At 42.0% G+C, this 72,089-nt stretch overlaps 3 protein-coding genes across 3 annotated transcripts in view; all 3 read left to right on the forward strand.

Moving 5' to 3' along the window:
- Positions 1–23,447: 23,447 nt before the first annotated feature.
- Positions 23,448–28,673, forward strand: dusp5 (dual specificity phosphatase 5). Its single transcript, XM_056410094.1, has 4 exons — positions 23,448–23,929; positions 24,833–24,972; positions 25,591–25,810; positions 27,905–28,673. The coding sequence occupies exons 1-4, from the start codon at positions 23,566–23,568 to the stop codon at positions 28,297–28,299; spliced, it is 1,119 nt and encodes a 372-aa protein (XP_056266069.1). The 5' UTR covers positions 23,448–23,565; the 3' UTR covers positions 28,300–28,673.
- Positions 28,674–29,640: 967 nt separating this feature from the next.
- Positions 29,641–55,331, forward strand: smc3 (structural maintenance of chromosomes 3). The gene is made up of 29 exons (XM_056409297.1): positions 29,641–29,777; positions 30,869–30,944; positions 31,136–31,174; positions 31,288–31,355; positions 31,579–31,650; positions 33,398–33,477; positions 33,576–33,654; positions 34,308–34,425; positions 34,610–34,785; positions 35,114–35,194; positions 35,469–35,633; positions 37,091–37,212; positions 37,525–37,738; positions 37,963–38,066; positions 39,845–39,944; positions 40,914–41,074; positions 41,254–41,395; positions 41,688–41,838; positions 42,325–42,475; positions 45,075–45,228; positions 45,347–45,505; positions 46,341–46,448; positions 46,611–46,719; positions 48,316–48,563; positions 51,004–51,216; positions 51,920–52,111; positions 52,795–52,972; positions 53,533–53,639; positions 53,804–55,331. Exons 1-29 carry the CDS (start codon positions 29,763–29,765, stop codon positions 53,873–53,875), a joined length of 3,654 nt encoding a protein of 1,217 aa, XP_056265272.1. The 5' UTR covers positions 29,641–29,762; the 3' UTR covers positions 53,876–55,331.
- Positions 55,332–67,426: 12,095 nt separating this feature from the next.
- The window catches only part of rbm20 (RNA binding motif protein 20), a 51,344-nt gene continuing 46,681 nt past the window's right edge, over positions 67,427–72,089 (forward strand). Inside the window, exon 1 of the mRNA XM_056409386.1 lies at positions 67,427–67,889. Coding sequence (XP_056265361.1) covers positions 67,768–67,889 — 122 coding nt within the window. The 5' untranslated portion in view covers positions 67,427–67,767. The remainder of the gene's footprint in view (positions 67,890–72,089) is intronic.

A 72,089-nucleotide genomic window follows, 5' to 3' on the forward strand; every position in this document is an offset into this window, starting at 1 on the left:
ACCACCATACAGCCCTGAAAGTGTGTTCACCTCATGTAAACAACTGATTTTCAGCTGGCGCATGCGCAAAGGGTAAACACATTTATTTTGAGTTGATATGCACACCATCTAACCTAAATAAATCTAATAAATGAAAGTATTCATACATTTTGTGTTCCACCCATTCAATATAAACATCTATTTTTGTAATTGATTTATTTAAATGTATCAAACAATATTTAAATGTGTCACCTCGAAGAAGGGCTTGAATGGTTTTTGTGAGTGTAACCTAAATAAATCTAATAAATGAAAGTATTCATACATTTTGTGTTACACCCATTCAATATAAATATCTTCATTTTGTAATTGATTTATTTAAATGTATCAAACAATATTTAAATGTGTCACCTCTAAGAAGGGCTTGAATCATTTTTTTGAGTGTACTACTACTATCCCTTCATATAAAATGTTAGATCTCGCTAATCCATGCAAAAACTAAAGTGTGAAAACTCCAGTTGGCTGTGTTAAGGAGGGACTTTTACTCTGGTAGCAATGCTAAGCTACGCTAACTGGCTGCTGGCTGTAGCTACCGAACAACCACACAGGAGAGTGTTATTGATCTCCTCGTCTAATTTGCAAAGATATTACCCCAAATGTTGAATTTCCTTCATAGTTTAGGAGAGTCACGCTTAAGTATACAGAACGTGGGATGCTATATAAAGGGATAAAGTTTCTTTGCATCATTTCAACCTGCCGGACTTGAAGGTTTTGGTTGAATAGTTCATCTGCAACAGAACACCACACCCGCAAAGAAATGGGAGGAAACAGTTAGAGGAATAGGTGCTTTCCACGCGGAGTTTCTTTTTCAAACTTCCACTTTCTAGAACGTAATCTCTTTATACATTTCTTTCATTTTCCTGAACAGAGAATACGTTTTCTATATTTTTAAATACCACGCTTATTTCCAGAGAGAATGAGACCCAATCACACCTGTTTGCTGCCAAAGTATAACCACATCCTACAACCACATCCGTTGTTAATGTTGGCCACGAGGCTGTTCAGTGCACTCTTATGTTCCATCACGATCACACAGAGGTAGAGCCGTCCAGCTCTAACTCTGAGCAGCACTTCTCCCCCAGATGGGATCCCATTTGCGACTGTACATCAGCCTCGTCATCAATATCCTCACTCACGCTGCTCGTCCACGAGCCGGGTCGGCTGCGTGACGAGAGCTGAGGACTTGGCTTTGATCTGCTGGGGAGGAAGCAGAAGTCAGAGGAGCGGAGGAACAGATTGGACGAGATTACTCACTGTTGTCTCTGAGGCCGGCCCCTGTTTGTGCAGGATGTTGGTGGGTAAACAGGGAGAATAAGGGGCCCCGATACCACCACCCATCCCCCCCCCATCCTCCCCCCACGCCTGTTTCTACCCCCCAGGATACAGACGGTTTGACAGAGAATGATGAGCGTGATCAAGATACAAATCGAGTCACTAGCAAAGGAATAAAATTTTTCGCTGATGCGTGTGTTTACCTATAGCTCACTGTCATCATGAGCACTTTAAAGTAATGTCACTCAGTGTAGAACCGGTCAAAATAAATCATATTATTAGTTGAAGGAGGGTCCAGAACGTCTCTGTATCAAGGTGGGCTAATGCTATTTATTTGAAAATCTATGGAACTTTTTTTTAATGATTTGTAGCAAATAAAAGACTTTAAGAGAATATAGTAAATTGAGAGAAAACTTACTTAATGTTGTCTAAATTATCTGTATTGTTTTACATGTTGTTAATCATTTCTTAAACAGTGTTTTATATGGGTAGACAGCTATTTAACCCTTGTGTTGCCTTAGGGTCATTTTGACCCGAATCAATATTACACCCTCCCCCCGCCTTTGGGTAATTTTGACCCGATTCAATGTTTCACCCTCCTGTTACCTTTATATTTACTAACATATTTTACCCTTTGGGTTCAATTTGACGCCAGCAATTAAAACCTCCAGAAAATTATTAGAATTAATATTGTTTTCCAAGTTTAAGTGTGAGGCACTTTATGTTTGTTTGTTGACTACCGAAAGAACACCGACATTAAACATTGAATGGGGTCAAATTAATCCTAAGGCGGGGGGAGGGTGTAATATTGATTCGGGTCAAAATGACCCTAAGGCAACACAAGGGTTACGCACTTAAAGACTGACATAAAAATTCAAAACAATCTCCAAGAAATTATATTTACACTACCGTTCAAAAGTTTGGGGTCATCCAGACAATTTCGTGTCTTCCATGAAAACTCACTTTTATTTATCAAATGAATTGAAAATTGAATAGAAAATATAGTCAAGACATTGACAAGGTTAGAAATAATGATTAATATTTGAAGTATTAATTTTGTTCTTCAAACTTCAAGCTCAAAGGAAGGCCAGTTGTATAGCTTATATCACCAGCATAACTGTTTTCAGCTGTGCTAACATAATTGCACAAGGGTTTTCTAATCAGATATTAGTCTTCTAAGGTGATTAGCAAACACAATGTACCATTAGAACACTGGAGTGATAGTTGATGGAAATGGGCCTCTATACACCGATGGAGATATTTCATTAGAAACCAGACGTTTCCACCTAGAATAGTCATTTACCACATTAACAATGTGTGTATTTTGGATTAATGTTATCTTTATTGAAAAAACAGTGCTTTTCTTTGAAAAATAAAGACATTTCTAAGTGACCCCAAACTTTTGAACGGTAGTGTATGTTCATCAAATACGTTTAAAAATTTAATGTTGAGATTTAAAAAAGATTGTAAACATGAGGATTCATTCAAATGAACAAATGTTCATATTAAAATTATCAAGAAGATGTTTACTTACAATGTAATTAATTTGTTTTCTTTACAATATCCACTTATAGAAGCTAAAGCACGGTTAACATGTTGATGTTTGGGCACTCACAGTACTTCTCTGGACAGGACGTGTTTACTCACGCTATATTTAACTGGGATTTTCCCCAAACTTCCCAATGGAATAGTTTGACATTTTAGGAAATATGCTAACTTTCTGCAAGAGAGCCAATGAGTGTATTTTCCGTGTAAACCACAGTCTCTCGTGTCTTGTGCTTTGTATGCCCACCATCACAACTTCTGTGAGAAACAAGAGTGTAACTTTTGTTCCTTTTAATTATTTTTTAATTTAAAACACAAGTTTGAAAACAGAGTTAACGCCTGTGTTAACACTTTAACTCAACTAAACATGCATTATGAAAGAGTATGAGGTCATAAATTGAGATCAACAATTTTGTGATATCTGCCCACAGCTATTGGCGGCTTGAACATGGAAATATTATGCAAAAATAACGACTGTGACTTATGTGTAAACAATGGAGTGAATACCAAGGGTGCAACCGTTGCAGCTGTCAGTGGGCCCTGAAGCTGTGAGGTAGGAAGGCACTTTTGTAAAGGTGTCTCTCCCTCGCATTGACCACTTCACGCCGTCTTCTTTAAGCAGTGTTGTCGATGACCTTGCTAACGATGAACTTTTAATGACCGATTCAAGGTTTCGTTTTGTCATAATGTATTTATGTAAACATCTTCGAGAAATTTCCCCCTGGGGATGAAGAAAGTGATATCTCATCTCATGTGTGAGGTCAGGTCTTTAAATGTATTTCTAAGTAAATGTTTCCTCTCATGTGTTGGAAAATGCACACCAACGGTAATCTGTGTCTGTGATAACATTGGGCCGCTGAGGTCAGGCCATGGCGGTTAAATTAGCGTTGATACAGTTGTGGCGCCGGTCAAAGGTCGGTTTGCAGGATGGGAGCTAAATGGGGAGCCTCTCAACGGTGAAATAGCAACTGTGTGCTTTGCGATGGACCGGCTGTGTGTCGCACCGGGGCCAATCACAATTATAACACGCTGCTGCGTGCCGTGTCGGTTCTGAGCTGCACCATTCATACAGAAACTGTCACACGGACTCATGTGACTCCTGCCGTGACTTTCTGCTCCACACTGTCGTACACGGCGTGTTAAAACGATTTCAACAGACTACTTTGACTGAGCAAGTGTACCATAGGAAGTGCGGCTTCTTTCAAAGAAACAGGATCTGCCTCAGGAAAAGACAGTCCTTCCTGATCATAGATCAACAATGACATGTTTGTCTTTCCCTGAGAGAGAACTCAAAGTGGGTGTAATTTCCACACACGCTACCGGACACTCAGACTGGTCTCATGAGCCAACGAGCTGATAAAACATACAGTGATGTGCAAGGCTTTCTCACTCCATTCCTCATCACACCGGGCACACGCTCGCTAACCACACGCACACACACACACACACACACACACGTATGCAAACTCATTGACAGGACAGAGTCACCACCGCTTGAGTCTTGTCGTGAGCTTGGCAGTCTAAAAAAAAACAGTCAGGCCCTGACAGCTTAACACGATGACTCAAATACAGCCGGCGAAGGCGAGATGCATCTGCTGATTGCAGTTAAATTCCCACGATCACATCCACCCAAACACAAGCACTGCATCTTCTGTATCTCTTGCACTTTATTTCCTGAGGAAAAACACTTAATTTATATTTGACTTGATCTCCTGTGACTTACGGGATTTCCCCTTTAAAGAGCATCCGATTGTTTGTCTGAAGATTTAAGCCAAGAAAAATTCAAATAGTTTGAATTGTAGCTTTTATGAGCAGTGGGAGCTGACATTCTGAAGAGGCTGGAAAACAAGAAACTCCCAAGAAAGGCTTGGAAAAAAAGTAAAAAGGAAAGGATGACGATGAAGCATTTTGCATCAACATTTGCCACCGAGCCATTTAGCCTCCAACGAACACAGTGAAGCTGATCGGGCTGAAAGGAGAATAGTGTCATATATTTACTGTAGATACATCTATGATCACCAAAGGAAGAATGTTTGCAAATATATGAAGTTAAAATGTCATGAAATCCCATTTCTAGACATATAAAGTTGACTATAATACTTCATTCGTCCATGTGAGTTGTGTATCTGTAAGGTTCACTGCCCAGCCTCAGGCCTCCTGATAAAAGCAGGACCATTTCCTGCTGGAGAGGAAGTACACGGCTGGCTCTGTGTCACTTGCCAGAGTGGGGACAGGAAGTACGCCGGCCAACAGGAAACTGTTCCCCTCGGCATGCCAAACATTGTCCACAGCAACGTTTGCTCGACCTTTCTAATCCGAGATGTTAGTGCTGAATCCACAGTTTTTGTTTTGCACACGGTATCCTGAACTTGTCGATCCTGTAACTGTTGAGCCTACTTACTGTGGAAATAGTTCATATTGTTTTTTATTGATATCAGAAGACATAGTCATGAATTGAGTCGAGAGATACAATTTTCCAAAAATAATTTTTGTTCTTCAAGCTAGAATAGAATAAACTTCCTGGAACATTTGGTCCCTGTGTGTGCTGTGGTGTATGTCGATGGTGTTATTGATATGAGGGGGTATGTTCAGAGTTTTTTTTATCCTGGTAATGTTGTTCTTTTTTAAAAGATGACGTTTGCTCTTATGGGGAATTTACCTTCAAAACAGAAACTAACATCTCGATTTACATGGGAAGTTCAGTGAACCACAGCTCAAGAACAGACATTCATTATTACCTTCGCATTGAAAATGCGGAAGGTTATGTTTTGATCGCCGTGTATTTATTTATTTATTTGTATGCGTGTTACTCGCATAACTCAAAAAATATTAAACCGAATCACATGAAATTTGGTGGGATCATTGGTTATTATCTGGGGACCATTTGATAGATTTTGGGATCAATCAGGGCAAAGGTCAATGTCAAGGTCATGAAAAGGTCAAAATCTTCTTTTTACCATATGTCAAAAAATGTCAATTTCTATCCAATTGGCATGCAACTAATGCCAAAATGTTCATAATTTAATGCCGAATCTTGTGATATGCGAAGGTATGTGCTCTACCGAGTGCCCATTCTAGTTCATTATTGTTTCAGTCATGGTGCATTACACTGACAAAATCATAGTAAACTAGAACGGGCACTCGGTAGAGCGCATACCTTCGCATATCACAAGATTGGGCATTGAATTATGAACATTTTGGCATTAGTTGCATGCCAATTGGACAAAAATGTATCGTGCTATGGTAAAAAAAAGAGTTTGACCTTTCCATGACCTTGACCTTGACCTTTGACCCGATTGATCCCAAAATCAAATCAAATGGTCCACGGATAATAACCAATCATCCCACCAAATTTCATGCGATTCAAGAACATTTTGACCTGTTCATGACCTTTGACCCGATCGATCCCAAAATCTAATCAACTGGTCCCCGGATAATAAACAATCATCCCACCAAATTTCATGCGATTCGGTTCAATACTTTTGAGTTTTATAATAACACGCATACAAATAAATAAATAAATAAATACACGGCGATCAAAACATAACCTTCCGGCATTTTCAATGCGAAGGTAATTAGCAATTCAATCTCCTTAAAAAAATATAAGCCACAGAGCATTGACGTTTTAATTGTTTTGTTTTTCATTTGTCAATTATTTTAATGTCATTTATTTATTCAATATATTTTATAGGCGTAATGTTTTGGGGTTTTGGTCCATTCATAATTTTGTAATTATGAAGGAGAGAACCTTTCTGAGATCCAGAAATAGAAAATCAACAGGCAGCCAGTATGTGCCAGTGGCTGACTAAAAAAAGAAAGCAGATATGGAACTGCATCACGTCTTCTCATTGTATTGGCACCTTTCTCCAACCCCAGAGCATCACGTTGTATCTGCACAATAAAATCATAAACTTCCATAAAAGGGAAGAGAAACGAGAAGCCTGTTCTGTAAATCATGATGAATCAAGAAGAGAACGAATAGAGGAACCTGTCTCCTCACATTGTATTTTATATATTTGTGTTTGTTGCTTTATGGACTCATGAGTCTGAAATATATATATATACAGTATATATATATACATATATAATACGGTCACCAGAAGACCTGACAGCTCCTGCCTTTCACACATTACAAGGCCCTGACAATTGTCCTCTGGACTACATCCATAACTTGGAAAACATATTAGACATTTTGAGTCACAATAAAGTTCTCATCTCAGGTTTTACTTGAGGTCGTGATCGTAACCGCGGTATTCGTCGCAGATGTTTGAAACAGACGGCACCAACGGAGCGTCACGTCAAGGAGGGACCACTTCATCTCATATATTTCTCTCACAGCCCTTCACCAACGAAACAGAAATCACACTAAAAACACAGCAATCAGCTCAGCGGAGGCTCGACGTGACCACCGACAGTCACAGAGGTCCGCAGCGTCATTACCAGTCTGACCGTGGCAGCTGCTAATAAGGGTGAGGACGCATGTGGCCGGCAGGCTCGGCGGTGACTCATCGGGTGATGCCAGACTCCCCACAGCCAAACATAATGGCGGCCGGCTAAAGGAGAGCTTTGCATACGTGTGTCGAGAAGGGAGGGAGCTGGTTGTCTCGGGTGAAATCGCTGTAACGCCCTGATCCTGATCCGACGTGAGGTCCTGGGACAGGGATGTCGAATGTGTACAGATTGTAAAGCCCTCAGAGGCAAATTTATCATTTGTGATATTGGGCTATACAAAATAAAATGAATTGAATTGAAATTCTGTGTCTACTCTGTGTCTCCTCTGTCTTGATTGGTTAATTCCCTTCACCTGCCCTCAGCCACTCCTCTGTCTCCCTGATTATCTCATGCTGTACACCTGTGTTTCCCCCCCTATATATTATGTCTTTCCCTCTTCTCCTGTTGGTTTCTTGTCTGTATTTACTAATGTCTCCAGTAGTTTCTTTGTGAGTGTCACGTATTCTCCTGTCTTTGTCAATTCCTGTCAGTTTTCCCAGTTGGTATTGGTAAGATGAAAAAAAAGTGCACAGCAGGTGTTAGTTGACTTTGGAAGATGACGGGACTATTTGAGTTGGCATTTATTAGGTTTGCGGCAGGAGTGCTGGATGACACAAAGTGCAAGTTGGGTGGATGAGTCAAGAGGGAAGATAATTGCCACCGACTGGGATAAAATAAGCTTTTAAGGCATCAGCTGTCACTGAGCGAGTGTTGCTATGGTGGGGGTGGTCACTGCTCTGACTCATTTTGTTCATTAACGTCTTTCATCCATATTGAAGCTTGCATACGTGGAGGCTCTTTATTCTGATCACCTCCATGCATTCGTTGGCCTGAGAGTCACTTTAGGAACGTGGGTGTTTCTGAAAGTTTAAACCTCGTCTCCTACGAGATTAAATTATCTGCACATATAAGCGGTTAATATTCAGTGGCGACATTCAGCGCCAAAACAAGAAGTAGTGTGGCGTTCATTTAATTGTAGTCAAATTTAAAGGTGTGTAAATCCGAGACTGTAAGAAGAAAGACAACATCAGTCTTTTCGGGAATTACCCCGCATCATGATGATCAAAGTAGTCATTTTATCCAGATGGTAAATGGGCTGTTTTCTCACTTAAATGACAAAGTACTTTGTTTGTTAAGGTCAGTTTTAGAAGGTTTGATTGTTTATAGGCATAATATGATGTTTGGCTCAGCATATTAATCACAGGTTACAAGAAAATTGGTGGTGCTATGATAAATATGACTGTCCACAGGAGGAAAGATGAAAGGAATGAAGCTTTATAATAAAACAAAACCACTCAGAGTGGATCAGTGCAGGTGGTTTGGCATTCAAAATGTGAGGCTTTTGACAGGAGAAATTATTATTTACTGTGTATCTCCTACCAATTGTTGGATTTTATATCTGTGACGATACTCTTAATTTGTAATATAATACTGAACATTTCTGAAAATGGGAAAAATGACATTCAACGACAAACCAAAAGACACATACCAGCAATATATATAAAGTGTATTACAAAAGCACAGAAGAGTATAATTAATTCAAGAAAACTGCCACTCGCATGTTTTTATTTTTTGCAAGCAACCAGGTCTGTTGTCACATTACATAATTTAAATACAGAAAAAGTAAGGTATTTTTTTTTTTATCTGGTTAGAATTTGTGAGAAACTTGGACGGTGGGTTAAAACCTCGACAGATGTTCATTCACTTGCAAAATATCGTTTATATTTGTTGTTATAGCTGAATTGCTGCAGAGCTGTCCTCTTTGCTTTGTATTCGATACCTATAGTTTTTGAGGAAATATTTATGAAAATATCTATTTTGTTCTCAGATTTGTGACCTTTAACTGATCTTCTTGTCCAGACAACCTGATACATAACCACACAGACTCGTGGGATACCATTAACCAGCTCTTTGCTCCCCACTCCCAGATCCTCTCTAGGAATTCCACTCGGAGGGGAAATGCCTCGCTCGTTTCCAGCCCCGCCCGGCTCCTGTCGGCTGGGAGACGTCTGCCTGCCTCGTCCCCTTTCATCAGTGCCAGAGGTACTTCATGATAACAGGCTTTAGCTGCGTGGCTGATTGAATTCAGGTAGAAGGGCTCATTTCCAGCATTGATTGCTTCCTTAATGAACAGACACCACGGAGCCTTTCCTATCAAGACTCCTATAGCTTTACATATAAAACTCAGACAAAGAACAGAGATAACCTTGTTTAGTTTATGTCTGCTGTCCCTCGTATGGAGGAAGGACTTGAAGCAAAGCGCTCTTGCAGCAGCGGCAGATTAAACGGCCATTAGCGTGTTGGTGGCTTGACTTTCAGGAGACAGGAAATTACCTTTTGATCTTTCCCATCCCTTTTGACATAGAACATAGATTTGTACAACATAGAACAAAGAAACATGAGATGATCATTTGGCCCGAGTTGAGGGTGGAGAGGGAAAATTAATTATGCCAATATCAACAATTTACCAGCAAGTCATGGGTCACAGTTGACCCATGTTCACTACTCTGTTGATAATGCAGTTTCCATTTCTCTGATCTAGCGCACAATAAGACTCACATGTCATAATGTGAGTCAGAGGGAGATGGGATGAGAGGAAAGGATGAGGATAAAGGAGGTGAACTAACACAATTAGATGTTACTTGGAAAGGGAATCAAAGTACCCAGTAACAATAAAAGGGATTGGCTTGGCTCTCACGTCATTAGTCATCGTGATCTTCTGCATGTTTAAAGAGTTATTTAGTCATAAACTGTTGGAACTTTCTTTTTTCCTCTGAATCTACTTGCATCCTCTTTTTCCACTTCAGTCACAGAGTGGACATGCCCGGACTTGTTCAGTCTGTGTGGTTGGATCGACAAGTATTGATATTATCTAAGAAAGACCAAATTTGACATATGTTCTTTATCCTGGTCAACTGGGGCTTAAGCAATTTAGCATATTCTGCCTTTTTTCACCTGTATTTGCTATTTTAAGTTGGAAGTTGCTGCTAAATAGTGACGAAGTCAGTCCAAGTCAAGGCCCGTGTCTTTTATTTCTGCATGGCTGGCACAACATTCAACTAAAACCACAAATACGGGCAAAGAAATGAGAGACGCATCACCAAGCAACTTCTTATTAGTGTCATTGTGCAAAAAAACTGTACTTTTGCTTTCACGTCTGAACGTCTTTGTGCTGCCGGTCCTTTCATTCTGCTTCAATACCTGAGGGAGCCGTCTGCCCGCCGTCCTTCTGTAGAACCGGAGAAGACTAAAGCGATTTCAGTCTGATTCCCTTCTCTTTGTATACGTTTCTCTTTGTCTGTGTCCTATCTATTCTTTTGTTGCTCCTCATTTCTGTCTCAGTGACTAAGGAAGGAGATGTATTTCCCCCCCAGGCTGCCACAGTGTTTTGATCACCATCTCAATAACTGTCAAACTATTGGTTGAATGAAGAGGTCGTTCTGCCTGACGTTAACACTTTTCTTTATGTTTCTGCTCTTTCTCTTTTTCTGTTGTGGTTTCATCTCTCATTGGGTATGTTATCAGCCTCCTATTAAAAATGTGGCTATAGTTTTTAAATTAACAAACAGTGAGTGGGATTGGACGCAACATTATTTGACAAGGATTTAAAAAGCATTTTGTTTGATCTTAGATACCGTGTTCATTTGATTTTATTCAGATGGCTCAGAATCACAAATCTGACTAAAGAGCTCAACAATCTGAAAAGCATGATTTGTAAACATGCAGCCACATGTTCGAGTGATTTGTCAATTGACATCCATTCGTCAGTGTAACTGGTAATCCAAGGAGAACCTTGTAACAGACAAAGAAGATAAATTACCTATTGATTAGTGTGTGAACAGATCAATTGTGGTAGATCGAGGGACTAATGAATTGTCTGTCCTATGTACTAATTATTACTCATTTTTTTAGTGTGTGGTCAGTATACACTATTTCCCACAATGCAAACGTATATAGTCATTGAGAGCAGATACAATGTGAAAATATGTTTTGCAAGGTGCAATGACACAGATAAAAAAAAAAGTATTTTAAAGTCTTTGTTTGATATCTTGTGTCATTTATTCAGTCGGATACACTTCCATCAACAAATTCACCTTTAATATAAAATGGATACAAAGAATCTTTGCACCAACAAGGGTTCTCCTTGGAGAACTAAGCCCCCGAAATAAACACAGCAACACACATTAAGTGTTACATTACATTACATGTCAGCCTAAGTGTTAAATTAACGATAATAAAAGGTGGAGGTGGTGGACGGAGCTGTGACAGCAAACTGCAGGTGTGCGTCAACGGACCGATAGCGAGAGATGTCGGGTCCCGACAGCCACGTTGTTCACCTGCATGCATCTGATTGGATGTTGTTAGTCAGCTGGTGGCAAAGCAACTGATGAATGAGCCTGTGGTTGAGGAGCATGAATGAAGCCGGTGATGCTGATAAGCTAATGTGAGCGTGACGCCGCTTGGATGCTGCCAATAAAGCAAACAGTCATTATTTGTATACTGGGCACTTTCAAAAGTACTGCCCATGTTGTGTAGAGTCTCTAATAAAGAGGCTGCTGGGGCCATTTGATAATACAAATACTAACACCCATTATCAAACTGATACATGGTCCTATATCGGCCCTCGTCCTGCACGATTCTGGTGGATTCATTAACCCACACACACATAGGAATGGTTCTAGTTACCTTCGCATTGAAAATGCGGAAGGTTATGTTTTGATCGCCGTGTATTTATTTATTTATTTATTTGTATGCGTGTTATTCGCAAAACTCAAAGTATTGAACCGAATCGCATGAAATTTGGTGGGATGATTGGTTATTATCCGGGGACCAGTTGATTAGATTTTGGGATCGATCGGGTCAAAGTTCAAGGTCAAAGGTCATGAACAGGTCAAAATCTTCTTTAATCGCATGAAATTTGGTGGGATGATTGGTTATTATCCGGGGACCATTTGATTAGATTTTGGGATCAATCGGGTCAAAGGTCAAGGTCATGGAAAGGTCAACATCTTTTTTTTACCATAGCACGATACATTTTTGTCCAATTGGCATGCAACTAATGCCAAAATGTTCATAATTCAATGCCCAATCTTGTGATATGAGAAGGTATGCGCTCTACCGAGTGCCCATTCTAGTTAGTTGTTTTATATTATGAAACCCATAAATGTACTTTCTGGTGGTACAAAATAACGTCATATATCATTTTTATATTTCCTGAACTCGTTGCTCAATTCTTGACACTCAACCTTTTCTTTCGCCACCAGCCAAGTTCTCCAGATTTCAAAACTCTCTTTCTAGAACATCCTGGAACAAAGAAAAATGTACCTCCAACTGTCAGTTCAGGACACTCCCTTTTACGCTGCACGTGGTGTGTCATTGAGATAAGCAAGTACAAACCTCTCACCACAGCTTCATTTCATAAGGCCAACACTTGCGGTATTCGCCGGGGAGCACGCTGTTGGCTCGGCATCAAGGTTGCGAGAGATCGCAACCGCCAGCTGTGGATTGGTTCTCCCACTGCCCACATGGCCCCCGTCACCTGTGACTCGGTCCTCCACCATCATCACGGAAGTGCGCATCTGTGTTGAGTCTGGTATCCGGGTTGTATGCAGCCATGTGTCCCTTTGTGAAATGACAGACACGTTTTAATCACACACGTTTATGCTGCAGAGCTTCTGCTCACCACGATGTCTGTCCTGTAGCCCATGTTCAGTCATATTATGTCACGACAGAAAAACAACTTAACTTCGTTGTGACAAATCAATCATGGAGCTCTATTTATCACAATAGAAATGAAAGAATTTGAACACATTTAGGGAGCGGGGAATATCATTTAAGTATGATTCATGACTTCATCATGTGTGATACATCCGTTGTAGATGAAAAACTGACGCTGAATCATAAATCAAAACCAAAATCGGTATCTATCCGAGGAGAATGTCAACCCCCTCTGCTTTCGGTTTGTTTGTGAAATCCTATCAACATATTGCGTTTCTCACTTTGTGTCATCTGTCATCCGAAACTGACAATCTGGATGTGGCCATGAGATCACAGCTGGGTTTCTAATTGTCTTGTTGTGTCTTCCCTCTTCGACCCCACGCACAGACCAGCCTAAGCAAGAAGCAGCGGCTCCTCGTCACCCGGGCATTATGTTGCCACATCGAATGTGTCCTTCACATATTTCATAGCTCCACCGGAAAGGAAGTGAGGGAGGAAGGGGTGAGAAGAGAGTGAGGGGCGAAGTACTGCGCCAGCAACAAGGGATGCGTAACCTTTGCGTCATCTCTCCAAACCAAACCCTGCAATGTTGTTTGGTTGAGGGAGTTAAAGTCAATATGAGGACGAAGAAAAACGAGAGTCAAACCTCCCACACCCCGCTCCACTGAGTGATCAGCAAAGACTGGTGTGGAAAGAGGACATGTCGAAGCCCAGCTGGCTGCCATGCCCGCTGACATCACCTCCAGCTCCAGTGTACCACCTCACGGCAGCTTCATTCAATTCAGTTTATATATAAATTTGCCTCAGCGGGCCTTACAATCTGTCCACATACGACGTCCCTGTCACAACCATTCTTTGCAAACACTTGAACAGCGGCCCTGTGTGTTTGTGCGGGGCATCGCCATGGTAATGATATGGCACAATGCCTACCCCCCCCCCCCCCCCCGCAGAGAGAATTAGGAAATCTGAAAAAGTGAAATGGGTTTTTTCCTTTCAATACATAAAAACACTGCGTGAATGTTTTTTTTTATTATATTAGTTGTAATGAAAGCATAGCCCTTTTTTTTTTTTTTTTAAAGGCAGTCGCTAATCACTGACACAACATGTACCGTTGCTAGTTTTACTATTTCTCTTTGCAGTGACAGAAGATCCAGTGGGTAGCGTTTCCTTTCATGGAGTCACTTTCATATGCATGTGTGTAAGTTTATAGAGCCAAATAAAAACACGCTATAAGAAGGAAAAGACCACCCTAAATCACGTTGCTGAAAAACTACTTTAAGTAATGTATATCTTTCTTTCCATTTTGTTGTTTGACGTTGTGTTTTTTCTCTTTCTCAGACACAGTAGCACCTGCATGGTAACAGTGTGCGTGCATGTATTTATACAATGCTGTTTTGTGACAGTAACGCCTATATAGGCCACCGACTGCATGACGTGGGCCCTCTCCAGTCGCCACCCACTCCCAGCCCTCCTATCTATTACATCTTTCCATCTCTGCCTTTCCATCTGCTGAGTGTGTGTGTGTGTGTGTGTGTGTGTGTGTGTGTGTGTGTGTGTGTGTGTGTGTGTGTGTGTGTGTGTGTGTGTGTGTGTGTGTGTGTGTGTGTGTGTGTGTGTGTGTGTGTGTGAATTTAAAGAGGAGCAGTGCAATCTGTAAATTCCCAGTGAGTTTAAGTCCAGCTGAGTGGATTTGGCTTTGTGCCTCCCACGCAGGTTATGAAAGGGGAGGCTGGACAACAGGGGATGAGAGAAGAGGGTGGAAGTGAAACAGAGACAGAGGGGGGAGACGGGGACAGACAGACGGAGGGGGGAGGGGAAGGGGTATGCATGACTCTTAAGTTCCGGTCCGAAATAAATGAGAAAAATAAGAAAAAAACCTTGTCTCGGTGCAGCTGAGTGAGGGAGGATTTATATCATGGCTTCTCATGAAGGTCAAAAACTTTATTTATTTCCATGATCGTCCGATTTATTATTATTATATTTATAGATTGTGAGGTAAAACCCAAATGTACACAGTTGGTATTACCCCCAGAGGAATAACGTCCACATTTAACTCCTATATTTTATTTCAAGACATTGCATATATGACCATTTGTTTTCATATTGTTGTATTTGTTGTCTTACATACTTCTTGCCGTCTTTATATTGTATTCTTCACGATGCAACGCTGCACTATATCATCGCCATTGGTATAAAAATGCATCCTGTGTTGGACTGTTGAGGTGGTGAACCACATTAATGTCTGAAGTACAAACAGTCGTGTTTACTGTAAACTCCGAGCTGATGTGACTTTTATCGTGCTGAACTTGCTGAGTCGAGTGTTTAATGCTTTGTACAATTTCAGGCCCTCACGCACCAAACGGACTGCACGGCCGAACGTATGATGTCGTTTCAATAGTTTGCAAGATATTTCTTCCCACTGCAAACTTTCACCTTTGACACACGCACACACATACACACGCGCACACACACACACACACACAGCTGCAGATACAAACACTCGATTGTCTCGTGGAATGTGTTTTAGCTTGAGAGAGCGCTCACTTCCTTGAACAACAAAGGCCGGTTTACCAGGCATCGGGAAATGTTCAGTAGAAGCCGAAGGCTGTTTTGACTGTAAATCAGTTTTTGCCTCGTGACAACGCCAACAAAGGTATGGAAGAAGGAAACAATGTGAAGCTAGCTCTCTAACTCTGTGGCTTAGTGAAAGTCCTGGGACTTTTGCAAATATCACTGCTTGTTTCCTGTATCCTGCATTAGGATATTCCACAACAATGTATTCCATAATTATATGCACCAACAAAGATGACCTGAGGCCAGTTCTGTTCCACCATATTAAAAGCTTTCGTCTGCGTTCATACATTTGACATACCCGATCATACTAAGAGCGTGTCGGGACTCGGGATTTACTTTGCAGTTGATGATCTATTGGCTGACTCGACGCCAAAGACGTGATATTTATTCCCTCCTCAAAGTAACATTAACACCCTCAGAGGCTAACGTCCTGCTAGATTTTTAGTGCAGCCCTTGCATATCGTCTGGCTTCCTTCCTCGCTCTCCGCTGTGATCCTCTGAAGTGACGACGGAAAGCCATATAGTGACATATACGTGTATTTATAGACACTTAAATGAGTTCGAGAGCAAAGCGGAAGGCACGTTGTCGTGTATAATGCTGAGAATGTGGTAAAATAATGCAGCGCAGGCAGACAGAAGGGCGACTGTATGTGAAGGCTAGAGGAGCTTGTTAAGACTCTCAGCTGATTCATTGCACAGGCTGTTTGAATGTTGAATTTCTGCCCACATAGTACATGCCCCAGCTGAAAGAAAAGAGAATATGTGAACTAATGGAGCACAAAAGAAGATCACATCTGTGTCTACATGTCTGTGGTGCCAAAATACAGAGACAATATAGCAAAGATAGGTTTCCTTTTGTTCTGAATAAAAGAAATAAGCAGATGCAAGACGAATACATTTATATTAATACCAATCTCACACACATCGATGGGGAAAGAGAGATATTTTCTACATTCCCATAACAAAAAAAATAACCTCTAAAACATTACCAGTACCTGATGGTGTTGTTGATTAATACATATTCTAACTTGTCTAAAAGTCATATTTTTCATCATATTCCACATCTGCTTTCTTACTTCATCCTGTCTGTGAAAAAGCACAGATCAAATATACAGTTTTATTACATAAGACTTTTCATGAAACATTATCCCAAACAGGAGTAAACGTTGCATTTGGTTGGGGCTGCGGATTCATACGCACTGTTCTAGCGAATATTCATGGGATATAAACTACAATGCATATTCATGCTTATGAAGGACTGCTTCACCCAGAGTTACAATGCGGCTCATGCATGTGTTTTCAATATTTTTAGAACAGTGTGAATATAATAAGGCTTTGAAGAAACGGAGAGTATTCGATGAATCATTGCTGATATTGTATCTTCATCGTTTCAATCGATCTGTTGACAGTAAATAAACCCAGAATATCATCTGCCTCATCCTTTGACAAAGAATACACATCGACGGGCCCTTCGAGACACTTTCTGCAGCCCTGCTCTGGAAGGTAATAGAGATCACTGCTGCCATCAAATCATCAACATTGCAACACATTCTATTGGCAAAGAGCCAAACATCCTGGTCCGAGCCAAATCAGGAAACGTCCTCATTATGCAGCGATTTATTCTTTTTTTCACAGAATTTCTGTTGGCTCTCTGCGGTGAATTACTTCCTTATTTCTGAGTAAGGGGTCAGGAAGAAAGAACATCAAGTCCTCAAAGCAGTGATACATTTATGAGTGTGTGAGCAGCCGTGATGGGAAACAGAACTGAGCAGCTTCCAGATGTGAAGCAGCTGAAGAGCACATGTAACGCTCTCTCCTTAGATTGTCATCCGCCATGATGGCAGTCCCGTGTTATTTCGAAAAAAGCTGCGATAAACGTGGACTCTTGCATAAAATGACCCGGCCCCGCTGTGGTTCACAGTAGGCTACAGTACACACTGTTATTCGGCTCTCCTCGGCCGTGAGCTATGTCCCCGTTTAGTGGAACAGCTGTGGGGTAAGAGAAACAACCAGGTGTGTGTGTGTGTTCTTCCTCTTCTTTATAGTCTCCACGTCACAGAGGAGCACGGCGACGCCTGCAGCTCCACGGTGAATTCCCCACGGCGTTCTCGACTCTGCGGCACAAACAGCACCTGAGGCCTCGACTATTTCTATCCGATGGAAATTTCAGGCGTAGACTAGGGTTGACTTTTCTTTTCTCACAATAACTGGGGGCAGTTTAATCTCTCTCTCTCTCTCTCTCTTTGCCTCAACGAGTCCTGCCATGACGTTGAGCAGTGGGTGGGAATCGTGGGGGTGACTCAAGCCTTTGAGGTGTTTTGTGTGTAGCCCGTGTGTGTGTGTGTGTGTCTGTGTCTTAGTGTGTGTTCAGCGTGTCATCTGGGCCGTCATATCATGACTTGAACTCAGGAATGCCAAACATTTCTGAACTTGGCAGCCACAGGTTGACTGAGGCTTTGGATGTGACACGATGTGAGTGTGTGATGATTACTCACGGCGCTGGTGTTTGTTGTGCTCAGAAATACAATCGAGGACCTGTGTGTGACTACGTGTCATCAGCACTCCCGTACACTACTTATACTTGTCTTGGGGGCTTTCTTTACCTGTCCTTAATTTGTTTCCATATTGTAATTCTTATATCTTCCTCTTACCTTTTTTCCTCCTTCTAATATTCTTTTATATAGTGCCATGTGTATACATTTTGTTTCCTCTGTATATTTAGTATTTTAGTATTAGTATTTAGTATTGTTATTGTGTTTTATTTGTATCTTTTATTTTTAGTAATGCTCTAATGTGCACCCGCTGCTGTCATCCTGAAAATTCCCCACTGTGGGACTAATAAAGGATTATCTAATCTAACCTATAGATATTAAAAGACTAAAAGCTGATCTGTTCATGGGAGGGAACATTTTTCACAATTTAATGTAATATTGTATTAATACTTTTATTGGACTCATATTATGTGCCTCATTATTTAGCGTAATAATTTGTCTCGCTGATTGTACTAATGAGACAGAATACTGAGTCCCAACATGGACCAAGTGTCCAAGATGTGGAGAGGTCGAGGAGAGAGAAAACCTTTTCAAACTTCTTTAAAGTGTTCACACAGTTCAGAGGCTATACTTAGCTAATTCTTTGTGGGTTTTTTATTCTTATTTTCATTCTGTAGGGGACATTACCATAAATGACTGCTGTTACTCTACACTGAAACTCCTTTGAGGTGGGATGAGTAATATGGGCCTTATTAGGAAACCGTGTCATCATCTGGAGGCTCAGTCAGCAAATCAGGAAACACCTGTGCTGCTGGGGGAGGGGGGTGTAAGTCCCAGTGAAGGCAACCTATTGTGTTTCGGAGCTTTTTATAAGTCTCGTGGAAAAAAGGGAACATTCTAGGCAGGAAGTGACATGACGCACTTACATACCAGCTAATGCAGTGTGCTCAATAGTGATTGTCTGGGGCAAATTAAAAAGTCTTGTGACATTAGTTTCAAAAAACAGACAAGATAATGATGACTAGAGTAAAAAACTTTTCTATTGATATTTGTGTTTGTTTTTGCAAAACAACTGGGCAAATGTAAACTGTGTGGCTTGATATCAAACTTGACAGGGAGTCTACAAGTGTTATTTACTAGAGCCCCCATTTTGGATCATTGTTCAATTATAAAACAGCAAGAAATCAATTATAGATGAAATAGAAAAACTTTAAGACCAGGAAACAGTACAATACTTTGTGTTCTGTGAGTCATTGACAGTTAAAGAAGGTCTTTTTTTTTTTTTTAAATAACAGGAAATTGCTACACTTTTTACTTGGAAATAGAAATAAACGGTTACATTGAATTTGTGAGTGAGAGAGAAAGAGAGAGAGATTAAACTGACCCCAGTTATTGTTAGAAAAGAAAAATCAACCTTGGTCTCTGCGTGAAATTTCCCATGCATATAAATAGTCGAAGCCTCAGGTGCTGATAAATGTGGCCGGCCCTGTTTGTGCTCCTTTGTGAACATTCAGAACTCATTCAGCCTGCTGTTATTGTTATTCCCTTAAGGAGTAATAACTTTCATATCATGTTACGTTGATGACAACAACAGGCAGCGATGTTGTGAATGAGATGGAGTCATCATGTAAGTTCACTTGGGTACATGATGTAGAATTAATATAGTACGCTGCCTACATCCCCGCTAAATGTTGATATAATCCACAGTTAAATCAGCATGATTCGTATGTGTTATTAGAGGTTCAGTGTTTAACAAACAATTTAAAAATTACATAATTTGAAGAAGTAAGTTTACCTGAATCTATAACGACGATCACATGAGACTATCATTGATTAGTCAACTCATTCATTTCTCAATTAATCGTTTGGCCTATACAGGATGTAAGCAAATAAGAACATAAGGGTCATCATTTGCACAAGTTCCCAGAGCCCATAGTGGTGACGTCAGTCCAAAACCCATAAACATTTTAAAAAATTAAAAAACGTGAATCCAAATTGACCTGATGACATCATCACCACACAGATGACACCCTGTGTGAACGCACTGCGTTTGACACAGTCACGGCCGAGACAATTCAATTCAGTTTATTTGTATAGCCCAATTTCACAAATTACAAATTTGTCTCAGAGTGCTTTACAATCTGTACACATAGACATCCCTGCCCCAAAACCTCACATCGGATCAGGAAAAACTCCCAAATAACCCTTCAGGGGGGGAAAAAGGGAAGAAACCTTCAGGAGAGCAACAGAGGAGGATCCCTCTCCTGGATGGACAGATGCAATAGATGTAATGTGTACAGAAGGACAGATTTAGAGTTAAAATACATTCAATGAATATGACAGAGTGTATGAATAGTTCATAGTAGGCATATTCCACGATGGAGACCTCCACGATCCATCAGGCAGATGGCGGTGGGGAGGAGGAGTGGGCGGAGTCTCAACAGTAGGCGGAGTCTCAACAGGACAGTGGCGTAGTCAGGAGCAGGAATTCCACGGCCCAGACCTCGATGATCCATCAGGCAGATAGGATCTATGTCGTCTCATAGGGTCCGATGACCCCATGAGACGTGAAGTCAAAAGGACTCCGGGGAGAAAGCAGAGTTAGTAACGTGTGATTGAGAGATGAAAATTCATCCTTAAGGAGAGAAAAAAGAGGAGATAGGTGCTCAGTGCATCCTAAAACGTCCCCCGGCAGCTATAAGCCTATAGCAGCATATCAAGGGGCTGGACCAGGTGAACCTGATTCAGCCCGAACTATAAGCTCTGTCAAAGAGGAAAGTCTTAAGTCGACTCTTAAACGAGGTGACTGTGTCTGCCTCCCGGACTGAAGGTGGAAGCTGGTTCCATAAAAGAGGAGCTTGATAACTACCGTCCCATGAGCCGACCAGCTGACGACATGTGGATTCTGTGCGAGCAGGATCGTGGCTGGCTTAAAAACTGCCTGCCTGCTTGCTTCCTAAATATATTAGCGTTACTACAGAGCCACTGATGTACGGAGGCATCCCTGTTAGAGAGACGTGTGTTGGCTCAAACCATTAAAGTTAGAGTGGAGGAGGAGAGAGAAAGAAAAGGGCAGAAAAGAGAGAAAGAAAAAGAGGGCATATATTTAGAAATATATGACTGGAGTGAGAAAGTTAAGTACATTTAGTTTATCTGGCTCATCTGGATCTGTTGTTGTTTACAGCTGACCCTAAAAAAAAACCATAATTCATTGAGGGCTCGGAAAAGAATGTTGGGTCTCCCCACTCATCGGCCATGTTATCACAAACCCAGATTACACTGCACCATGTTCTGCCTGCTGTCCCCGTAATCCTCAGCACCATCACCGCCAGGCATCTATCTGTCTGTCTGTCTGTCTGTCTATTTGTCTGTCTATCTGTCTGTCTATTTGTCTATCTGGCTGTATGTCTGTATGTATGTCTGTCTATTTGTCTATTTGTCTCTGTCTGTATGTCTGTCTGTCTGTCTCTTTATCTATCTGTCTGTCTGTCATCTGTTCTTCTGTCTGTCACTGTGCATATGTCTCGCTGTCTCTCCATTTCTCACCAGTCTGCCCCCCCCCCCCTTACCCTGTCTTGCTCCTCTCATCATTCCCACGCCATCATGCAGCATAAACAACATGATGTAACACATTATTTGTTGGATTCGTTTCACCAGAGAGGCTTTCAGTCCCTCTTGTTTACACTATGTTTAGGCTACATGTTAAGCCTGGCTTGGTCCGCGAACCTTAATGTTTCCTCACACTCTAAGTAGGAAACATAATTATTTCAGTAAATAAGGTACGTGGTAGGTAATGGGTTAGAGATTCCCATGAAAAGTAACAGTCAAATCATATAATGAGTGTGGATTTCCATGAGCGACTGTCATGGCTGCTTCAGTACGTAGAGAAACTCATTTAAATATATTAAGGTGAAGCATTAGTTCAACATTTTAGGAAATAAGCTTCACTTTCTTGCTAAAGGTTAGATAAGATGATTGACACCACGCTCCTACTCTTCTGGGTGAATTCCAAATGGTTTCAGTTTGATTAAGAGCTAAAGTTACATAGTTACATATACATGTATATAAGAGAACCCCGAACACGGTCGTGCAGTGCGTGTTAGGATTGACTGCGTGTCATGTGAGAACATTTAAACCTCTCAATTCATTTGGGGAATTAGGCTTACATGCTGAGGGATATAAATATGGCAGGTTCACTGGGCTATTCATGGGAAGCGGAAGTTAGCAGCTACTTGTTGTCCAGCCACTGAGCTCTTCTTAAAAGTCCACACAATACTGAGTACTACATGCAGGATTATTAATAAGTAGCCTGAACAACACCTTAGGGGATTTACAGTGCTCAGCGTGGTACTTATGTGAACAAAAGTAATTACATGGCATTTTTATTTGCTATTATATCATCGTAAAGTATGTTCTTAAAAAGGCTCTATGTGCTTTTAGATTTGCCGTGCACCTTCGAGTGTTGGTGTACGGTGGGTTTGCATGTATGATGCACAATAATATTTTTTGTAAAATATAAAACAATTAGTCAATTAATCAATTGATAGACTAAGAATATATATATATATAATATATATAATATATATAAAATAACTACTATTATAATAATTCATTAATAGTTCAATGCAAAATATTCCCTAATTTCCTAATTCATCAATTGATGGACTGAGAATATATATATATATATATATATAAAATAACAACTATTATAATAATTCATTAATAATGCCTAATTTCCTGTTTCTTAATTAGGAATATGTTAAGCTTTTGGGGGTTGTCTCAATAATAAGTGTATTTCATATTTTTTAACGTTTTCAGGACCATTGAGTAATCAGAGAATCAGTAATCAATTGTAAAAGTAAATTGGGTCCGTGTCAGTCAGTCCTATTTCATATGGTATCCCTATTATATTCGTGTCACACTTCCTTTTGGAAGGAAATAATCGAATAGCAGAGCATCTTTATTACGTGTTGTAAATGTGCCATTAATAGCATCAAAAAATCATCTTTTTTAAACAATAATGTCCATCATTGTTTACTGTGTCATCGAAGCACCTCGCTGTGAGCTGAGAGTGAGAGGACCGGTCACAGGAGGCGCGGGCGACCGACCCGCGGTGAGTAGTAGTTGACTCAAACCCACTGCAGTATCGGGCTTTTTATCCACCAGGACCAGGGGGCGGAGTCACGGGCCACTCATCGGTGTGGGCGGGCTTTTCTGCTGGAGATCACACCTCGCCGGTGTCCATATATGGTTCGTGACGTCACGCGCCGGAGGTCCCGTTCTTATAAAACCGATTGGCCGGAATCCCCTTGGAGGACATGTAGATGCAGACAGCGCACGGGACTCTTCGCTCGCCCGTATTCCGCCGTTTCGGAGTAAATCCAGTTGAATTTCTTTAATAACAATAGCAATAACATCCCGCTCCTCGTACGTCAAGATGAAAGTATCCAGCGTAGACTGCCGGCGTTTGAGGAAAATCATCAGGAAGGAGAGTGGCAGCTGCCTTATTGTGGACTGCAGACCGTATCTCTCATTTACGAACTCCAACATCAGAGGCTCCGTCAATGTCAATCTCAACTCAGTGGTGGTCCGGAGGTCTCGAGGAGGGCCGGTGCCTTTGCACTTTGTCATCCCGGATGAGAGCTCCCTGCTCCGGCTTCGGGAGGGGAGCATATCGGCTATCGTAGCTCTGGACGACCGGACGTCCCACTGGCAGAAACTGAAAAAGGACAGCGTAGCACAAATAGTAATAAACACTCTCGCTCACCTGGCGAGCGGGACGAACATCTTCTTCCTCAAAGGTGAGAGCTTCGTGACATATTACACTGTAATCCAGAGAGTGAGAAATAAAGAAAAATATAATTGTTTGGTTGTTGTTTTAAGAATTGTAATCGTATAAAGCCAGCACGGTGATTTACAGTTTAAATATTTAACATTTAGATATTTTAAAAATTTATTTACGAGAGTGCATTTCAATCAAAAACACGTCGTGTCGTGCACGCCCACACCACGGCTTATCTTGGCTGCCCCACAAACGTAATGGTAGCAAGTTATATTTTATTCATTTTAAATGTTCATACACTGCATGTTGTGAGGCAAAACAATACACGATAACCGCTTGGTTTTCTCAGAGCTAATTCACCGTCAACCGTTGTTGTTTATGGTCTAACCTTGTGTTTCTGACTTTTATTTGACTTTTCTTTTGAATCCACATTGAAGTCACGATTTGCCTCGTTATCATTATCTCGCCTGTGTTAAGAGCTGCTTACATTCTTCTTTCACTTCTTGGAGAGACGAACGCTCCGCATGCGTCAACGGAGCGGATGAGTCAGTGCAAGGGAATTTAATGGCGCAATGATCAGTTCATTAATACCAAAAAGAAAAAAGAAAGAAAGAAAACACAACTTAGCATTTTCTTTTCTCTAAATAAAACCACCGGGGTTGTGATAATGTGTTGAAACACCTCCATTTCCGTTTGTCACCTCTGCGTCCCCAGGATGTTAAAGGGATTACCGGTCCTTTAAATGCAGGCTCCGGCCATTAATTAGGCGCTTATAATCAGGTTATAAATGTTATAATCCGCTGCTAAGACATGTTTTTATAAACGCTGCCATTTCACAAGATGTTTAGGCCTCGTGTTTATTGGAAAGCTTATTTATTACAGCGTGTGCTCACGGTGTTCTCCCCCCCCCCCCTTCTCTCAGGAGGATACGAGAACTTCCACTCTCAATACCCTGAACTTTGCACTGAGGTGAAAACCATCGACCAGAGCGGAACTGAAACCGAGAAAAGAGTCAACAGCAACAGCGAGAAGCTTTCTCACCGCAAACCAGATTACGATCAGGTACGGAAACACCCTTCACAGTACCGCAGGCCTACTTCCTACTCTCCCACACACACGCACACACACTGCCAGTTTTAAGTTTGTAACCTTATCCAAAAAATAAAAAGAAAGATATAAATCAACACATCCAAGTCCTGCTGACATCAGAGATATTTGGCGTCACTCCATCTAAACATGTTCTCATCATGCATGATGTTCTCTGACCTTCACTGCTCCCTAGACATCTCATGTTTGAGACCATGATGGGCAGCTGACACCGCGTAGAGAAAAAAATACTCTGACCTTTCTTTTATCTCCTCCACTGCCCAAACAGAAAGCATACCATGTGGCAGGCTTCACTTCTCAGAAAACGCTCTATTGTGTCTATATTGACATATTGTGGGTTATTAGTGGTTTACATAATAGGTGAAATCCATCCATGGTCCAGATCCATGCATCTGACCGGTGTTTGTTTGGATGTTGTGGCTCTGGCCATTTTGTCAGAGGTGGATTATTGGTGAATTAAAGCAGATGCATTAAATTCTGGGGTGCTGTGAAATCCTGTGTGTTTTCTGTATATTCTAGTCATTATGCAGTTGAACTGACGTATCCCCCCCCCCCTCCCTCTTTTTCTCTCAGGGTAAACCTGTGGAGATCCTGCCTTTCCTCTACCTCGGTAGTGCCTATCACGCCTCCAGACAGGACTATCTAAGCGACCTTCACATCACAGCCTTGCTCAACGTGTCGAGAAGGGACCAGCAGCCGGCCAAGGGCCTCTACGACTACAAGTGGATCCCAGTGGAGGACAGCCACATGGCCGACATCAGCTCCCATTTCCAGGAGGCCATCGATTTTATCGGTGAGTTGGAGGAAATGGAGAGAAAAATAAAACTCCGTCAAGAGCGTTTGCGCTCCTGTTTTTTTTTTCCCGTCTGAATCTGAATACTAAAAAAAGTCGGCAAATAGTTCAGTCATTCAAACGAGCCAGGAAGGGAAATAAATACCACCATAAATAAATACCACCACCTTCTGGAGCACCACATTCTGTATTTTTATAGTGCAACCCTAAGTAGTCTCCTCTGTTTATTTTGGAATTGCATGCTCAAATAAACCTCCTTTGTCGAAGTCTCTTACCTGCCACCATTCACAAATAGAGGGCTGTAAACTGTAATCAGTTTAACTTGATCGCCTGCCTTCAATCCTCCACCAGCCGATCCAGCCAGTCTGCTTTCATTCATTTGGGATTTGCTCTCATCCCCAACCCCCCATGGTCTCCTTCATCCCTCTCTCCCTTCCTCCCCCATCATCTTGACTTGGAAAAGACACTCCCATGCCGTCATCGCCTCCCATGCCTAATCTCGGTGGCTTACTCTGCCGGGTGTGGCCAGTCAGTGTGAGAACTGGGCGAGCTCCGCGAGTTTAGTAATGGCCGGGTGGAGGAGATTGGGGACACACACACACACACACAGTTGTTTATGATGGTTGGGTGTAGGATAAAAGCCAGTTGACTGACACATAATGAGAGAGCATATATTGGTGGTTGCTCGCAGGTGGGAATCATTGACAGACCCGAGGGCACAGAGGACATGAATGTGTTACAGAAGAAGAGAGAGTGTGTGGGAGAGGAGAGAGGTGCCGGATAATAACTGCACCAGCAAGAAGATGGACATAGTGTGCTATCGGCTATTAATAGCAAGGCACAACCATGGGCGAAACTCACCCACGAGCAGCTCGGCCAGCCAGTAGTGCTGTTGTTTGGTATTGTCCATTGTTTGTGGATGCAGCCTACATGTTGGATGTCAGCCTGTTTATTATTACATAACACAATAATAGTTCCAGGGGCGGGTTTAGCACGCCACCCCCTATTAAAAATGCAATGCACAGAAGTAATCACCAAACTGCAGCTGGACCCCCAAACGAAGATCAATCACCAATCAGAAACCCTTTTGAACATGGTTACTGATGCACAGTCGAGGGTTGAGAGACATATTATTGATCCACTGTTGCCATCCAGATGGGAAGTTCATCCATCATTCATGCGGTTTATAGAGAGACTCCCAGAAGTCATCATTCGGCAGCGGTTCTCAGGACCAGAGAGAAGGGTTTTTTATTGATGTAAATGTTTATATTTAGTGTATACAGAGAGAGAGAGAGGGGGGGGCATAGGTGTCTGCAGTGGCTTCTAAGTGGAACCAAGTCTCTGTAGGTGGATTAAATTCGCACACGACACAGACAGACAAGGAGACGTGTAGGTGTTTGCAGGAGTGCTAGGAATTAGCAAAAATCTTGGAATGTGTCGCGACCGACACTTGTGCAGACGACGGAAAGTAGCTATCTGAGTGGGCCTGACAACACACAGATAGGCACGGAGGAGTGCTGCAGCTCCAAATTAGAACAGACCGTCTCTGCAGCAGCACCCAGCGCCCCCCCCAGCAGTGTGGGAGAAAGAACATCTCACGTACAGCTGCACTCTGTGACTCAGACAGGCCTCACAAGTGTCTCTGCGTGTCCAACTGAGACTGGGAGATGATGTGCACACATTTATTTCCGTGCCCCTACAAATGAGGTGCACTGACAGGGTTGAGTCTGAGTGTGGGAGAGAGAAAGACAAAGGTGTTTGCATTAATTAGTGAGTGGGAGTGATGAGTGCGTAATGATTACACTGTGAAAATGTGATTTATTATTATTCACCGTTTCAAACTCCCTGGTGATTCATTGCAACCTCTCGACCAAAATAACTTGAATTTTAAATTATTAATAACAGACAGACAGAACATTTACATAAAAACATGACACTGCGTAGGTCTCTATTTTGAAATGTGCATTCTTAAATAAATATATATAAATGAATGCAAAGTTTGATTCAAATAATTTTGTAAATGATCACAAAGTCCAACGGGGCCGCCATCTCACCCCAGATCATTAACCTTGGCGCGTCTTCTTTTTCTTCCAGATCACGTGAAGCAATCAGGGGGAAAGGTTCTGGTCCACTGCGAAGCGGGCATCTCCCGCTCACCTACCATCTGCATGGCCTACATCATGAGGACGCAGCAGCTCCGGCTGGATGAGGCCTTCGACATCATCAAGCAGCGCCGGGCAGTCATCTCGCCCAACTTCAGTTTCATGGGTCAGCTGCTGCAGTTCGAGTCAGAGGTCCTCTCCATGGCCCCGGCTCACGCCGCCACGCCTGAACCTGCCACACCCTGCGCCCAGGAGTCCGCCTCCTTTTTCGCCAACGACTTCAACACCAAAAACTTTGAGCCATGCGTGTTCACCCTCCCTACCTCTTGCCTGCAGTCCCCGGTCCACCACCAGTTCAAACTGAGCCCAATAACGGCACTGCCTTAAAATGAACCGTGACTGCTTGTAGTCTTACTTGAAAAAAATAAATAAAAAGTAATGGTCTCTGTGGGCCTGTTGTTGAAACCAGCAGAGCAGATAGACAGAAACAGAACAGTCAAGATAATAGAATTCACTTCCTGAGACGTGACCACAAGTGGGCTATAGACATCAATGTTATTCTCCTGTCTTCTGAACTGCTATGATGAAACAACATGTCACAGTGACGAACTGCAATATACATGCCTTAGTTTGGTATTGTGATTTATGTCTGTTCACAAATACAGTCAGGCATTTATACCTAATTTATTTCTGTCTGTCTGAATTTTTCAATCATGTGAATGTTAATATGTGTTTAATAAATGTTTTCACCACAAAAATAACTTTGCTATCACGTCCTTATTCTAGCATGTTGTTTGAGAGTTACAGGCCAACTGGGAAGTCAAACGGGATTACAAGTGGAATTTTTTCCAAGTAATTTATTACAGGAATATACCTCAAACAATATGACAGGGGAAAAACCAACAAGTGTTACCGTGCACATTAGCATTCTGTTTGCTCTGACCTATCCTGGTTTAGATCTTATCCAGGACATAGTGATTACATGGGACATGAGAAACCTGCTAACCCATAAAGGAACGCCTAATCCTCAAATGTAACCCCAAAAAAAGATAAAAATGTGTCAAATAGAATTTAGTAGGCATACAGCCATCTTAAAACACTTGCATGCCAGTGTCCTCAGAGGACTCCAGATAGCGTATGCAAGTTTCTGAAAGCATGTTTACATCCGCAACAAGGCCCAAATACAGCAGAAGAGGCAACAGTGACACCTGCAGCGACACAGATGGCTAGATTGTTTTATCGCTTGTATAGCAATGCAATCTAAACACAATATTCATGTAAAAAATTAAAACTAGACAAAGGTGAAGAATTTCGCAACTTCTATTTGAAACAGAGTGACAGTCTTTATCGAATGAGATTATTTTTTGACCATCGTCTTCTCCTATTTAGCCGCTTCTCGTAAAGTACTTTTTTCTGTCTTTGGCGCCTAGAAGACAGGCAGCCAGACTGTACCAGCTGTACAAATGGGGAGGTTGGTACATGACAAACGTGTCCAACATATTATTTACATACAAAGCAATGAGACCAAAGGTTGACGACGCAGTGCTGTGGAGATATGTTGTTCTCAATTGCCTAATTGTGTATAGTTAATGTATCTATCACCTCTTATTTAACGTTATGGTTATTGCTGCTATCCTGTTTCTCCAGAATGGTACGGTCCATTATATCCCGCCCCCGCCGCCATTTTCCATGTTATTCTCTCAAGCCACACAGTGTTAAACCAATTTGTAATGCTTCGAATTCTATTATTTTGTTAAATTTGGGTCATTAAATTCCTGGCTTCTCCAGTTCAGTGGCGGGAGGGAGCTTATCTCCGAGTGAATCCGAGGAGCCGCCTTGTTTAGACCGCCATGTACATCAAACAGGTAAGCTAACGACCCCAGACTTTGTGTGCGTTGCCGACCCTTCACGTTATCCCACTGAATGGTCGCTCGGGATGCCGAGGTTTTGCACACATTTTTAACGTCAATTAGATCGCAGCGCTCTGCTAAATCAAACCTAAGACAGGTACACGTGTAACAGATCATTTGCTCATGCTAGTTGAGGCTCCCTGCCTGGAGGAATCTGCCCGCCCCCCTTTTTCTATGATGCTAAGCTAACGCTAGGAGGCTAACGTTAGCGGACAAACGGCTTTTATTTTAAAGTTGCACAGTATCATAGTTAAGTCGTTTTTTTAAATCACATGTACATATGGGTTTTGATAGTATTGTTGTATGGGGTCATATAGTTGGCACACGTGCTCACTCTTTGACGTCCCGGATGAATGAATGCTGGCCGGTCGAGGCCCTGGTGATAAGATAGATAGATAGATAGATATATACTTTATTAATCCCCAAGGGGAAATTTGTCGAGTCAGTAGCAGCAACACACACACACACAAAAAAAAACAAAAAAAAATAGAAGAAGGTGATCTGTGGATCTGAAAGAGTGTGAGAGTTGTAGCCTCCCGCCGTCATGTTCAATGTTCTCTCTCCTTCTATCTGTGGCAGCGCAGCGGAGGAGACGAGAAAGTACTAAGTCTGTCTCTGTAGGAGGTGAGGTGTGGAGTGTGTCCCGGTCAATGGACAGTTCAGTCTTCTCTCTCCCTCCTCTCCTCTCCCTGTTCCAGGTGCTCAGCTGCTGATGATGATGCCCCAGCCAGCCTTCCCAACCTGTGACGTGGACGGGTGCTGCTGGATGCTGCTCCAGCAGCCCAGCCAGCAAGTGCAAGCACACGCACATGCTGGTAGACACCTGAATGGAGAGCATCTTCAGCATCACACCGTGACCCGTTCGTGATGACGTAAAAAAGCAAATGCGTTTTTAATGTCGAGTCTAACTTATATCAAAGGGCGAAGACGGTATATTGTTGCATTCAGAAATAGTGCCGGGTTTGCGTCACTTTGGATAACTTCCCGTTAAGTTCACCTGACGAGGAGGATGTTGTGCTCACGCGGGTGTCTGGGTTCTCGTGCAGGTCATCATCCAGGGCTTCAGAAGTTACAGGGACCAGACTGTGGTCGACCCCTTCAGTCCGAAGCACAATGTCATCGGTGAGTGCATGGTCATCAAGATGAATCCCTCCTGTTGTTGTGTTGTATCGTACTTAGCAAAATGGAGTATGTACTTTGAATGACAGCAAAGTATAAGTATAATTTTTGCCAGAGCAACATTGTTGTGCCAAATACTTCTCTCGATGGTGGCCTGTCTGCTTATCTACTTTGTGTTTCCCCCCCTGTTACAGTTGGAAGAAATGGGTCAGGAAAAAGTAACTTTTTCTATGGTACGTCTCCCTCAATGAATTTGACCATGCAGCAGTCCCAACATGTTTCCCTTCTGTGCGATGCCAGTTATCTTTGGTTGTATAAAGCCGTTTTCTCCGCTCTGCTTCTTTAGCCATCCAGTTTGTGCTCAGTGATGAGTTCAGCCACCTGCGACCCGAACAGCGCCTGGCCCTGCTCCACGTAAGTTCAGGCAAATGTCACACTCCACGGATCAGTAGACATTTGTTGTCCGACGGTTTTGTAACTTCTTAATAACTGGTGAATTACAAAAGTTATCATCCGATTACTGTCATTTCTTTTTTGTTAAAATTTTAGATTTAGCAAGAGATTGAAACATATTTTAACAATCAAGGTAGTTATTGCACGTTATTAAATAATAAATTATGAATTTCCTCCCTTGTAGGAGGGAACTGGTCCTCGTGTCATTTCAGCTTTTGTGGAGATTATATTTGACAACTCTGACAACCGACTGCCGGTAGGAATGGCAATCATTTCATATTGATCCTATTACAATGTTATTGTGGAAGAACTGATTGATTCTTTCCTTTGTGATACACTTGAATCCTTTCAGTAAGCCATCCTCTGTGTGAATGTGATAAATGCTTGTTAGTTTTATGTTTGAGCCAGTAGAAGCTACAGCTAGAGGTAAACTAAAATATTGGCTGGTGTACGCTTAATCGTGCATATCGTTGCATGTCCAATGTAAATGTGTATGTGTGTGTGTATATATATATATATTAGTTTCTCTTCCTTTCATGTTTTGTGTACAGTATTTTTGCCAAATTAACTGTAAAAATCTTCAATTTTAACGACCCAATTAGCCACAACATTAAAAAAAAAGTTGTACTAGTTTAAAGGGTACCTGTTGAGATCGCGAATATGTAGCCAGATCAAAAGATAATGTGTTTCTAAAGGTTATTCATGCACTGACGGTCCAGTATTCAAACAACAATACGTAGTTTAGGCTGTCAAAAGTCCCTCAACCGACAAGCTTTCATTATACTGGTGCTTGAATATGGCGCAGGTGTGCGTATGTGTCATCGTTGATAGATCGACAGCCAGCCAGCGGATGTTCAGAAACCAATGTAAATAACGCCGGCCGCCGCAACAAATGCTGAGAGAACATAATAAAATAAAGAAAGCGAAATATGGACGATGAATGAAAGATTGTCAGATTCAGCAACTGGATAACTTGTAAAACACTTAAAGCAGACTATCCCCATTTAGTGAATTGTGACAGCGATGATAGATGATGATGAAGATGAGATGATACCGACCGGATCCGTGTCCGCCGCCGACACCCGACCGGACTGTGGATGCGGTCGGCGGATGTTGAAATGTGTATGTGTGCCACAAAAAAACACATTTGTTGTATGTAAAGTAAAAACATTCATTAAAGAACGATGATATAGTGACAGATATAGTACATCACAAAGTGAGCATGATAAGTGAGCTGCATGCTACAATAAACTAGCTAAATAACTATGATGCAATTGATATGTTATGATGTGGAATGCGAGCCCAGGATGAGGGGTTCGTCCGAGAGTTGCAGTTGTTTCTGTGATTGTTTCATTGTTTTCATTTCAAGATTGTTTCAGTTATTGTCAATTTATTATTATTTATTATTCATATTCATATAAGCGAAGGCCTATTATAGCTTGATTCCCACATTTTGCGAGCATGATATCACGCCATGACGACTCTACGTCTATGACCTTTGATATGAGTACCATACGAACTGATGTCTGCGCACTACTGCGACATGCAACTGCGGATATTGACAAAATGTAAAGCCTCAAATGTTGACAAGAATGTTGACAAAATGTTGTGAGTTGACTTACAATAGAAAAACCCTTTAATACCTACATTTATACCAATACTTAAAAAAATGTACATCAATAAATGTGGCAAAAGTAGCAGATTACTTCTTTTCTTTTCAACATCCGTAGTCACGGCTACCAGAGGAAATGGTTCATTATCACTCTGTTATGTTGTTGACTTCATGTTGTACTGTCTTCCAAAATTGCTGATGACCGCTGTGACCACAGATAGTAGTCACGCAGTTCACACAGTGCTTATTACTCTGATGATGATGGCCGGATGTTTGCACCGCTCTAGAAACCCTAAGATTTCCGCTTGGATAATATTGTGATTCAACCAGCCAAATCTGCTGCTGTGTATGATTCTCCTCTTCGCCAGTGATGAACTGTTTCTCCCTCCAGATCGACAAGGAGGAAGTCTCCCTTCGCCGCGTCATTGGCGCAAAGAAGGACCAGTACTTCTTAGACAAGAAGATGGTTACGTAAGTATAGCTGTGGATTGGATAATAATTTAATCACAGGAAATAACACCTCTGAGTCCATGTAATAACTTGTCTGATGGGGTCTCTGATGGTTGCAGTAAGAATGACGTCATGAATCTTCTGGAGAGTGCTGGCTTCTCCCGCAGCAACCCTTACTACATCGTCAAGCAGGGAAAGGTGAGAGCGGACTAGGTGCCAACATCACGCTTGTTAATGACATACTCGTTAATTTCACAACGTTGTGTAATGCTTTGCGATATTCAAACAGAGCTGTAAAAAGACTGCCAGCTGTGCCGTAGTTGGATGTCTTTGCACGATTTTAAGGATAAGTGTTAAATAAGAAATCAACATCTGCTAAAATTTTATAATTTGTCAGGCTGGAAAATCTTAGCGCTGCTTTGAGCATCAGCAGTGTGTTTAGTGTTGGCCGATTTGAAATTCTGCTGCTGGCTTTTGCTTTTGGAAATATATATTTTTTATTATTCTTGATATCGGGGTGTTCTGCCAGCAATCTAACTGTCCATCAATTCCATACACAGAACCACAATTTAAAAAAATCATACGTCTGCTACCATGTTGTTACTTTTTTTTAAATGTGCTACTACAATGCGGTAAAGCATAGAGACCGAATAGAGCGCAAAACCAATAACCGGCATCGCATGGATAAATATTTTATATTTTTCATGAAGAAAAACATTTCTCAGCACGAACAAGTGAGGACCATTATTGTGGCCGGCAAATATTGTTATTGTCTGGAATGCTAATCTCATCATATCGTCCAAGACTAAATGCATTTCATCTCACGCATTCTACTTTCAATGTCCGTGCAGATCAACCAAATGGCCACAGCGCCCGACTCCCAGCGTCTGAAGCTGCTGAGAGAGGTGGCGGGGACACGGGTGTATGATGAGCGCAAGGAGGAGAGTATTTCGCTGATGAAGGAGACGGGTAAAAGCTCCTTAACATCATCGTCTCATAGACTGCAATTATTGACGATTGTTGTGCTCAAATGTACCTTGACGCAGCATTCATCATTAAATTACAGCTATCGGAGCAATTCCAGTCCAAGGAAGTTAAGTGTTGGTAGTGATTTAAATGTTTTAAAAACAACAACCTTGTGTGTGTTCCTCAGAGGGGAAGCGAGAGAAGATCAATGAGCTGTTGAAGTACATTGAGGAGCGTCTCCACACCCTGGAGGATGAGAAAGAGGAGCTGGCTCAGTACCAGAAGTGGGACAAGATGAGAAGAGCCCTGGAGTACACCATCTACAACCAGGAGCTGAATGAAACCCGCGCCAAGCTGGATGAGGTAACGTACTCTAAAAAACAAATGATATACTGTGTATACAGCGAGTGAAAGACTGAACATGTTTCACTTTATGATCTGGTTTGGTGCCAGGGTGGGACATTATCACTGCCCATTATTCTAATAACATATACAGAATAGTAATATTAGCTTGGCTATGAGTAGTTTCTCTGCAATGTTTGTGGCAGGTTTAGAGCCATTGGAAGGTTCAGTGGGTAGGAACACGTGTGACTCTTGTTTTAACCAGCCTGTAGCCAGTGTACCAATATATCTCCCCCTGTGCTGTGTACAGCGTCGATACCAAGACCTTTTGGCTGTTTTTTTTCTCTAGCTGACAAGCAAGAGAGAGACCTGCGGAGACAAATCCAGACAGCTGCGTGATGCTCAGCAAGATGCCCGAGACAAAGTCGAGGTAAAGACATTTTGCAACAGAAGTGTTAATATCTGGGGTAAAGGTCATCGTGGTCCTTGTTTATATGTTCGACCAGATGAATACATACGTAATTAATTTGACATTTATAGGACTAATGTATCCAACTGCCCTGACAGTGCGAGGCCTTGGTAAATACACGCATAGTCAATAAATCACAGAAGAGGAAGTAAGTTGTTGTATTTACGGTCCTTTTGAATGAAATCTCACAGCCTGTTTTTTTGTGTTTTTTTTTTTTTTGGCTCTCCTTCTGTAGGATACGGAGCGTGTTGTGCGAGATCTGAAGTCCAAGATCTCTGCCATGAAGGAGGAAAGAGAGCAGCTGTCGGCCGATCGCCAGGAGCAGATCAAGCAGAGGACCAAGCTCGAGCTGAAGACCAAGGACCTGCAGGACGAGCTGGCAGGCAACAGCGAACAGAGGGTACGGAAGCCTCCCATCTGCGTCACACTGCACACGTGATGCTGCACCAGCAGCATTCCCCCCCCTCCCCCTTCCCCTTCCCAGGCACCATCCTCACTGTTGGAGAAGGATGGTAGTCCGTTTCTCTTCTCACCCACTATACCTTCCATGAAAGTGTCACGTAAAGGCTCACAGTTTGTGAAAACTGTAACCAGCATTTGTTTAATTTTACTTCAATTTATGTAAATTGTTCCATGGGAATTTCCTGTTTACTTTAAAACATTTTTTATTTATTTAAATGTAATTAACCAGGAAAAGCCTCATTGAGATAAAAATTCTCCTTTACAAGATAATTTACAATTTAAAAAATCTGTTTGGCCTAATGGATACAATTGACAGTTTTAGCCGTAAATCTTTCCGAATAACTTTTGCTGCTCTAATAGTTGAATTGAGACTAGGATTAGAGGAGGCACCAGCCTGTGTATCAGAGCCTTTGCCATGAGCCCCACTATACATCATTCCTGGCGGGTAGTTGTGTGCACTCAGCTGGCAGGAATCCCTCTCCGTATGGCCCTGTGTTCAGTTTGTGTGCACGTGTGAGTATGATAATCATGCATAACGTCTTTATTGACCCACGATGAGTCCCAGGCAGCATGTTTGCGGTTGGTTGGATTAAGCCCACCTGGCTCCGGCTGGCAGAGCATCAGCCAAAACTCACTGGAGCAAAATGAGACAAAAAAAGTGGGAAGCAGAACTGCGTCACGCATGTGTGATGGCGTTGACACGAGAGGGAAAGTACATGTTTTCATGCCTGTGGGATGACAACCCATCATCACCACTTACACTGTCAACACCAGGAGTTACTGAGCAGGTCTGCTTTTAGATTCCTACTGAAGCTGTAGGAGGAAGATTTTTAGGAATTCCTTTTGGATCTTGATGATGGGGTTTAACATTTTCCTCTTTGCATTTGCTTCATGTTTCCTCTAATAATTCTAAATGTTTAGTGTGTCCAGAGTAGGATGAAGTTTTCCCATTAGTATGTGATTGTGGTTTACAGGCACCATCAGTTTAGTGATGGTACCTGTGATTTTATGCTCATTTATTGTGGCGTTCGTTTCATACATATTTACTTTAGTATAGTATAACGCAATGCATGCTAATTATGCAACATAATATATTTTCCAACTTTATATCCATCCGACATCATAAAATACGCAAAGATCTCTTCTGTTTGCAGCTTTAGTTGCCGAGAAGACCAGAGTTAAATAAATATATTACTTATAGGAAATATGGTTAAAACCCCAAAATTATTTTCGATCAGAGCTGAGTAACTTATTATAATATTTGTCAAACTATTTTTGATCTATCATTTTGAACTTTGTGTAAATGTTCTAAATATTTATTGTTTCTCCCCTTGCCCACTTCTTTGTTTCACATTTTGAAGATTTGTTGTAAAACTTCCAATCTCGCTCTCCCAGAAACGTCTGCTGAAGGAGCGGCAGAAGCTGCTGGAGAAAATCGAGGAGAAGCAAAAAGAGCTGCAGGAGACTGAGCCCAAATTCAACATGGTGAAGGAGAAAGAGGAGCGCGGCATATCCAGGTAGGGACGACTCCTTCTCAGCCACAGCCCCTCGAGCAGCCGATGGCCGGGCATCGTCCCATTTTGAATAAATTTGGATAACAAGAGCTCTAGAGGTGGATGCACACAAGCCATTCATGGATTCTCTAGGGATAGATATATACGTTATTCATCCCCAGGGGTATTGAAGGAACTGACTAAACGACAAAAGCGGTTGTAGGGTTATTGATATTGATTAAATTAAACATGTCTATGCACAGTTAAAAAAAAAAAATGAACACGATTAAGATGACCCGTTAATGTGTGAACTCCTGTGGCTGCGCCTCCCTCCAGACTGGCCCAGGCGACGCAGGAGAGGACCGACCTGTACGCCAAGCAGGGCCGTGGCAGCCAGTTCACCTCTAAAGAAGAGAGGGACAAGTGGATCAAGAAGGAGCTGAAGTCTCTGGACCAGGCCATCAATGATAAGAAGAGGCAGATCGCAGCCATCCACAAAGACCTGGAGGACACCGAGACCTGCAAGGAGAAGAACCTCGAGCAGTACACTGTACGTTTAGAGATAACATCAAAGCGATAACCCATTCGGTCTGAATCACACGATGTTGCTTCTGCGATTTTTTTATTTTTATTATCTTGATGATTATCTTGGTTTATTTTACAAGACCATTTAAATGCTACTGTATGACGATTTCTATCGTGTAATTCATCAAACCGCTTTTAATCTAACCGACAGCTGAGTTTATCTGATCAACTTTCATTTTGTCTCCATAGAAACTCGATCAAGACCTAAGTGAAGTCAAGACGCGCGTTGAGGAGCTGGACAAAAAGTATTACGAAGTCAAGAACCGGAAAGACGAGCTGCAGAGCGAAAGAAAGTAAGAAGCGTGTCTCAATTTAGAGTTCAGCCTCATCTTGTGCTTTCTTATTTTTGTGTGTAGTTTCTAAGAGTTTAGCATCATTTAATTTATATTGTTCAAAGCTTTATTCACATTGATTTGAAATCCAGAGTGTGACTGTAGATTAGATTGACTAGATTAATTTATTAGTTTGGTCGATTTAAAAAGTGGGGAAACTAAATCAGTGTTTCCCAAAGCCCAACATGACAGACTCACATTTCTTAATTTTTGCTCAAACTCAAAGATGCTCAGTTTGATGTCAAAGAGCAGTAAATAAACTAATAAATATGCAGATTTCAGAAGCTGGAATCAGAGAATCGTGACCAAAAAAAGTACTCAAACTAATACATTGATTATCAAAGGATTTGGCGTCCTCATACTATTTGTAGAATTATTGTCCAGTGATGGTTGACGAGGATTGTGGCCGACTCGCGTGACTCAAATTATTCCAATAACTCAAGGGCGTTGAATCCAAATACCAACATTTATTGAAGAAAACAAGTTTTACATCTCGCAAAATACTCCTCGTCAATCCACCTGTCTCCATTTAGCCTTTCAAAAACAAAGCTCTCCTGCTTGCTGCACGCAAAGAAAAGCAATACACATCAGAGAAAGTTGATTTTAGGTCATCTCCTCTGATAAATCACACACTTCAAATTGAGGATTTTGTTCCAGGATTTAAAATCTGAATTTGAATTGCTCCCCCTTCCCTTAAACCAATCTGCTGTTTCTGCTCGACAGCCTTCGGTTACACAGCAGAATATTGTCTGCTGTGAATGTCACTGGGCCGTCACTGATTGGTTAAACAATGAGGTTTATTCATGCGGCGTGAGGATGGCGTCTCGGGTGCCAGACGCCTCTCTGCTTTTCATGTGTCCTCCTGGGCGGATGAATTGTGTTGTGGGCTCGTTGTGAACATTTAGTCAGGACAGCTGCTTCTGAAACACGACACACTGAGCATTTCCATTCAGTTCACGACTATTAATTGTGACGGCGCACTCGAGGCAAATGTGTTTTTTCTTAAATGTATGTTTACAAAAGAGGTCAGGGCCTTTTTAAAAATTTAATTCCATTAAATTTAATTACCGGACCCTCGGTATAGTAGCTAAATGAAACTGATTATATGAATAGGTTTGTCTGATATTGAATTCACCCTCCAGTTCACTGGGACCCATTGTTGAGGTGAAGTGGTTGAAAAGGCAGCATAATGACATCTTTGATGTATGAATGATGTGCAGACCAACAGCTGCAAGCTATTAGAATTGTGTGTGTGTGTGTGTTATCGAAAAATATAAATGCATTAATTAAATTTCCCGAATGGAAACAAGAGGGAGACTGTTCTATTTAAAACAAATTATTATTATTCAAAATGTGATTAATTAACATTGATGAGTGACTTCATATGAGGATTTAAAAAGTCTAAATTATTTTAAAATCAAGGGGGTGAATACTCTTATAATTCACCTAATATTTCTAGTTGGTCTGCATGTATGGATTTAAGGAGTTGCATTATTAAAGTTACTGTGTTGCCTCATTACCTCAAGACAAATACCATTCATATATAATAAGCACCAAAAAAATCAATTATTTACATAAAAATGTATTCTAAAGGACAGCAATGTTTACTACAGTGTCCTCTTTTTTGGGTGTTCTTTAAAAAAAAGTTCTCTCACTGTCTGCGTACCATGGCTGCAGTTGGGTTTTGTTCTTTCTGGTGACATAAGTGAACCGCTGTGTGCCCCTCTGTGTCTGTCCAGCTACCTGTGGCGTGAGGAGAACGCAGAGCAGCAGGCCCTGTCTGCCAAACGAGAGGACCTGGAGAAGAAACAGCAGCTCCTTCGAGCGGCAACTGGCAAGGTCCGTGTCGCTGTTCACGACTGTGTAGTTATTGACTTGCATAATGCAGCTACACGATACCTAGTGTGTGTGTATGTATAATACAGGGGGCACAGACATAGAGAATTTCAGAGGATTTAACATGAATGACAAACTGATGGTACCATGCAAATTACTTAACATGCGTACACACACACACACACACACACACACCTGCCTCATTCTCAGGATAACACTTGTATACGCCAGTGGGTGAAACCTTCAAACGTGCACAGACTTACTGGAGTGAGAAAAGAAATGGGCAAATGAAGATGAATCAAACCCCAAGTGAAAAAGTTCTTTTTTCCCCTCCTTTATACGAGCCCACCCGAATGCTGCAAAGGACTCGCTCTGAGTCAGCCAGTTGTCAGGATAGGTATATCAAGTGGAGTCATTCATCTGCCTCGCTCCTGGCACCTAATCACAGCTCGCTGCATTTACATATGACTCACTCCGCGCTGCCTTATCCAGTAACTGCCAGTCGTTTCTTCTGGGCAGATACATCAATCAAATATCCCTTCTGAATAATGACTGCTGAGATGAAAGGCTGTTGGGAGCTTCATGGACAAATGTCCTGCCCTTTTTTATTTTGCTTTCATTGATCTCGGCTGACTCATCCTGTCTCCAGAGGAGGCCACAAAGAACAGGATGGACAACTCTCACCTTTTTTATATTCATCGTGCTTCACAATAATAATAAAAAATACAAAGTCATTTTTGTCAATACTGAATACAAAGTTTCACATATTCTTCACTGAACATGTCCTACATTAGAGAAGAGATAGTGGCTGCTTTTGTAATAAATAAATAAACTACTATGAGAACATTATGATTAGGCTGTATTTTTTTTTATTGCTGCGTTATTTGTTATATTGTGTTACTTTCCTATCTAAAATATAGTTTACCAATTGTACTGAGACTCAACCCTCGTCTGTCTCTTGTGGTCATACAGTCCATTCTCAACGGAATTGACAGCATCAACAAAGTCCTTGAGCATTTCCGTCGGAAGGGCATCAACCAGCACGTCATCAACGGTTACCACGGCATCGTCATGAATAACTTTGAGTGTGAGCCCGCCTTCTACACGTCTGTGGAGGTGACTGCTGGTACCAGGTAAGGACTGCCTTTTTTTAACATTTAGTTTCCTCGTGTTTTCACCGAAAACCGTGTCACCTCTTCTCTGTTTCCACAGATGTGTAGATATTTGTTGTTTACTATGACGCAGCCTGGATTTAGAGTTAAAGTGACAATCTCATCCACTCATGTCTCTATTTTACTCTTGTGTTTTCCAGACTGTTCTATCACATTGTGGAGACTGACGAGGTCAGCACCAAAATACTGATGGAGTTCAACAAAATGAACCTGCCTGGAGAAGTCACATTCCTGCCCCTGACCAAGCTGGACGTCAGGGACACGTCCTACCCAGAGACCAACGTGAGGCACATGCATACATTACATTTGTAGGCAATACATTTAGACCTGACAGCAAATCAAATATTGTACTTTACATACTTGAAGTGTAACAATCATGTGCTATATCAATCAGATATATTGTTATTGTTGTTATTATTACAACTCTTAATCACCCCATAGGACATGAGGCAACAATGAGCGCCCTCATTTTTCCGAGTTACGCCTGAACACTACGATACACAGTTCTTGTTTTTTTGGTAATGTGTGTAATATTCTCCACTGTGTTCATACCAACGTGTCTCTGCCCCATAAGGACGCCATCCCCATGATCAGCAAGCTGCGGTACAGCAACCCCTTTGACAAGGCCTTCAAGCACGTGTTCGGGAAGACTCTGATTTGTCGCAGCATGGAAGTTTCCACCCAGCTGGCCAGAGCTTTCACCATGGACTGTATAACTCTGGAGGGTAAGTGGACCGGTGATGCACAGTACTGTCTGTACCGCTACCGCAAGGACATAAAGGGAAGGCGGCAGCTCTGTTTAACAACAAAAACATCGCCTGTAGTTTCCATCGGGAAGAAAGACCACAATCATCTGTACAAACGTACATACAAAAAAAATATATGAAAAGATACTGGTCGGCATTTACATCTATCGGGTTGTTAGTTGGAAGGTTTATCGAGCTGTCGCAAGGCTGTAAAAAGCCATCTGTCATTTGGGTGATTATTTGAACTACCCACCCTCTCTGAATGATCTCATTTAAACTGTCGTAAAGGGGTTTGGCGATGTCATCCGGCGGGGCATTAAATCAGGATCTTTTATATGCCTTTTTTACATCACTGAACCTTGTGCATCGTAGCTCAGTTTTTTTTTAATGCTGCATTAATATCATTTTGAACACGCTCCAATACTGTAGACGCACTTAATCTCTTTTGATGTTGTGACCTTCTAGGCGACCAGGTGAGCCACCGGGGAGCTCTGACGGGAGGCTACTACGATACCAGAAAGTCTCGCCTGGAGCTGCAGAAAGACATGAGGAAGGCTGAGGAGGAGCTGTGTGCGCTGGAGGCCAAGCTCAATGAGAACCTGCGCAGGAACATTGAACATATCCTTTCAATTGCATCTCAAGACAATGTTTAGTCATTGATGCCCACAGGAACATGTCGGTTCCCTTTGTTCAGAACTTAAAGCTTATATCTCTTTCATTGGGAAATTAGTATTTTTTTATAAGCTGCATTGCCTGTATGGCTAGATGTGCTGCAGACATTGGTGCAGTATTGCTTACAATGTAAATATGTCTGCTTTTCAGTGGACATTATTAAGAAAAGGACTCTTTTAGTTTAGCTGAGTTTGGAACTAGTTTACTCTAAAAGAAATTCATGCGGTTTCTCTAAAAGCTTCACAATGTTATCACACTCAGTTCTTTTCCTCCCACTGAGTTTTATTGGCTGCTTCTCAAGTCGGATACCTCCGTTAGTACACTGTGTACGCTGTGTTCTCCAAAGTTTTGCCCTAAATCGAACAGAAGGGAAAGTTGCAGCCCACTGCAGTTTTGTGTTAGTTTGTCCCAGTTATGTGGTGCATAAAATCCCACTGCTGCATCTCTTTGTTTAGTTTGGGCTCTGGGGACAGAAAGCAGACCTGCCCCAGTCCACCTGAGAGGTCGGCTGGTTCATGGTGTAGCAGAAGGTCAGAGTTATAACTATTCAGTGATTTATTAACCAACAACAGTATTTCAAAAGGCATTCTTTGGTCGACAGGAAGCCTCCAGAACTGGAGTGATGGGATGCACTTTCCTGGACTTGAGCATCAGTGTTCTAAATCAAAAGCTGCCGTCTAATCCACTTTTTAGGGAAGCCTGTGGAGACACTGTTGCAGAAGTCGAGTCTACTGAAAATATAGGCATAGCCTAGTTTTTCCAAATCCAGCTGAGACGCAACTTTTTTTATGTTATAATGATGTATTGTTATGGTGACGGTAGGCTTACTTTGTATTCGTGTTAACGTGGCTTAATGCAAGTCTGAGTCCATGACTACACCTAGATTTCTGGTTTGGGATTTATTATGTCCATATCCATCCCATGGGGTCCACTGGAAGTGCGAGACAGAATAAATCTTTCTACATTTGGAAGTGACAGACTTCATCAATTTGAAATATTGTTATGATTTTCATAATAAATAGGAAACCGTCAATATTTTCTTAGAGTTGTTTGAGATAGAAAATATGTCTTAAGACGAACATCCTGTGTTGGGGAAATAAACATTTAAATTCATATGCCACCTTGCAGTGCAGAGGAGGCTCTCCTATCTCTGAGAAGTTATAACACCCCTGAGCCGTCCCTCAATTACAGTTTGATGTCGCATGTCTGAGCCCGTCTTGAATATGGATTAAATCTATCTGGGTTATGTGGCTACTTCAGCCAGCAGGAGGTTTACTCGGGTGCAACGTGAGGGTCAAGAAGGATTAGTTTATGTTGTGTCATACCGGCTGGAGACATGACTCACTTCTGGACAGCTTTGTGAAAGCAGGACAGGCAGATCAGCGAGGATTTGGGTTTGCACGTACGGTATGTTTATGAATATGGTCACTTCCTCTGAGAAATGATTATGTGTGTGTGTGTGTGTGTTTGCACACCTGTGTAGCTCCTCGCTCGCAGCCAGCACTGCGTAATATGTGCACCTGCTGATTACATACGTGTGAGTGGGCAGGGGGAGCGGGTGACGGGGCCGATGACACGGCGCTCGTCCTTCACTCCTGCGGCGGTGAGTCAGACAGCAGATCAATTATTTAAAGCCTCTTGTTGTTTTCCACCTCTGCCCTGTGAATTAAACAAGGTGACGCTGATGCACCTCACGCCTCCCTTCGGTTACCGTTCGCCTTCTTCATTCTGCCACGAGCACCACGTTGCAGCGGAAGTCTTGAGACCGCTCATCACGGCTGCAACTCTCATTGACTCCTTCATGTCGCATGATTTCGGGGCGACTGTCGCTCAGTGGTTCGACCTCAGGGTCGTCCTTCAGTCGGGGGATCAGCAGTTCGATCCCCGTCTCCTCTGGACCATATCGATGTGTTCTTGGCGAGGCATTAATCCCAAATTGCTCCCGTAGGCTCCAAGCGGTGTCTGAATCGGTGAATGGTGACACGTTGTGGTAAAATGCTTTTGAGGGGTCAAAAGACGAGAGAAGTGCGATACAAGTCCATCGCCCACGGTTTATATTGCATTCACGAGTTGAAGTGGTCAACGCGGTGTTAACGCGGGTTCATAAACCATTTCACTCGGGGCAGTTAGTGACCTGATGTCCGCTTGTGCCCATTAAAAGAAATGATCGGATAACCCTAAACCATCTATTTTCTCCTGTTTACACAGGACGGCCCTCTGACTTTCAGCAGCTCTTTTAACGATAAAAAACAATCAGCAGATGTCTTGGCCTCCAGTGTTTATTGAGTCCGGTTAAACCTCAAGGGCTCAGGTTGTAGTCCTGGTGGATCAATACGCTTCTCTGGTAAATTAGATTAATGATGTGGTGGGAAGGCTTCTTTCATCCTCTTCTTTATCAATAATGACACACTCCTGGTATTGAGGCACTCGAGAGTTCAGGGGAAAAAAAACACACGCTAGTCGTCCTGTTGGCTTTCTACGGCCTCTACAAAACGGGTCATCTGTCGTAACCGTTGGCGGATACTTCCTTAATCACGGCCCTCACGCATCAACAATGAGATCGACCAGATGATGAACCAGATGCAGCAGATCGAGACGCAGCAGAGGAAGTTCAAGGCGTCCAGAGACAGTATTATGTCCGAGATGAAGATGCTGAAGGAGAAGAGACAGCAGTCGGAGAAGACGTTCATGCCCAAGGTGATCATCACATAGTGTCACAATGTCGTCATTTACCGGACATACGAGCCCAGAGTTGGCATTGTCTGCCCCCTGGGAGTCTGTGCTCGCCACTGACGTCCGCCTCTTCATCTTTTAGCAACGCAGTCTCCAAAGTCTCGAGGCCAGTCTCCACGCCATGGAGTCCACCAGGGAGTCCCTGAAGGCCGAGCTGGGTACAGATCTGCTCTCTCAGCTCAGCCTGGAGGACCAGAGGCGCGTCGATGACCTCAACGACGAGATCCGTCAACTCCAGCAGGTGGGTAGCACAGGGTTCGTACGGTCATGGAAAACCTGGAAAAGTCATGGAATTTTAAAATGGTCATTTCCAGGCCTGGAAAAGTCATGGAGAAAAAAACATAAATCATGAAAGTTTTGGAAAAGTCATGGAAATGTGTTCTGATCACATGTTCATTTACGCCGAGTTTGAAATAATTAATATGTTTTTCAAAGAAAGACGCCCAAAATATAAGCCGGCGTACGCTCTCAATACGCTTCATGTTCTACATTGTTCTCGCGCACGATGTGCTAGTGTGTCGTGTTCACATTACCTGACTGAGGTAAGAGCAGCAGGCAGCGTCCATGTGTGGGTTGAGCCTGTGATGCAGCGTTGCCCCCTCGTTCTCCTTCAACGCCAGCTGCACTCTCATCTCGATGATCTCTCAGCCCTCCCTGCTATGGTTGCGCAAAACAACTCCGCCCCTGCAACGTGGATCCTTTTTTATGTTCGTTTATGCAGTATTGGTGGTCGTCAAATTCTATTGCTCGTGACATCCCCCTTCGTTAGGAGTTATTGTTAATGATGTGAATGCCCACACATAGATGAGGATTCACAGAGGACTTGTATTCACAATTTTCATTTTTATTCAGTGCAGAAGTGGATATTGTTGTCGCATTTTAGCAAAATTGTCCTTTTTTAGCTATATTACTGCTCCCATTACTTACTTTCTCTCTGATGGCATCATTCTATGCATTAGATGTATTCCATCTTATACACTTTTATATGTTGAGTTGTTGAGAGTGTATTGACGTCTTGTTTCTCTGCACCGGGCAAAGAGTAACCCATTGTGCTGTGTGTGTTCATCCACCCTCAGGACAACCGGCAGCTGTTGAATGAGAGGATTAAGCTGGAGGGCATCATGACCCGAGTGGAAACGTATCTCAACGAGAACTTGCGGAAGCGTCTTGACCAAGTGGAGCAGGTACACTGTCCCTGTAACACTCCCCAGAAACATGTCCTAGTCTGGCACCACAGCGTCGCTTCGATTGTGTAATGTCAGATTTGTGTGTAACTGCGTTGTAGTGTTTGTTCTTTTGTTTGACCCTCTTTTTTTTTTTATGTGGCCTCGTTTGCATCGACACAGGAGCTAAATGAGCTGCGAGAGTCTGAGGGCGGCACGGTGCTCACAGCCACGACGTCCGAGCTGGAGAGCATCAACAAACGTGTCAAGGAGACTCTGTCGCGATCGGAAGGTATGCACTGGACTCAAGACCCCCCCCCCCCCCCGCTGGGATGGTGTGGGCAGCAAACCGTTATGTTGGCTTGTAACCATGAGGTTAAAATCATGCAAACACTTACTTTTCATCAAAATACATTTTCTGATGATTCATCCAGGCCACACACACACACACACAGTTACCCCAATTATTTGAGAAACGTATGTTAAAATGAATCTTTGTTTCTTTTCTTTTTTTGATGTAGTACCGTCACTGCATTGATACTGCCTTATCATTCCAGGCAACTGGCAAATACAGCATATCACTATCGTCTGATATCTGTCATCTTAACTGATTTATTAACTGTGGAGTCCAAAAAAAAGCTATAGTCTGAATTCATAAACTGTCCTCTGGGTTTGTAGCACCAGCAGATGGCGAAAAATGTCTGCGATATGATCGCCTCCCAGTGGTTGATTTCCTGTTCCAGAGACAGCCTGGCCGTTGTTATGATGGCCTCGCGGTGCTATGACTCAGATGAGGTGGATGGAAGGCAGTCGACCTGAATAGATTTAGTTTGCATGAATTCCTAAATTAAATAAATAAAAATAAAGACATATTAACAGCATGAGCTTATTCTGAAGTAGGCATTGTGTACCGTCTTTTGATTTGGACCCGTCCCGATATCAAGGCAATTTAAACTCACTGTCGGAACTAAGATGTTATACAATCGTCTCCGGAATCTGCCCCCTGCGGTGCATCTGGAGATGTTTCTGGTGGAGCGCTCCGCCCGCTGAGCCCCGTTAATCAGCACGAGTGCCGAGTTGATTTGAATCCTTAATGACAAACAAGTTTTCCGCCTTCTCCACGGATCGGTCCCCTGCATCTCCGTTCTCCAAAACTTTGCTCTGTGCTCCATAACAGTAGTTGGTTTTGGATATGGTTTTACATTTGAAGCGTTGAGGTGTTTGAGTGAAGTGTTAGGGTTGGGGCAGCATGTCCATTCAGCAAGGCCAAACGTCTTAACGTGTGAATTGAAGCAGAATATCTTGTTGCGTAAAATAATTTGTGAAATGATAACACCTTTTAACCCTCCTGTTACCTTCAAATTTACCAACATCTTTTACCCCTGGGGTCAATTTGACCCTAGCAATTAAAACCTAGAGAAAATTATTAGAATTTATATTGTCTCCCAAGTTTAAGTGTGAGGTATGTTTGTTTGTTTGTTGAATACTCAAATAGCCCTTTAAATAAATAAAAAAGTAGATATTTCTTATATGTTTTACACAGTGAAAACATATCATGTGAATTTTATGTTTTCCCAGTTGTCCCCAATAAATTAGGAAAAGTCATGAAATATGAAGCATAAATATTTTTTATGTCAATAGTTTTTTTAGAGACGTTAAACATTGAATCGGGTCAAATTGACCCCGAAGGTAATAGGAGGGTTAAATACATGTTGTCTCTTGGACTGAGGACAGCTTCTACGTCAGTCGGTTGTTGACGGAGGCTTTTCAATCCACATGGAGTAATTCTGTCCGCTGAACGAAGATGAAACCTGTACGCCTATGAGGAGCGCTCGTGTGTTTTGTGTCTCATTTGGAATGAAACCGTCTCCTCCAATGTCTTTCCCAGATCTGGATATTCTGGTCGACAAGACGGAGATCGAGATCAAGGACCACATAAAGAGCATGGAGCGCTGGAAGAACATCGAGAAGGACCAGAACGACGCCATCAACCACGACACCAAGGAGCTGGAGAAGATGACCAACAGGCAGGGCATGCTGCTCAAGAAGAAAGAGGAGTGCATGAAGAAGATCCGAGAGCTCGGCTCGCTGCCTCAGGAGGCCTTTGAGAAGTACCAGACCCTCACGCTCAAACAGGTACGCACACTCGCAGCGCTTCACGGTGATGCGTGGTGATCCGTTGCTTTTAAGTTTCATTTATATATATTACAGAATATGGATTCTTTAAATGACCTCATTTCAGGTTAAAACGGTAGCCCAGATGAAAATTGCAACAGGATGTGCTCTTTCCTCCTGTTTGTACTGGCCAATCAGAGAACACCTTGCTAATGCACGTCCAACGTTAGCAGAGTAACCCACGGTCCTCCTCTGAAGTTATTGTGAGGCTTCAACAGTCGTACGATGGATAACTCGAGTGGATATCTTACAGGGATGAGTGTTGTTTTCTTTCAATCGTAGTTTCTTCATGAAACTGCTCACAAGAGGGTCTGTGGGTTATCTCCAGTAACTGGGTCATCATTTCTTGAAAGAAACGAATGTTTGTTTTGGTGCTTTGGGGACCACAATTTATTAATAACAATCTCATAGTATTGGAGAGAGAGCAACATCTCTATGTCTGATATCTCTAAAACTAGGCAACTCGCACCAAAACAATCTAGTATGAAAATATATGAAGACAAAAAAATGTTGATCACTAATAAGACATTATTTTCTTGCTAAGCTACAGTGAAGGGACAATAAAGCACTAGGCACCACAAGATGTTACTTAACAAAATTTGAGCAGTTAATACAAAATAAAAAAAATATAAAATGCACTCGGTAGCTTTGAGGCCTTTTTAAGAAAGAAAATTATAAGAGTACAAGACGTTTAGACAGTCGGAGCCAAACTTTGACTTCACAGCGACACCAAAGACAACAGCAGCACCAACAATAAAGGAGTAGTGACGGTCAGTTTTTCGGCACACCCAGTCGCACTACCTGAATCAAACACACACACACACACACACACTCTGATGCAGCCAGCTCGCCTTAAGGTGCGTTCACACCTAAAGCGAAACTATTTTTTCGCGCGACCGAATCCCATGGAAAGTCAACGTACAGACGCGGGTGGCTGCGATAGACGCGATATTTTCCCGGGCGGCGCGTTTGGGGCGACGCGATGTGGCCGACGCGTTTACAGCGGCAGAATTTTCGCCCCGAGTTGAAATATTTCAACTTTGAGGCGGTCATCTCGCAACTCGGGCCAATCAGCTCTTGAGTTCCGCTCTCGTAGCGCTGGAAGCGGAAGTCTTTCAGACGTAACAGTAACTTCATCGGTGAAAGTGACCGAGCTGAGTGAGCCTACGGGTGATGTCATGAACCCAAACACGAGGGCGTTAGTGTGTGGGACGTCCACAACAAGTATAAAGCAGAACTAGTGGTTAGTTATTCTGGTGGATGAAGGAGATGATAACGGTCTCTACGGAGACGAGACACGGAGATAAGCCCCGCCCCTCGCGCAGCGTCTCGACGCTCATGGCGAGAACACGGCAAATGGTCGAGCGAGTAAACTCACGCGTTTTTGGCGACGCGAAAAATAGTTTTGCTTTTGGCGTGAACGCACCTTAAGGAATAAGACTCGCGGCCATCACATCCCGCCCACTCACCAGTGACTCAGACACTTGAGTGCTCCGTCTCAGATTATTTTTTCTTTTTTAACCAGCTGCCTCTGGGAGACTTAATTAGACTTGGCTAAGTCTTTCATAAGTGTCGGCGTGTGCGTGTGCGTGTCTGATCTCCCCTTCTCGACGATGCTGAAAATAGCCACACGCATTCTCATAAACACTCCACGTCGTTAAGCGCTCTCCCCGGGACCCTGCTCGGGGGCCGAGATGGTGCCATTGATTGCAGAAGTGGTGGAGAGGGCCAAGAAATAATGGCGCTCGTGTGTTCTGTCATTAGTGATACAGATGAATGATTCATGGTTTGAGAGTCCGTGGCGCCCATGTCCCTTTTGATCCAGACTCAGCTTCTTCTTAATCAGGTCATCTTCAGACCTGAATAGAATCTATCAACATATTTTTAAATACCGAAATGAATAATGGCTCTGAAGTGACGTCCCCGTCGACAAGTGTATCACTGCACACTCGGACGCCGGAGAGATACAGCAGAGTTGTGCTTCCACATTTTCGTGGCAAAATACATTATCTGAAAATAATCACAGGGCAGTGATGTTGTAATAGCAAAAATGCTAAATGAAGAAATTTCATTATAATTTCAGAAGTTTGCAAAACTTTAGACGGTAATGTTAACATCAAGCGTGCATGCATTCTTATCTAAACTAATGCCTCTGAATATATAAACTGTAAAGCATATAGTTAATCATGATGGTATATACAAATTAATAAATGATACAGGGCGTCCTTGAAAGAACTTTAAAACAGTCTTACAAATACGGACACATGAATTTCTTATTCTTGTACTTCAAAAGCCACTTCACAGAAAAGCTTCTTTTCAGAACGATGTGGCCAAGTTGCCGACCGATTCCCCCGGAAGTCGATGAGGATTTCATCTCGACGTTTTCTCTCTCCTCCAACAGTTGTTCCGGAAGCTGGAGCAGTGCAACACGGAGCTGAAGAAGTACAGTCACGTCAACAAGAAGGCTCTGGACCAGTTTGTCAACTTCTCGGAGCAGAAGGAGAAGTTGATCAAGCGCCAGGAGGAGCTGGACCGCGGCCACAAATCCATCATGGAGCTCATGAACGTCCTGGAGCTGCGCAAGTACGAGGCCATCCAGCTCACCTTCAAACAGGTGCGTGGCTCGACCGGACTGTTCCAAGTGTGCGGGGGGGCGGGGGTGTGCATGCGTTGACATCGCGTAGCTCGCGCAACGGTCTGTTTCCATCCGCCAGCGAACGCGTATTTGATGTTTAATAAGACACGCCTCGCTTTGCAGGACGGATGTGACTCGTTGGTGCTTTATCGAATAATTCTATAACACGCATGTTTTTTTTTTATGCCCTTGGCTGTGACGTACAGTGGCACTCTGGTATCAGATATAAGAGTTGATGCAATATTATGAATGCAATATGGTCTCTAGAGTTAAACGGATCAATATCAGACCGGTGTAAAAGAGAATTAGTGTCGGTCAGTTTTGCCAGTCAGCATCTTCTGGTACTTAACAGTGGGACAGGCAGACCCGACCAGTGGAAACACTCCTGTGTGGCACCAGCTCAGCCTTTCTTCAGATCGATGACTAAATCCACCTGAAGTCAGCGTTTGACAATTTGAGCTGTTCAAACACGACCGGCATGGACGGTATCGCAAATGTAATGCCTTCTGCGAAAGAGCAACATGTTATCTTTATTATTTGGACAACTGGATCGACTATTCCACTTGCACAATATTTATTCTCCTATTTAGTGACGAAACGCATATTAAGTTTCAGCCTCACATTTTGTCACGTGACTTAACATGGCAGGAAGAATTACGGTGAATGTTTTCTCTCCCCTCAGGTGTCAAAGAACTTCACTGAGGTGTTCCTGAAGCTGGTCCCAGGCGGCAAGGCGACGCTGGTGATGAAGAAGGGCGACGTTGAAGGCAGCCAGTCTCAAGACGAGGGCGAGGGAGGTGCAGATGGCGAGAAGGGCTCCGGGTCACATAGCAGCGTCCCTTCAGTGGACCAGTTCACTGGAGTCGGCATCAGGGTAAAGAGTCCTTTTCCGTTATTCATCCAATCCCCTTTGACTGAGAATGCTTCCCCTTCTACAACAGTTGATGAATGTCATTTATTACGAAAAGCATCGCTATGACAGTTATGTTGTATGTATTTATTTAGTATTGTCAACACACCTGATGCCGTCATGCCATGTGAAACACCCGATTCCCGTCACTCTGAATGTGTGCGTCTCATTATCGAAGCCGTCCTTACAGCACAGGAAGAATCCTACTCGTCCTGTGTTGGAGCATCGGTCCCAAAACAGAATATAACTAGAATGGGCACTCGGTAGAGCGCATGCCTTCGCATATCACAAGATTGGGCATTGAATTATGAACATTTTGGCATTAGTTGCATGCCAATTGGATACACATTGACCGTGCTATAGTAAAAAGAAGATTTTGACCTTTCCATGACCTTGACCCCAAAATCTAATCAAACGGTCCCCGGATAATAACCAATCATCCCACCAAATTTCATGCGATTCGGTTTAATACTTTTTGTGTTATGCGAGGAACACGCATACAAATAAATAAATAAATACACTACGATCAAAACATAACCTTCCGCATTTTCAATGCGAAGGTAATAATGATAAAGTAACCCGCAGGTTCAAATGTAAGGTCTTTGTGCCTTTTGGTTTTGACAGACGACCTCCCTCGTCGTGTGTAGGTGTCGTTCACAGGGAAGCAGGGCGAGATGAGAGAGATGCAGCAGCTGTCTGGAGGCCAGAAGTCTCTGGTGGCTCTGGCCCTGATATTCGCCATTCAGAAGTGTGACCCGGCCCCTTTCTACCTGTTTGACGAGATCGATCAGGCCCTCGACGCCCAGCACAGGAAGGCCGTCTCAGGTAAAGTGCTCGTGGAACAGAGCCATGAATTAATGTCAAATGTGTAGCAAGAACATGAGAAGCAACCGTGCAGAGGCTGCAACGGTTCAGGTATTCGCTCGATATTGCTAGTGACTTTTTTGGTTGTTGCTCCGTCCCGATGCGCGCAGACACGCCGGCATCGGAGCTCTGCGGCGCGAGACGGCGAGCCGAGAAGTGTTAACGCGACACAGAGACAGAAATGACGGCTGTTTAGTTTGTTCAATAAAAGTACAAAGACGTGGCTCTTTAAGAAAAGGGACTTTAAATTACTTCTGCTGTAATTTGGCGCTATAGAGAGAATTACAGGGTGGCGGGCCAATTTCTTTTTATGTCATGCGATCCACCAATACTATGCCGCGATCGACCGGTGGATCGCGGTCGACGTATTGAGCACCCCTGGTCTATACTATCTTCATGATTTCAAAAGAGACCAACGATCGTAACAGAATATCGTGGTTTTCGTTCTTTGTGAGAAAGCTTTGGCAAATGCAAAAAAAAGTCCTGATCTCTTTTCTGTTCGCGTTGCTCGTCCGTCTCAGACATGATCGTGGAGCTCGCAAGCCACGCCCAGTTCATCACCACCACCTTCAGGCCCGAGCTGCTGGAGTCTGCCGACAAGTTCTACGGCGTCAAATTCAGAAACAAGGTGAGTCTTCTGCTGAAGGGAGGGTGTGCTGACAGTCGTCCACGTGGATCAGCCGGGTTCTTCTCTGCCATCGTGCCGTGACTTCAGCATGCATCGCGTAACCCCCTGGTTTTATACAAATGGAATTCATTTCTGTGTGTGTGTGTGTGTGTGTGTGTTTTTAGGTGAGTCACATTGACGTGATCACAGCGGAGCAGGCTAAAGACTTTGTGGAGGATGACACCACCCATGGTTAATAGTCCCCAGCGCTTCATCCTCCTCCTCCTCCTCCTCTACGGTGCACTGCGTAGCTCAAAACCTTTCACAACGAGGCCCAAAGACAGAAATATCTCCCGCGACCCACCAGCCCTTTTTTTTCTTCTCGTCTTTCTTTAAGATCAACAGTGCAGTGAGTCTTATGCTTCTCACACCATCTCCAAAGGTTGAAGTTTAATTGGAAGAAAAAACGTTTTGATAACACCATCGCTCGAAATTACTCATATTTGACATCATTCCAGGCTGATGAAACTTCAAATTTGAGAAATATCCGTTTTTTGTTGTTGAAAATCTGCGTGCGGGAGACGTTTGTTTTGGCACATTTTCCTGCATCGCCGTGTCTCTGTGTGTATCGCCCACGCTGGAGTTACAGGACAAACAGACGTGTAATTGTTTTACACTGAAAAATCATTTTCTCTCGAGAGGTCCTGAAGAGAGCAACAACACCTTTTTGTCCTACTTTATTAAATTGTTCTGGTAAACTAAAGTTTCGAGCTGATTTTTGGTTTATCTGTCATTTATAAAATGCCAGAGACGCTCCAAAAGGTGACGAACCTTCAGGACCTTTTCTGGAGGCGAATCCTCTTGTGTACAGTTGAGTGTTTTGTTATGACTTGGATCAGTGGAGGTGGGCGGGGCCTCCAGCTGATTTTTTTGTATTTTTGTTGCCACTCTTGCTAAAAGAGTCTTTGTTCCCACTGAGGTTTCTGTAATGTAAACTCTTTATACTCTTTGAAACGATGCTACCGTGTATCTGTCATAACCGGCCACGTGGTTTAAAAATGTTCAAAGGTTGTGGTTACTTTTTATGGTTGTTGCTGTATTGTGTAATTTCCTGTTTTTTAGGTAATTTAAATATATGAAAGTTTTAATTCCATAACACCAGATATCCATTGTGGAAAGCAACCCAGCTTCACGGACTTCATCGTTCAATATTCATCATTCAATATATTAAAAAGCAAAAGTGATTCGGAGATGGAGTATTTTAGTTTGGGTCATGACGTTACTCGTTGTAATTGATCATTTCCTTCCTGGATATTTTGTTTGGGATTAAACTCCTCATATGTTGCACCTAGTTTTACACACACTTTATAAATGTTTTGGTTCATTTTTATGTAATAACAAAACTTTAAAATAATAAAATAATTTTAAAACAGTCTGTTTCGCTCCACTTAATACGACCACTAGGTGGTGCTGTGCCATTGATACCTGACATCCTCACTCACTATATAAACTTTTAGACAGAAAAGGTTTGAACGGTTGAACTTTTTAGGAAAAATACAATGCCTTATTCAAAAGGATTTTACAAAATAATTGAAATTGAATCTAAAATGTTGCTGCTGAAGGATTTTTTTTTATTGCATACAAAGCAAATCTGTTCGGAAGTTACCAAATGCATCCGATGTAGATGTTAAATAAAAACATAATCAACTTGGATTTTTTTTTTTATGATTGCTGTATATTCGTTTACTATTTTTTTTTTTCAATCATATCTATTCCTGTATTAAATACTAAGGTTTCCTGAAACATTTAGGGAGGGAAACAACATCCAGCTTTAGAGTCAGCGTTGAGGCAAATCAGACACGAGGTCAGTGACACATTACGACGCCCCGACACCTCTTGCATGTTGTTGGTGAAATTAATGATCTTGTTGGTCACTCATGCGAGGCTGTCAGAGTGTAACTACAACTTGTTCTGGAGGCCGGTCTGAAGCACAGACTCCTGAGATGGATCACAGACTCCTGATGTAACACTACAGACCTCCAGAGATGGATCACAGACTCCTGATGTAACACCACAGACCTCTAGAGATGGATCACAGACTTAAAGAAATAACATGTAAAAAAACAAGAATTCAAGAAGAGACTCAATACAAATCCTGACTTCAGTTGTCTTGGCACACCGTTTTCTTGTACCTCCCTGTATATGCAGTTATCATCCATATGATAAGCGCTCAAGGCTTTTTCTGCTGGCATTAAATGTGCACGACACTGACCTCAGAGTCCGTTGGTTAAAAGAACTGCCAACACGTCAGTGAGCCTGGTGTGACATGGACACCTCATTCCTCTGGGCCTGCCAGCAGAGAGCAGATCTGCCAGATATTAACAACCCTGCACACAATCTGTCGCCAAGTCAGCTGATGAAGAAAGTTCAGCCATATTCTCTAAACTCATGTCCTACGGGTCTTAATGTCCTTTCATGTACTTGTCTTCTCTCATATGTTTAAAATGAAGTAAGTTGTTTTGTTATCTTAATGTACAGGAAGGTACTGTCTGCACCATTTGTAATGGACTGTTAACTCTTTCCCATAGAATCGAGTGCAGCCCAGCCACGTGGGTGACTCGTGGAGAGAGTGGTCGTCCCTTAGCCACAAGGTAGCCGGTTCGATTCCCCGCTCTCGCCATAGTTTTCATGTCAAAGTGTCCTTGAGCAAGACATTGAACCCCCAGTTGCTCCCCGGGTGCTTCACTGCAGCCCACTGCTCCTTAATTACTTAGGATGGGTTAAATGCAGAGAATTTCATCACAGGGATTAATAATAGTGTACATTATTAGTATTATTTTATGTGGAGGCCAACCCCGGAAGTTGGCAAAACAGAAAGCCAATTGGATTTTTTTTGTATGTTGGATTATAACAACAAAAAAGAAGCTCTCTGGCAAACACACATGAATGCTACTTACACATGTTGTAAAGTAACACCACTGTTATGATTTTTATTAGTGGAAATACAGTTCCAGAAATGAAAAGCTAAAGGCTATGAACAAACCTCGCCACGGTCACATGAGCACAACGAGGCTGAAGGTGAACTAGTGGCGACATTTAGGAGTCTCATTTAGCCGCTTGTTAGCAACCGCCTTTTTGAAGACACGCACAATCTGGAGAGGGCTATAGACCTACTGACATTTTGTATATATCGAAAACTAAACTATGAAATATCTTACACTTCTGTGAACCACAAATGTCTTCACGAAAGAAAAAACACAAGTCAAAGAAATAAAACGTGTTTCCGTGTTTTAGGACTCGTTTACCAGGACCACGGATCTAAAACCGCTCAAAGAAATCCAGCCAGCATTAATATTCATATTTGCACCTTTATATCCTCCGGACCGTTGAAGCTTATTTACAGAAACTTGATTGTGTTATTTTTAGCTAGTCACCTTCTGAGCTAGTTAGCTTTGGCTAGCTAGCTTTGGCTAGTTAGCCAAACTAGGTATCACTGTCTTGATGAACTAAAAGAGTTGGCTAACCTTCCGACCTTCCAACATAATGCTGTCGGTTTGCTCGTAAAATTAAGAGGAAATTAAAGTGTGTTAGTTTGGCCGATTAGTAACTTTTAAAATGTAGATAGTTGTTACTCTACAGGCTGAAAGCTACGTTTTTACCCATCTGCCTTTGTACCAACAGATGGCCATTTAAGTTAACGCAATACAGAACCAATTCAGCAGAAACTATAAATAAATGATAAAGATCTATCGTTGGACATACATCAGGGGACTACATTTCCTGTAGTTTGATTAACAATTAATCATTTATACTGATAAATATACTATGTATGTATGTCCTTCAACCACTGCTGGAAATCTGTATATATATAAGTGGGTGTGTAAGTGTCGCTTTTTAACGATGACACCTTCTCTTCTTGCTCATATAATATTCCCTCCGCTGTGTAATGTACCCCACCCCCCCTCCCACACACACACACACGCTCTTTGGCAGCCCCTCTCCACCTCAGACAATAAACACCATGTCTTTTCCCTGCCCTCTGCTATCAGAATGCTGAGTACAGTAAATGAAAAGTTAATAAAACAGCTCCCGTACTCAAGCTCCTTATCATAAAAAACTTGCATAAAACTGTCCTGTTTTTTTACAGTCAACAAGTTAATTTGTTGTCTAACAGGTGCGTATTAACTGTGTTGGAGTTGGGGCGGAGAGGAGGAGGAGGAGGAGGAGGAGGGTGCCCCTTGAACAGACTGGCTCTGTCCTTGCACTTCACGGTGGTCCATCTGCTGTGCAGGCCTGACCGTCTGGCTCAATGTCTCTTTTTTTGTTGCCGCTCCAAAGTCATCTCCAGAACCGTCTGTTTTCTCTGTCTGTCAGACGATCAGTCTGTCTGTCATGTGTCTGTCGTCTGTCTGCGTGTCCCACCTCTCCCGGGCGTTTGAGTCCGGTCAAACACGTTTCTGTCCCAAAGCCTGACTGGAGCCCGAAGGTGGTGCTGACTGACGAGTCGCAGGCTGCCGAGCAAAGGAACACTGATGAGAGTTGTGGTTTCATGGGCTTTTTTGTTGTTGTTGCTGGTTTTGAAAAACATAATCTAAAAACTGTTACATGGTTCTGATTGTATTGTCTTGAAGTGGTGGTATGTGTATACATATGTTCAGCAGGTGGGGGTGACCCCTCCTGAATAACAACAGGCTTTCTTGTAAGTAACACAAATGTCCATGTTCCTGTGAACGCAGCATCACTCTGCTTGGACTCGTCCGGATGCATCTCGAGGGAACAAACTGAACTCTCCAGTTATCACGCGTGAGGATTTGTTGTAATTTCCTAAAATACTCAGGCTACATTTTGAACCGCTGCACTTCGTAGGCAGAAAACTCGAGAACTAACAGGTCACACTGCAAAGAGCAGCAAGTTATCTCATAAACAATGGCTGAGTTTAAAATCCCAAAGGTGAATTCATATCGTTTCACTGGGAAATGCAGCTGAACATTTCTTTATTTTTGCCTCAGATAATGAAATGAGGTGATTCATTAGAAGTAACTGCCAGTCATGTCAAGGAAAGAACAGTAAATTCATTAATTAGGTAAGTTGAACTAATAAGTAACTTGAACTAATAAGACTTATTAAAAATAAAAATTTGCTGCATATATTTTGACTAATTTAAGCGTAATGGCATTGGTAGCTAATGTGTGAGCTTCGAAGGGATCTCTAAAGTTATTTATTAAAAATTGTTCTGCAACATGCGTTGCCTCTCCTTCATTGGGCTCACTGGTCCCAAGGAGCAAAGAACGTTAGATGTTCTAGTAGTTATGTACAATGTAGGCCTTTATAGGCAGTTGGTGTAAATGAATTGCAAATTTAAAAAATCTACAAAATATATTGCAAATACTCCCATTATGTGATTAGTTGGAGTTGCTTCATCGAGATAAGCAGTGAGTGGCGGGAAACTCTTTTACCATCGTTCAACAAGATGACCGAGTAAAAAAAAAAAGCCAATCGCACCTTAAAAAAATTATCTAGAAAACTCTCTATAAATATGATATATCTGTTTGTTTCATGTATTCATGTGTGGAAGGTTACATCAGATCTGTGTGGAGCAATGATACTCTTTTAATCTGCTGGTTTTTTTTTTACATCTCTTCAGGGAAGGACTCTAAAGTCAAGCACATTTTCACATTTGCACATTTGACCTTCAGGTTTGTGTTCATGTATTCCATATTTAAAAAGAAAATGTCAACAAAAAATCTGATTGCATCTCCAAACAACAAAATGTCAGGCAAAGAAGTGGTCGTAGAGTTTGACCTGATCCGATGTGAGGGCCTGGGACAGCGATGTCATATGTGTACAGATTGTAAAGGCAAATTCGTAATTTGTGATATTGGGAATACAAAATAAACTGAATTGAATTGAAAGTCAAATGATTCATGTACATCATCATTTATTCACTCAATCTCTTTCCACTGCACTTCATCACATTTTACATTCATCGATAGATCAACTTTCCACCCCAGACGGGGGGAATTTTTTTGCAGTATTCTAAATTTATTGTGACATTTTTCAAATGACCCATGAATATCGAAGTGGCAGCCACGGCGAGACCAAGTGGAATCTCTAAAAGCTTAGGAAATATATAAAGCTTCCTTTATGTCATTCAGCATAGAGTCCAAAGAACCATCCTTTACAAAAGGAGAGGAGATGATGCCGTTTTAAACTTCCCATACTGTCACGATGGGATTAGGGTGGACCCAAATGCACGACTCAGGAGACAATAATGCAAATAAAGATCCTTTACTGAGAGCGTCGTCAAGAACGGAACAGACAGAAAAACCAAACACACTGTGGAACGCTCGAGGGCTTGGTCGGAAAAACACAAGACAATTTGGCAGAGCACAAGTGAGGGAACCTAAGTAGACAGGGACTAATTAGGGAATGGGCAACAGGTGAGACGGGCATGAAGACCAGGTGAAGGTAATGAGGGACTAACGAGGGAGTGATCAGAGGCAGCTGAAGGGAGTTGGACTGACGAGATGGGAAGCAGGATCTGGAATGACATGATAGTGAGACAGGATGAAAACAAGTAATACAAAAAGGAAGGTGTGGAGCTAAACTGTTACACATACGGCTCACAGAAGGGGTTTGGGATGGCGTTGAAAAGCTCGCATCGGAGCTCTTATGCCCAGTGGAGCAGCACCGAGCCCTCACGCCGAGAGGAAGCGGGTCTCAAAGTACTCCTGTGGGTCCAACATGCGTTCCAGTTTGAACACATTTGTATTCGTTTGTCTGGTTGAGTGCTCGTAGCGTCGGGAACGATGAATGATATCTGGGAACATTCGGCAGACGCACTGCAATGGGAGGGTTCACTGAACCACATCAACAGTGACTCGTGGCACCGTGTATGAAAATGAAATTTTTTGCTCATGTCATTTGGGTAATGAATGATCTCTTAGCCAGTCTCACCACACTATCCTGGAAGTGGCAAACTATTTCGCTCGCCAGTGAGCTATTATGATAATGCGAGCCAGATTAGCTCATTAGCCACAGTAGGCTATAACGGTCCAGGCGAGTATTTAGCTAGTCTTATGACCCGTCCAAGATTAGGCTTGCTAGTTAAGTAAACTAGTTAGACGTAATAGCCATATCGGCCTGCGACTGTTGAGATTACATCAGATTTCTCACTATGTTGTCAAAATAAACATGAAGCTTCGAGTCAATTAAATATGAATATGCATGTCATTCATATGGAAAGACACACAGAGTGGGATTCAAAGGAAATGTGTCTTCTCAGTGAAATGTTTATTTAGCTGACACCAATCTGCATTAACCCCTGTTGGTCTGCTGTTGAGCTGGTGGAGCCCCGCAGAGGGCCCGGGGCTCAGACTGCTCGGAACCAAGGTTACCAAGTGGATCTGGTCCCCGAGTTCACGACCAGAGCCGAGCGGCCGGCCCGAGGCAAAGCGCGACGCGCTCAAGATAGATCAGTCTTGTTTTGAGAGCTTATTCTGGGATCGACATTCAATTCAACCTGATTTTAAATGATCTTTGGCACAAAAAACAGCAGCAATGTTTTACATACAAATAGCAAACAGCACATAGCACACTGTTGAACTTGAAATGAAAAAAAGAAAAGGGCTGATAAACTAGGAATATGTTGATTCATTACATATATTTAAATAGTGTCTTCATGAATTCTGTAGACAGTGACATTTTTAGACAAAATTTTAACTAAAATGTGACTATAAGTGATTTCTATATGGTAACAATACTTGTGTCGCTTCTAAGTAAATCATTATAACTAATGTCGAGAGGTTTTCATTACTAGTTGGATGAAAATCTGAATTTTCTACTACTATTTAAGTCAGTAAACCTGAAGGTGAAAATAATTAACGTATAGTCACGCTGCTACAGTTTGAAAATCTAAGTAAACTGTATTTAGTCAAGTAATAGTCCTTATACTTCTGTATGTGTTACCATGTCCCTAAGAAGAAGTGTCAGGGATAAAATAAAATAAGCTGTCTTTACTAATTTAGCCCATCAAAGGATAATTATGGTAATTACAAGGTCAGTGAAGTTGTCAATTCACAGTTTGATTAGCATTTACATGTCAATGTGAGACAACTAATGCACTTATAAGAATCTGTTGAATCAGTTTCACAAGGTTTGACACTTAGTTATGTGCAAGTGAGTGCAGAGGCTTTTCGAGTCTATAAAATGGGAACATGTTAACAAACTCTTTCATAATCTCAGCTGTTTAAAGCTTCTCAGGTCTGCGACTAAATCCATTCGCACGGATCAGATGCAAGTTCCACTGATGGTGTTAGGGTCGTTCGGGTCTATAAAAATGTTAACTGCTTATAAACGTCCTTCTATTTCGGGATGTTTGAAACTGGCTTTTTTCCAGTCGCGCGATTGGACGCCAGAGATTCTGCATGCGGTGGCCCGGCTTTGTGTCGCAGTGTAAATTTAGTTCAACAATAAAAAAATAAAAAATGCAACTGTTGTCAAAGGAATTTACAGGCTATTCCCAGTGATTGCTGGTGTGCCTCATTCCTTTTTAAAGCTGGTTTTATGAGGTCATGTGTTCTCTGGATTCATGGCCAAATGCTGATGGCTGCTCATAACTTCCCTGAAGCCACATGGACACCAATGTCAATACTGAAAATGAGAAACAAAGAACAAAAGATGAAGAGCTTTGACCGTGGGGGTTTGAGTCTGTGTCTCACTGTGGCTCGTGCTCGGGTTGCACAGATTTGGACATTTATCAATTTGGCTCTTCCGGTGTGAGAGAAGTGACGCCATGCTTTGAAGTCACGCAGCTTCACGACATAAAAAGCCGCGATGGAATCTGATAAGATAAAAGACTTTATCGCCCCGCAGACTTCTTCTACATGCTAAGTATGCACTTTAATGATATATCTCTTCTGTTTGATCATTTATTTAACCCTCCTGTTACCTTAACATTTACTAACATATTTTACCCTCGGGGTCAATTTGACCCCAGCAATTAAAAAACCTCCAGAAAATTAGTAGAATTAATATTGTTTCCCAAGTTTAAGTGTGAGGTACTTTATGTTTGTTTGTTGACTACCTAAATAGCCCTTTAAATATATAAAAAAGTTGATATTTCTTATATGTTTGACACAGTGAAAAACAGCCTGGGGTCAAATTGACCCCAAAGAACACCGACGTTAAACATTGAATGGGGTCAAATTGACCCTAAAGGTAACAGGAGGGTTAAGAAGAATAGTGCAGGGCCAGTCGTCCAGGAGGGGCTGAAGACTTGGCCTGTGGCGTGTTGCTGCTCGCAGCTTTCTCGAGAACCGCCCACACGCACAACTTCACACTCAACACTGCGCTTCCTTGGCTCTTGAGCAATACACCTGTCATGACATAAATACGTGATAATCCAAAGTGGCGGTCAGAAACACTGGCGAAACTCACTCACTGAGTGGTAAGCAAGGCTTTATATATCTGTCCACACGTGGGTCCGGTCTCATTCAATCGTCTGTTTTTTATTTATTTCGTTGTATATTTCATTTAGATTTTTTCAACACTTTTAACCCTTGTGTTGCCTTCGGGTCATTTTGACCCGATTCAATATTTAACCCTCCTGTCGCCTTCGGGTCAATTTGACCCGATTCAATGTTTAATGTCGGTGTTCTTTCAGGAGTCAACAAACAAACATAAAGTACCTCACACTTAAACTTGGAAAACAATATTAATTCTAATAATTTTCTGGAGATTTTAATAGCTGGGGTCATATTGACCTCAAGGGTAAAATATGTTAGTAAATATAAAGGTAACAGGAGGGTTAAACATTGAATCGGGTCATATTGACCCGAAGGCGACAGGAGGGTGAAACATTGAATCGGGTCAAATTGACCCGAAGGCAACACAAGGGTTAAATGAGGTGCTTTTTAAAAAGGAAAATAAATCTCATGTTTGTTATCAGGAACCAGAAACCTTTCTTGCCAGCTCCGGGGGCAGATGTTGAGAGATTTCTTTTTACCCCCTGGGCTGTGCATTTTTGTAAAGCCAAAAAAAGCTTTCGATTTATAACAATGTTTATATATGAAATATATTATCTTAGTATTCTAACTCTAACTCATTCTACCCTAAAATACCTTACAAAAGCACTTAGGAAATATGCAACTGAACCGTATACTTTGTTGTGCGACATTTACTACGGTCAAATAGGGTTAGTTTATATTTATATGAACGACATTCAAATCGAATGATCGTTTCTCGAGATGAGCGAAGACGGACCGACATTCCTTTCCTTTTAGTTGGATACAACTTTCTGAAAGAGCTTCAACCCCAAAACCAGATACACACGGTAGTATGTTCGCGTGAGCTCTTGGTGATCGCTGCTGCGCCTGAAAAAGAGGCCTGCTGAAATAGACACCTTCTTCTCATGCAATGAGCACAAGCACATTTGACCTTCAGTGTGTGTGTGTGTGTGTGTGTGTGTAAGTGTGTCACATGTGTTCCTGGAGGAGTTTGTGAGCTTTGGTTGGTCGCCTGCTCAGTTTTCCAACGTCTCGCTCTAATGAGGCTAAAGGTAGAATATTAGAACGGCTTTAATGAACAGACTAAGCCTGCGTAATGGCTTCACACATGTCAGCTTAAACCCACTGCAAAATAAACATTCCCCACTTCATGGGAATGCTCAGCTCCAGAGCGGCATTCCCAGCTGCACCGGGAGCATTTTTTTCTGGAAAACTGAACGCCGGGAAAAGGGAGCAGTTCTTCCTTACAGCACATTCTCCCTGTGGCATTGTTTCTCTGAATTATTGCCAGAATATAACAGAGATGCTGATACGGAGAAGCTGTGGCGTCATTTAACTTTTTCATCCAACAAGATTATCACGAGGGGGGAAAAAAATAATGTCCATGTTCCCTTTATCCCCGTAAAAAAATACAGACTTGCTTAATATTTCTTAATTTACTGAGAATGACTGCATATATGGTAAAATACACTGTGCTGCTCTCGGAGCTTCACAAACTGTACCAGTTTGAGGACACGCTGTAAGCTTAAGCACACACACACACACACACAGACGCACGCATCAAAAGTCTTACACTTTTTCATAATTATATAATAATAATAATAATAATTCAAACTTATATAGCGCTTTTCTAAATACACAAAGACAGGACAGGTGTAGTTTGTGTTGCCGTGCAGATTTCTCTTTTCTTCTTTTGATTTATCCACCAATAAGTGAAAAACGGGCACAGATTAAAACACGTTTACGTACAACTAGAGATCTGCTGATGTATGATGAACAAAGTACAAGAGCAGGGAAGGACAGCCACGCGTTGCACCTGTAACTTCAGTTCAACCCTCCAGCTGAGAGTTGAGTCGGTCAGACGTGGCGCGGTGAGCCGCTCTGTCATTGGTCAGTTCTTCGTGAGGCGTCTCGCTGCCGCTCTCAATCATCAAAAATGACTTTTCATCACCCGGCTTTTCGAAACCACAGCTGGCTACACCAAATGTGACGGATCACTTCTGAGCACGTTCTCGACTCACACACACGCGTGTGCTAATGTTAGCCGGCGAGGCCGCATTGGTGCATTGTGGGAAATGTGGTTTGACGACACACTGTTAGTGGGAGTGAGAAGGCTTCACCGGTATTCAGATTGACTACAAATACCATCATGGTTAGAGCTAGACGGCATTTTTAACACACACACACACAAAGTCTCACACAGGTGTCACTGTGATCATTTTTAAAGGTTGGATTAGCGAAGCCAGATCTTATCTGCATGTGTGTGTCATATGTTTTATTACAAAAAGGTGATGTCAGAGAAGGGAACCGTGAAACTACATTTACAAGAAACATCCTTTCAGAAGGGTTAGGGTTTTGTGGAAGTAACTAATGTTTAGTGGATGTGGAGTTTGATGCTTTTGAAAGACTTCAGGAGACTCACTGGACTCACATTTTAAATGTAATTCACTATTTTGCTCGACATTGAGCGATTAAACGTGCAACATTATAGAAAACACTTCATGTTATAGTGGTATGTGCTTTCTGACAGAGCCACACATAAGTGTGTGTGTGTGTGTGTCACGTGAACATATGCACGCGCTTCCGAACGCACAATGCGTAGCGAGAGTTTCCTGGTGGTTGTCAGCAAGAAATCCGATGCCAAATATGTTTGGACTTTAGTCATTGTGGAAGCAGACAATGTGAAGATGGAGGAGAAGCATCCTCTCTCGGTCGATGGGGGGATGGCCCTCTGTTTCTCCATGATGAAATTTTTTTAAGAAGTCAAATTTACAGCTGGATGTACATATATATATATATAAATAAATAAATATATATACACTGTATATTAATATATATATATATGTATATACATATATATGTATATACATTATATATATACTGTGTATATATATACATATATATATATATACTGTATATACATATATACACTACCGTTCAAAAGTTTGGGGTCACTTAGAAATGTCTTTATTTTTCAAAGAAAAGCACTGTTTTTTCAATAAAGATAACATTAATCAAAAATCCACACTATACATTGTTAATGTGGTAAATGACTATTCTAGGTGGAAACGTCTGGTTTCTAATGAAATATCTCCAGAGGTGTATAGAGGCCCATTTCCATCAACTATCACTCCAGTGTTCTAATGGTACATTGTGTTTGCTAATCACTTTAGAAGACTAATGTCTGATTAGAAAACCCTTGTGCAATTATGTTAGCACAGCTGAAAACAGTTATGCTGGTGATATAAGCTATACAACTGGCCTTCCTTTAAGCTTGAAGTTTGAAGAACAAAATTAATACTTCAAATATTAATCATTACTTCTAACCTTGTCAATGTCTTGACTATATTTTCTATTCAATTTTCAATTCATTTGATAAATAAAAGTGAGTTTTCATGGAAGACACGAAATTGTCTGGATGACCCCAAACTTTTGAACGGTAGTGTATATATACTGTATATATATATATATATATATGTATATACATATATATATATGTACATATATTATATATATATATATACATCCTTGCTATTACTTATCTTTTTCATGTATTATCTTATCTTGTAAGCTTTAAAATGTGTCTTGATTTGCAGTAAAACCAAAGTCAAACAATTATTTCTAAGCACATATCTAGTTTTAAATGACTATGTTTCTACTTGGGGACATAGTTCCAGTTTCTGTAAGTAATAACTCTCCCACAGATCCTTTGAGCCCAGTCATAATATGAATTAAACTCGCCAAATGACAATTTCCAATCCAACCAAATTAAATACATGTTTAAAATCCATCTGGCCACATGCTCTACCCGGTCTCTTCCTTTTGAGGTGTGGTATATCCTTCGAGAACTGCTGATGTGCTCCCAGTCAGTACTATTCTTCCCCGATGGTAATTTATTACCAAACACTCCCAACTGTTTGGCTCACAGATGTGAAACCTCAGACTGCCGGACCATGACAAAATGTGAATAATCTGACACGGTGTCCCAGAGCCCTCCGATGATTCAGCAGCTAAATTGATCCCGACACCCAGTGAGTGACTGATTGCATTCCCAGAGCCCCAGTGCATCCCTCCCTCGGCCAGACTATGCGAGTGTGCGTGTGTCAGTGGTTGTGTGTTTGTGTGTGTCTGTGGAGGTGATAATCAGTCGTGGCAGTGGCGTGGAGCCGTCCCGGGACAGGGACTCCCAGTTGGTCTCTTTATACTCACCCCCCTCCTGTCCTCCCCTGAGCCCACCTCTTCTGTTATTCCCCCCCTTCAAACTTCACTCAGTCCACCTCCTGTTTGCCTTTGAAGAGGCTCTGATCTGTTTTCCTCATCTCTTGACACTCGGGAGCAGAGGGTGAAGTGAAGGAACGTCTGGGAAGTGTACGCCGTGTTGGCTGATAGGGAAAAAGAGAGAGAGAGAGAGAGCTGGAGAGGAGAGGCTGAAGGGCGCTTCGCTGCCATTGCTGCTGTCGATCAGGAGGAGTCTTCCTGCTGGCCTTCCTGTCATCTCACAGTAAGGCGAGAGAAAATCAGAGAGGGGTTGACTCATCAGGATTTGCCGCCTTGGGAACGTGGTAGTTATTTTCGAGCGGGGTGTTTGGGGGAAGTTAGGGGTGTTGAGGCTGCAGGTGGTGCTATAGGGAGTTTGTCTGGCCATGCAGCAACCTTGGGAGCGGACCAGTAGCACCGAGAGTGTCAAGAGAGGCCACGCAACAATGCTGGGAAAAGGACAAAGTGGCGGATCCCCCCCCGAGACTACAAGCAAACTCTTGCAGAGGTAAGAGAAAAGTCAGGAAAGGAAACTGGTGCTCACGTGGGCCGAATGAAAAATGTATTTCATTCCACTTGGATTTGGGTGATAGCGATCATAATTTCACTGTGACTTAGACAAAGTGCGGTGCGGTGATGGGGAATGTGTTTCTGGAAGATGAATTGTTCTGGAATGTCCGTCCGTGTGAAATCTCTCGCAGTGCGTCTGGTCTGAATTATATGGCAATAAAACTCTGCAGTAAGTCTCAAAACTAAGTATTTTTTTATTTTTTCCTATGAACATACATATATGTGTGTATTCGTAAAGACTAAGTTCTCCCCTTTAAAGTTGAAAGACAATTATTGTAGTAATTTGTGGAATACAGTAATATTCATATAAATCATACAACTAACAAGCATTGTACAAATAATGCATTTTCTTCATATTAAGCACCTTATATTTATCACGTCAAATGTGAATAAAATAAAATCGTACAAAATCTAATCATATAAAATCAAATATGAAATAGAATTACTTTGACTATTTTCATTAAACGATCCATATGAATACAAACATGTAACAAACACACATTTATTTTAACCTTTGAGGATTTAAAAAAGGTTTGATATGTATATGGTTTATATTATTAATTGAAAACTTGCTCCAATGTCAATCATCTTAAAATCGGCTTCTTTAGCCGCAGGGGGACATTTTTTATTTTCTCAAAATAGTAATGTCATAAATGAATATATATAGCTTGCTTAAACTCGGGCAAACTTGTCTCACACTCAGGCAACCTTTTTCAAGTGAATTTTCTTATCAATATAAATATGTTACAGTTGGATAAATAGAAATGATGCGATAAAAAGAAATAATTTACAACATACTATATCTTTTCTATAAGATGTGGCTACTTTTCTTGAAAATTACTTAATTAGGATATTAAGGACATTTCAAAAATAATATCCCTTCACCAAAAATGCATCTGGTGAAGTAATTAACGTCAAAGCCTCACATCCAGTCTGCATAGCTGCGTCTCAGCACGGGGTGAGGTTACAGCACAGTTTACACATCGCACTGCTAAACTGCAACACAACACAAATGTGCATCGCAGCATTGTGTAGAAAGAGAGGACTGAGCGGTTATTTCCCCGTCTTTATGAATTAATATCGTTACCCACACATAAGCAAACAGTGACGGCGTCAAGCTTGTTATTCTTATATTAATTGAATATCGGATTTCAAACAGTTTGGGGTGTCCCAGTCTGAAATCTGATATTCAATCAGCCTCGATGTTCCCCGGATGCTCCTTCATCAACTTGAAGATGACTTTATTGGTTCGAACGTGTCGTAGACCCTGGAGGGATAATGAAAGGGAGCAGATATTGAGTGTGTATAGTCTGTGTTTGTGTTTTTGTGTGTAACATTTAATTAGTTTACTTGTTCAGGACAAATTAAAAGGGTTCAGCGCTCCGTATATGGATTTTCAGTCTGCTGCTTTTTTTAGATCAACAACTAATTCAGGATGTACTGCCACACCTGATATCCAGCAGAGTTTTTTAAGATTCGATGTGAGCCAATCACATTTCTTGTGAGAAATATCTTCGGTTGAAGGTCTTTAAATACGCAACCGCCCGATGTCTTGTAAACAACGTTCCATTTGTATTGCATTATAACTGCAGATCCAAAAATGCAATAAAAAATAATAGATCCTGAATGCAGCTCGACGCCGGAAGCACAGAATTTAAGTTCCCTCCTGTAAAAATATACGAGGCCGATACATTTATCCCACTTTCTAATCAAGTCAAGTTTATTTATATTGCAAAATATTGTCAGGCCTATGTAACAGAAATATACAGTAAAGAATAAATATGAAAATAATAGTTTTTTTAGGGACACACACCGGTCTCGACTACTCAGTGAATGATTCACTTTGAAAACCAGAAGTGCAATCGGTGGAAAAAGTATATTACAAAATAACTAACAATAAAACAACCAAACAAAATGAACATAAAAGAGTAAAATAGAAATACAGAGTCAAGCAGTCGGATAAGTCAAGTTCAAACATAACAAAACCAATGAATTAGGCCCAGAGGGAGTAAAACAGAAGGTCCAATATCAATCCGCTTTCTTCCTTTCTTTCTTCCACTCTCATTCGTGCAGTTTTCTTTTGTCTCCTCCATTGTGGCTCCTCGTTGTTTGCTCTGTTTGAGTCAGAGTTTTGATGTAATCGGTTGCCGTCTCAGCACCTGTCGGGGTCTCTGCGCTGATAATGTTACAGAAGGAAATCGTGGTCTCAGTACTTCGGTTCTGCCTTTTCAGTTGCACTTATTTTATGTACGTATGTCATTTGTAGACAGTTAATATAATAATATACATCAACATCCATTGTACAAAGACAATATGAGAAAAACAATGTGTTGCATCAGGACTAGTACCTATAGGATGTCTCCAAAGCAAGTGAATAAGCACCATGCGGCCAGGGTAAAAGGTAGTTCGTCCCTTTTAGAGCCGGTTGAACTCTTTTTGATCTAAAAAGACAATCTATAGACAAATATACTCATCGGTCATTGCTTTAGCATAGCCGTATACACTTTGCTGATTTTCTGTGACATGAACCACTGTTTACAAAGTCATTTTGATCAAATTGGACAAACATACAATGTTTATTTTAATGTTTTGTACTCTCTGGACCGTGAGTCTGAAATCAGAGGTCAGAGACTGAAAAGAAATGGCGAGTTTCTCTTTTGGTTTTGGGGATGAGTCCTCTGATGGATACTTCAACATATTTGTTGTCAAAGAGATTAGTTCAGCACGGTTAACATATATTGCCTTGTTAATTTCACCCTGAGCGTTCATCCCGTCGCTCCTGTTTCCTTTTTCACTTTCCTCCCCGTACCGCTCTGTCCCACCTGCCGGCTCTATATCACTCTGGCAGCGTGTTGCAGAGGGAACAGTTGTCTGAGCAATTTTGACCAAGTCTCCTTGGATCTTCATCAGCACTCTGAGGGCTGAACATGCCACAGGGAAGGTAAATCCTCCTGAGTTTGAGCTTTTCTGTCATTCATTCAGCTTCATTGAGGTTTCACACTTTGTGTTTATGGGGTTGAGGTATTTTTTCGACTTGAACTGTGGAGCCAGCAAAGCCGCAGCTACATGAAGTAACCTGGAGGCTCACACTGCTGGTGTATTGCCTGTCTGACACTTGAGACTGTAAAAGGAACCGTTTGCTGTTTAGCTCTATACAATAAATCCTTTAGATGTTGTCTTGCCTTTTCGGTTTGTTGCTAATTGTAAAGAAAGGGCTAATTAATTCATTTAATTTCTAGAATTTACACCAAGTATAACAGCCAGAGGGCAGAGAAGTATTGATCATATAAAAATAATAACATTTATTTTCATTTTCAGAATTATTCACCATGGATTTATTATATTTAACAACGCTGAATGAAAACGAATATTGTTTTTGGAAACAAGTCATGGAAATATGCTATTCCTTGTGTGCAATTATTTAAAACATTCTTGAGCTGATCATATTTGGTATAGTTGAATCTTTCACCTTTTAGCTTTGCTATCATGTAACAGGATGTCATGCTGCCGAGAGCAGGAGTGTTTTTTTTATTGTAACAGAGCTCTGATCTATCCGTCTGCCCTTCTATCTCTGATCGTCTCACTGCTCGGGGGTTAATCATTTCAAAATATTAATCCATAGCTAATATAACCTGACTGGAGAAGTCAGGTCCCACCGAAGGTCATTAACAAAAGCTTATCTGGAAGGGCTTCCCCGCCTCCACATTGGCTCTGCCACAATGCTTGACTGGACTTAGATGTGGCCGTTGATTAGGGAGAGCTGGCTTTACAGCCCTGTTGCATTGTGGGTCACAATTAAAAAATCCGTTGAAATAGTTTGAACATGGCCGAGCAGACGAAATGCAGCCGGCATTTAATTTGTGTTTTCAGAGAAGGGACACGGCGGTTTAATCCTGCACCGCTACAGCGGCTGATACTTTACACACGTACCGGTGGTTGTACGAAAAGAAGAGCAATGTGTAAACAACGTGTCTATTTCTTCCGACAAAATTATTTTTAAATTCAGAGGATGTTTGTGAGACGACCACGGACCCCTCGTAGAGACTAGATGGTGTATCTCCCCACCAGCAACACGTTGTTTCGGTACATATAGGACCCAGGAGGCGGGGATGAGCGATACCCCGGTCTCCCTTGTAGG

The sequence above is a fragment of the Pseudoliparis swirei genome, chromosome 24 (assembly GCF_029220125.1).
Source record: "Pseudoliparis swirei isolate HS2019 ecotype Mariana Trench chromosome 24, NWPU_hadal_v1, whole genome shotgun sequence".
Classification (NCBI taxonomy): domain Eukaryota; kingdom Metazoa; phylum Chordata; class Actinopteri; order Perciformes; family Liparidae; genus Pseudoliparis; species Pseudoliparis swirei.

Excerpts from the sequence above, each read along its gene's own strand:
- dusp5 (XM_056410094.1), top strand. The coding sequence starts at position 23,566 with ATGAAAGTATCCAGCGTAGACTGCCGGCGTTTGAGGAAAATCATCAGG. Across the intron at positions 23,930-24,832 it reads GAACATCTTCTTCCTCAAAG|GAGGATACGAGAACTTCCAC; the intron begins GTGAGAGCTTCG and ends CCCTTCTCTCAG. Across the intron at positions 24,973-25,590 it reads GCAAACCAGATTACGATCAG|GGTAAACCTGTGGAGATCCT; the intron begins GTACGGAAACAC and ends TTTTTCTCTCAG.
- smc3 (XM_056409297.1), top strand. Across the intron at positions 39,945-40,913 it reads TTCGAGCGGCAACTGGCAAG|TCCATTCTCAACGGAATTGA; the intron begins GTCCGTGTCGCT and ends GTGGTCATACAG. Across the intron at positions 52,973-53,532 it reads GCACAGGAAGGCCGTCTCAG|ACATGATCGTGGAGCTCGCA; the intron begins GTAAAGTGCTCG and ends CGTCCGTCTCAG.